The following is a 72,089-nucleotide window of genomic DNA, read 5'->3' on the forward strand; positions in this document are numbered from 1 at the left end:
ATGGCAAAATATAAATATAAATTAAGTGTATAGATAAAATATAGTCCTTCAATTCTAAAATGAACATTAGTATTCTTATGTACACATCTCTGAAATTAGGATGCATATTACACTCAATGGTGTTTTACAATTGTCATTGTCTAGGCAGCAATCATGACACACTTGTGGTTTGCAGGGCTTAAATGTGATCACATCTATTCATGTTATTTTGCTCCAATAGTTAATATGCATTATTGGTTCTACAAATAGTTTTTTTTTTAATATTTCAATGAAACAGCAGAGAAATGAAAGTTACCATGTACCCAAAAAGCAGAGATACTAAATACTGTGCTACTGAGCTTAAACTTAATAGTAAGGAAAAAATATTTGATATTGGAGAAATTATTGCAACTTATTTTTCTTGCAAAAAACAAGGAAGTGCTCTATGGGACATAAGAAAGGTAGAGACTCACAAGTAGATAGTAGACCAGTGAAATTTCATCTATCACAAGCACTGCTAAGCTGAGATGACCAATGTATGTGTCTCAACAGGCTAACATTAAGATTTGTGTCATTATCAGTAGTTCTTTCATTTTCTTCATAGTTCAAAAACATTGGTATCTCTTTCAATCCATGATGTCTTAAATTTTCAGAAATTTGATAGTCATTTAGGATATTTAGAGAAACCAACAATGTTCAACTAGGGCAGAGCAGACATGAAATTTTGCCTGGCTCTTGAAAAATAGATAATGAGGAGATATTCTGGAAAGCCAAAAATCAGGATTGAGCAAGATTTTGTTAAGGGGAGAGTGAATGGACAAGTCTGGTGGAAATGCACATTCATGTAAGAGGGGTGACATGGAGAACTAGAAGGGTAGACTTGGCCTCAACTTGGAGGAATGTGAAGGTCAAACTAAAGAACCTGGATTTTATCCTAACATGTCTTACCTAAGATAAGAACCCCCAGGTCCTGTTTAATGCAAATTCTGAATAGTAGGTCTAGAGAGGGGTCTGAGATTCTGCATTTCTAACCAGCTCCTGGTGATGCTAGTTACACAATCCTGCAGGTCTGCTAATGACCCTCTGAGCAGTGTATTAGTCAAGGTTCTCCAGAGAAACAGAGCCAATAAAATGTGTATACACATACACAGAGAAATTAAAGGAATTCACTCATGTGACTATGGAGGCTGGCAAGTCCAAAATCTGCAGGAGGGGCTGGCAGGCTGGAGACCCAGGGAAGAGCTGGGGCTGCAGTTTGCATCCAAAGGCGACTGCTAGGGGAACTCCTCCTTTCCGGGAGGAGGTCAGTCATTGATCTATCAAGGCCATCAGCTGACTGGATAAGGCTCACCCACATTCGGGAAGGCAATCTTTACTCAAAGTCCATTGATTTAAATGTTAATCTCACCTCAAAAACACCCTCACAGAAACACCCAGAATAATGTTTAACCAAGTATCTCGGTATCATGGCCCAGTTGAGTTAACACATAAAATTAATCATCACAAGCAACAAGGAGCTCAGGAAACACTTGGTTCTTAATTAGAAGGTCATGTCTGATTTGCTTTCCTTTAGGCCTTCATCATGACTTAATAAATTTACTGCCTGGTGATAAAAGGATGCAACTTAAGAAAAATAGGACCCTAAGCTTCCTGTATTAAACACAAAGCCATATTAAATACTATAAAATATATTTCTTTCTTGAAAACTGATATATTTAAAATATCACAGTATGTGTAACTAAACACATATAAAAGAGGGATTGAGCTTTCTTTTTGTGAATTGTTTTGTAATTAAAGCTGTACTACATTGCCACTGTCTTCTTTATTTTGGTTTGTATAATCCTTGAGAGTGGGGGGGGACACTTTCTGCCCAGTGTCTAGTGAATGTCTTGGATTGGCAATATTTGTGGCATGAATCCATGTCAGCAAACAAAGCACTTAAAAAATGACAGTTTGGGTGGTTAGGCAGCTACTTTACTTCCCTTGTAGGGTGAAACAGTATAGAAAAAAAAACATTTTAGATTAAATCTCTTTTTTTTTTTGCAGCATTACACTTTTTTTTTTTTTGGTATTGTTAATGTACAATTACTTGAACATTATGGTTACTAGACTCCCCCTATTATCAAGTCACCCCCACATACCCCATTACAGTCACTGTCCATCAGCATAGTAAGATGCTATAGAATCATTACTTGTCTTCTCTGTATATACTGCCTTTCCTGTGTAGCCCCCCACTACATTATGTGTGCTAATCATAATGCCCCTTTTTCCCCCTTACCCCTCCCTTCCCACCCATCCTTCCCAGTTCCTTTCCTTTGGTAACTGTTAGTCCATTCTTGGGTTCTGTGAGTCTGCTGCTGTTTTGTTCCTTCAGTTTTTTCTTTGTTCTTATACTCCACGGATGAATGAAATAATTTGATACTTGTCTTTCTCTGCCTGGCTTATTTCACTGATCATAACACCCTCTAGCTCCATCCATGTTGTTGCAAATGGTGGGATTTGTTTTCTTCTTATGGCTGAATAATATTCCATTGTGTATATGTACCACATTTTCTTTATCCATTCATCTACTGATGGACACTTAAGTTGCTTCCATATCTTGGCTATTGTAAATAGCCATAAACATAGGGGTGCATATGTCTTTTTCAAACTGGGCTGCTGCATTCTTAGGGTAAATTCCTAGGAGTGGAATTCCTGGGTCAAATGGTATTTCTATTTTGAGTTTTTTGAGGAACTTCCATGCTGCTTTCCACAATGGTTGAACTAGTTTACATTCCCACCAGCAGGGTAGGAGGGTTCCCCTTTCTCTGCATCCTTGCCAACATTTGTTGTTGTTTGTCTTTTGGATGGTGGCCATCCTAACTGGTGTGAGGTGATATCTCATTGTGGTTTTCATTTGCATTTCTCTGATGATTAGTCATGTGGAGCATCTTTTCATATGCCTGTTGGCCATCTGAATTTCTTCTTTGGAGAAGTGTCTGTTCAGCTCGTCTGCCCATTTTTTAATTAGCTTATTTGCTTTCGGTTTGTTGAGGTGCGTGACCTTTTTATATAATTTGAATATCAACCCCTTATTGGATCTGTCATTTATGAATATATTCTCCCATACTGTGGGATGCCTTTTTGTTCTACTGATGGTGTCCTTTGCTGTACAGAAGCTTTTTAGTTTGATATAATTCCACTTGTTCATTTGTGCTTTTGTTTCCTGTGCCCAGGGAGAAATGTTCATGAAGAAGCTGTTCATATTTATGTCCAAGAGATTTTTGCCTATATTTTTTTCTAATAGTTTTATGGTTTCATGACTTACATTCAGGTTTTTGATGCGTTTCTAGTTTACTTTTGTGTATGGGGTTAGACAGTAATCCAGTTTCATTCTCTTACATGTAGCTGTTCAGTTTTGTCAACACCAGCTATTGAAGAGGCTGTTATTTCCCCCATTGTATATCCATGGCCCCTTTATCGTATATTAATTGACCATATATGCTTGGGTTTATATCTGGGCTCTCTGTTCTGTTCCACCGGTCTATGGGTCTGTTCTTGTGCCAGTACCAAATTGTCTTGATTACTGTGGCTTTGTAGTAGATCTTGAAGTCAGGGAGCGTAATTCTCCCTCCTTTATTCTTCATTCTCAGGATTGCTTTGGCTATTTGGGGTCCTTTGTCATTCCATATGAATTTTAGAACTATTTGCTCTAGTTCACTGAAGAATGCTGTAGGTATTTTGATAGGTATTGCACTGAATCTGTAGATTGCTTAAGGCAGGATGGCCATTTTGACAATATTAATTCTTCCTAGCCAAGAGCATGGGATGAATTTCCATTTATTAGTGTCCTCTTTAATTTCTCTAAAGAGTGTCTTATAGTTTTCAAGGTATAGGTCTTTCACTTCCTTGGTTGGGTTTATTCCTAGGTATTTTGCTCTTTTTGATGCAATTGTAAATGGAATTGTTTTCCTGATTTCTCTTTCTGCTAATTCATCGTTAGTGTATAGGAATGCAACAGATTTCTGTGTATTAATTTTCTATCCTGCAACTTTGCTGAATTCAGATATTAGATCTAATAGTTTTGGAGTGGATTCTTTAGGGTTTTTCATGTACAATATCATGTCATCTGCAAATAGAGACACTTTGAGTTCTTCCTTGCCAATCTGGATGCCTTGTATTTCTTTGTGTTGTCTGATTGCCATGGCTAGGACCTCCAGAACTACGTTGAATAAAAGTGGGGAGAGTGGGCATCCTTGTCTTGTTCCCAATCTTAAAGGAAAAGTTTTCAGCTTCTCGCTGTTAAGTATAATGTTGGCTGTGGGTTTGTCATATATGGCCTTTATTATGTTGAGGTACTTGCCCTCTATACCTATTTTGTTGAGAGTTTTTATCCTGAATGGATGTTGAATTTTGTCAAATGCTTTTTCAGCATCTATGGAGATGATCATGTAGTTTTTGTCCTTCTTTTTGTTGATGTAGTGGATGATGTTGATGGATTTTCAAATGTCGAACCATCCTTGCCTCCCTGGGATGAATCCCACTTGATCATGATGGATGATCTTTTTGATGTATTTTTGAATTCTGTTTGCAAATATTTTGTTGACTATTTTTGCATGTATGTTCATCAGGGATATTGGTCTGTAATTTTCTTTTTTTGTGGTGTCTTTGCCTGGTTTTGGTATTAGAGTGATGTTGGCCTTGTAGAATGAGTTTGGGAGTATTCCCACCTCTTCTACCTTTTGGAAAACTTTAAGGAGGATGGGTATTAGGTCTTCACTAAACGTTTGATGAAATTCGGCAGTGAAACCATCTGTTTCAGGGATTTTGTTCTCAGATAGTTTTTTTATTACCAATTCAATGTCTTTGCTGGTAATTGGTCTATTCAGATTTTCTGTTTCTTCCTTGGTCAGTCTTGGAAGTTTGTATTTTTCTAGGAAGTTGCCCATTTCTTCTAGGTTATCCAGTTTGTCACCACATAATTTTTCATAGTATTCTCTCATAATTCTTTGTATTTCTGTGGTGATTTTTCCTTTCTCATTTCTAATTCTGTTTATGTGTGTAGACTCTCTTTTTTTCTTGATAAGTCTGGCTAGGGGTTTATCTATTTTGTTTATTTTCTTGAAGAACCAGCTCCTGCTTTCATTGATTCTTTCTATTGTTTTATTCTTCTCAATTTTATTTATTTCTGCTTTAATCTTTATTATGTGCCTCCTTCTACTGACTTTGGGCCTCATTTGTTCTTCCTTTGGGCTTCATTTGTTCTTCCTTTTCATTAATTGTGAGTTTAGACTATTCATTTGGGATTGTTCTTCTTTCCTGAAGTAGGCCTGTATTGCAATATATTTCCCTTTTAGCATGGCCTTCGCTGCATCCCACAGATTGTGTTTTGTTGAATTATTGCTGTCATTTGTCTCCATATATTGCTTGATCTCTGTTTTTATTTGATCCTTGATGCATTGTACCCTATCTCTGTCTTTTATCCCACATTCTAGACCCAGACCTTAATCTGTAAATTTGGGCCCCATTTATAGAAATCATAGTAACTCTTTACCTTATGTAGTATGGTACCTACTAGCATTGTGTTGCTTTTAATCACAGCATCTCATTTTGACTTTTGATCCTCACCCTGAGATACTTGTAGGACACATGTTAATATTCCCATTTTATATAAGAAGAAATTGGAGTTGATATAGATGACAGAGTGGCTCCAAACCATACAATAAGCAAGTGACAGTATCTTCAAGCCCAGACTTTTGATTCCCACTCCCATGTTTTGATCATATCACAGTTGTTTCTTTCTATCAATGCTTATAGAGAAACATCTCATAAACACATACTGCACAGATAATATTTTTGTTCTGGCATTGTCATACACAGATGACAAATTATTATTTAAAATTAAGCTATTCCAAACTATCTTCTTATATGAAGTCTAATGCTATTTTTGTTGTGATTGCCATCACCATTGCTACTACTCCTTCAAGTCTGTGTTAGTAAATCGATCTCATCCAACTACTCAGAAATTCTAATCCTATAAACTAAGGAAGGACTACACAGACTTTCATATTTTTGATACAAATATTACTTAATTTGGAACCATGTAGAGAGAAAGCCATGAAAATAAATGTTGCATTGTAATGAATCAGAACTGTGAAAATAGTTGAACAATATTAAAGAGTTTTCTTAGAGTCCTTGAATTTAGATTTACATAACAATTTACTCAGAATTTGACACTCATTTCTTGACATGTATCGCTTGGAAACATACCATTATTTTAATTGGTTTCACTAATCCTAGTAACTGTAGAATGCAATTAAGTTATGATTACTCAAATCAGATTCATCTAAAAATGGAAAAAGTTATGAATTTAAAGTCTAAAATGCCAAATTTCATATTCTATCTAAATTCGATAGAACTACTAAATAAATGTTGCCCAAGGAATGTACTAGAGTTATAATTGGGAACTTCCCAAATTTTAGGTTGGTACTACTACAGCAGCTTTCTTTTATCCCCTATAGGAAATGAAAAGATGCTGACGTATTCAGAGTGGCAGATCCATTTTTATTGCTTTATTGTCTGTTTCATATATTTTTAAACTCTAAGATTCATGCCTGCAAGCGTGCTTAGCGAAAAGAAAAAAAAGAATCTACCTGAACTTCTTTCCAAGTTCAACAGATTTGCAGGTTCATTCAGATACATACAATTAACTGCTTGTCCTGCCACCACTCATCTTCCCCCAAAACAAGTCTCCTTTCCTAGAACTTTGATTATTTTTTTTTACAAGGCAAATGCTTGTACATACATTGAAGGGAACGATGAGGCAAGGATTTAACTTAAAAGGCCAAACCTTCTCTTAGTTATCTGCCTAAATTCTTGAAGCCAAGCCTAAACTTTAAGTAGCAAATCAAACAGTAAATAAATTCTGCTAATGGCGATTAGATTGCTAGTTTGGGAGATTAGTATAGGGAGTAATTCTAATTAAACAGAGAGCACCGAAGAGAGTTGAAACGTTTAGGGAGTAAATTTTTTCTCCCATGCCTCATTAGGAATTATAAAATCAGCTTCAATTGTGAGAACAGCCATTCAAAAGACTGCTCTTTTGCTGTAAAGAGGTTGATAACCTTTGTTTTCAAATTTTGCATTCCTTTTTCAGTAGCAAAGAGTATTTTTATTGCCCAAATCCTGTTAAAACCATGCTAAATCACCATGTTCTATTTTAAGTTAACAATAATCTATCTCTCACTTAGGCACAGGAAAAGACTGACTTCAGCCATTATAGCAGAATGTAAGAAAGAACTCACAGATTCTTGCCTCCCGGTGGTTCTTGGGGCTTGGAGGAGTAGATGTCAGGCTGATTCACTGTCTTCAGTGCCTTGCCTTCTGTTCCCAGAGCTCATAGGTCTAGCAGCCTTCTAGGTAAAAAAAAAAATTCATACATAGAAGTTAGGAAGAGAACGGGGGGAGAGTCACTAAGTAATAGATTTGGTCTGCTTTGTGGTCAGTCTTATCAAAGTATAATTGCGTAATTCTTAAGTTAAAAAAAAAGGGTGACCAACTGAGTTTTGCGGCAAGCTAAACTATGGAAATTCAGAGAAAATCTCTGATTTGTTCTGTCCCTTTCTCTACTAATGTAAGCGAGCGAGCCCCAGCTCTACAGCCGTTGCCTTGATTCTTTGCCTTGTGCTGTTTCTGTGGGTATTAAAAACCTGAAGCATTTACAAGGCTGTTGATTATAGTTTACTCATGTTTTAATGTAGTATAATCATGATAGTCGAAAAGCTTAGATGTTGAGAGAGAAAAAAATCACTTTCAATTTTCTAAATAAATTTCTAGGGGATTGCTCTGAGATCAGAAACTACAGGATGCCCCCAACCCCCCCACCTCTGTGGCGTTCCCTGCTCTGAGCATGGCGCAATGAACGCACCAGATTATCACGGCCAGAGGAAGGGCCTGGTGCCTAGTTCTAACTCCCTTTCTCCTTCACTCGGTTACTCCCCGCTCTCGTTTCTTCATGTGGAACCGGAACTAATTATCCTAGGGCGTCTTCATAGGTTATGTCAACATCATCCGGGCAGGTTGATCCTTTGCAGAGAATATACATGGAGGTAGGGAGCACACCTATAAACAAGACTCCTGTGAGTCATTTTAGTTATTCATTTATTTGCTTATTTTAATAAGGGATTAATTTCCTACAAATATAAATAGTCCAATGTATTTATTTATTCTGCTTATTCTTCGGCACAGTGTCCCAGAAAGAGCATGGGCTTTGAAGTCTTCAATACCCTATTTTGATCCCCTGCTCTGTCAGAAGAAAACCATGTGACCCTGGGTGAGTGTCTTAACCTCTCTGAGTTTCTTCATCCTTATTGAAGGGAAAACTAATGTTTACCTCTCAAGTGTTATGAGTTCATTGTAAGATAAATTATGTGCATTTCTAAGCAAGCACCTAACTCATGGTGGGGGGTTGATAAGTGTTAGTTCCTTCCTATCTCCAGTTCTCTTTTCATCTCCCAATAGTGTCAATCTTTGACTTGATAGCCTGTGTTATCTCCTGACACCCACAATTTTGGCATTTCAGCTTTAGATTTGTAGTTGACAAGACACACCAGCTGGGTAGGTGGCTTTTAGTTCTCTTCCTGCTATAGCAGCGTCTCATCCTGCTGAAGAGACACATTGCAGGAGGAGACACATTTCTGGGAAAGAGAGATTTCTCAGAGTGACCAGCATTTCCCTGAGCTGCTCAGGTATCAGGGAGGCAACCCTACTATACTCGGGGTGGATCCTGCTTTTGAGACACTAGGACATTAGCATTAGCTGAGGCATAATCACATGGTAAAGCCTCTTTAAGCGCAAGCAAACCTGATGCCCTACACAGTCTCTGCAAAATCTAATCAATGGGAGCCCTTCCCTTTCTGGATGTAATTCCACTGTTTTGTCCTTAGAAAACAAATTTAGCCTCTCTGATAGTGTGTCCTCCTACACCAGGTGACAGGACCTTGCCTTAGACTGTAAAAATGATCTCCCAGGGTCTAGTACAACAAGACCTGCCATATATGCAAAGCAATGGCAGCATGAGATCCTGAGCCTCCAGGTGGGCATACATTCATGCCAACCTAAAATGAACTGGCTTCTCTGTTCCTTTACAGCCTCCCACACACCTTGCTCCTGCTGTCTTTAGTGCAGTCTGTCCAAATAATGTGAACAAAGGGAGTAACCAGATAACCACACTTCTTAGACTGTATCCTATCCGTAGGTCATTATAGTGCTTGTATTATCTCAGATTTGCTTCTCCCTCCCTCTCTCTCTTCTCTGTCTCTATCAACTCTAGAAATTTGAATCTTCTGAGTATAAATTGCTCATTGAAAGATAATGATAAGGATGCTTTGTGGCAGAGAAACTTGAAGTTTAGTGAAGCAGTTCAGCAAAGATATATCTTACATATAAAATTCCAAGACAACACACACACTAAGAAAGGGTGCTGTACTATACTACAAAGCTATAGTCATCAGAACAGTATGGTACTGGCCCCAAAACAAACACACAGCTCAATGGAACAGAACTGAGAGTCCAGAAATAACCCCACACTTACATGGTCAATTAATACATGACAAAGAAGGCAAGAATATACAATGGGGAAAAGATGGTCTCTTCAGCAAATGGTGTTGGGAAACTACAGTTCCATGAAAGAGAATGAAACTGGACCACTGTCCTACACCATTCATAAAAATAAACTCATGATGGACTAAAGACTTAAATATGAGACCTGAAACCATAAAACTTCTGAAAGAAAACACAGGCAATAAACTCTTGAACATCAGCATTAATAGTTTTTTGGGATCTGTCTCTCCAGGTAAGGGAAACAAAAGCAAAAATTATCAAGTGGGACTATATCAATCTAAAAATTTCAGCACAACAAAGGAAACCATCAACAAAACAAAAAAGCAACCTAGTGAATGGGAGAAGATATTTGCAAATGATTTATTTGAGAAAGGATTACTATCAAAAACATATAAAGAACTCATACAATCTAACACACAAAAAAACCAAACTGATTAAAAAATTGGCAGAGAACCTGTATAGACATTTTCCCAAAGAAGACATGCAGATGGCCAATATATACATGAGAAAAAAAAATAACTTAACATCAATAGTCATCAGGGAAATGCATATCAAAAACACAATGAGATATCACAGCACACCAGTCAGAATGGCCACTATCCAAAAGACAAGAAATAACAAGTGTTGGCAAGGCTGTGGAGAAAAAAGAACCTCATACACTTTTAGTGGGAATGTAAACTGGTACAGCCACTATGGAAAATTCCTCAGAAAAATAAAAATAGAAATATGGAGATGTCTCAAAAAAATAAAAATAGAAATACCATACAACCCAGTAATTCTACTGGGAATTTACCCAAAGAAAACAAAATCACTAATTTGAAAAAATATATGCCCCCCAATGTTTACTGAAGTATTATTTACAATAACCAAGATATGGAAGTACCCTAAGTGTCCATGGATTGATAAATGGATAAAAAAGATCTTCTACATATATACAATGGGATATAACTTGGCCATAATAAAAGAACAAAATTTTGCCATTTACAACACTAGGATGGACCTAAGGAATATGCTAAGTAAGTCAGACAGAGAAAGACAAATATCATATGATTTCACTTATATGTGGGATCCAAAAAACAAAACAAACAAATAAACAAATAGACTTTTAAACATTGAGAACAAACTAGTGGTTGGTGATAGAGGATGGTATCAGGCAATGGGAAAAATAGGTGAAAGGAATGAAGAGGTACTAACTTCAATTGTAAAATAAGTAAGTCGTAGGGATGAAAACTAGCATAGAGAAAAGTCAATAATATTATAATAACTTTGTATGGTGACACGTGATAACTGCACTCATAGTGGTGAGCATTTCACAATGTGTATAACTGTTGAATCATTATGTTGCACACCTGAAACAAATATAATATTGTATGTCAACTATACTTTAATTTAAAAAATCCCTAGAAATTAAAAAAAGAAAGGGTGCTTTGTAAATCTATTTTTTAATTGTTTGATTGTTGAAAGAAATGCTTTGTTCATCTTGCTAGTAAATTATAGACTGCAAAGAATCGGCACACGTGCTTTGCACTTTGGTGGCGAGGCTATCATGCTACACATGGCTCCTGGAGGGAGTTTTCATAAGTGAGCAAATGTGGAATAAATGGAGCAACAGTGAGGAGAACTGGATTCTGAGCCCAATCTTGTCATTAACTTGTATAACAGCAGGCAGGCCATTTAGTCCATTTTTGCCTCCTGTGAAGTAGGAGAATTGGATTAATACTATATGGTCACTAAAATCCTTTACAGAAATAATGGGTTCTGATTTTAGAACCTGGTCATTAGCTAAACTATTGCATTGTTTTCCTAGCCAGTCAGGAAGAAGCAATTCTCCTTGAATTTCTTTAATCACCCCTACTATCACCAAAGTGCACTCCAACACAGAGTGGCCACATATCCTATGGAGTCCATCACACACACACACACACACACACACATATATACCATAAAAAGGATAAAGTCTGGCTGATTGTCAATTTAAAGGACATCTGCTCAAATGAATAGCTCTTGCTTAGAGAATAAATTTGTTGCAGATAAAATGTTACTCTTACTTGAAAGTGGTAATTTTCAAGAGGTAACAAAATTGTTTTTCTTATCAGTAAGTGGTGTCTTGCTTTTATCGAAACAATATTTCCAACCAGACTTCCTCTTTTAACCTGACACAATCTAGAGGAATTAGTTTCCAAAGTGGGGTGGGGGCTCCCCAGAGGTGTGGATAGTGAACCACTGGAGTATAGGAAGAGCATACCTATTTTTTACTTTAAAAATAATTAAAACAGGTCTTTCTTAACATTTAATATAGGGATATACATTCGTGACTTCAAAGGTCTCATCCAAGTGTCCCACATCATTTCCTGTGTAGTGAACAGGATCCTGACGGAGAGTGGAGAGGCCCATATGGATCTCTCATTAGGACATTGCCTTTTGCACAGACCAACATTGGACTATTATCTGGGTTTAGCGCATTTGCCCATTATATTATCTAGTTTAAACCAACCTAACCTAATACTCAAAGCTTAAACAAAGGCTTAAAATTTTAATTTGAACAATGCAAGCACAAGTAAGCAATAAGAAAATGACAGCTTAATTTTCTACTGCAAGTCCAAATTCTTCATTGGTTAAGATACAAGGAAAAACAATGAGTCTAAGAGGTATTTGGGGGAAAAAAAAAAGAGTTTGTAAAATAGGACATATATTCACTAGCATTAGCAATGAAATCCACCTCAAGTGTTTATTTTATATTATAGTACTTGTGATATATCTTCAACATTTCTAGCTATCAAACCAATTATCCATATTAACTGAACCTAACCTAGAATCAAATTTTTAAATAACTATCATTAAACATTAAATTTAAAATTAATATATTCAGAGACAGTTTTATTTGTAGTAAAAGCAAATTTATTTTCATACTGTTAACACAATAAAGGATTAATTTAAAGCATTTGTTATTCTATTTTTATCAAATCTTTTTAATTTTTATTTTTGCTATATTTTATTATATGTACATTAATATAGCAATGTACATAGTACACTGTGTTACTGATGGGTTCATGAACAAATATGTTTGGTTATCACTGGGAGAAAAGTTTCCAACATGACTTGGAGGAGGCCTTCTTTACTCTCTATGGGACTTGAGGAAAATGTCTCAGGTTTCTCATTTGTACAATGGGGATAATAATAGTAATTAATACATACAATTTTTGTGAGGATTAGATATGTACATATATATGTGTGCTTGTGTTTGTTGGGAATATTTTAAAAAGTGCTTGTCAAATGATGTTGGTGTATTATGTATTCATTCATTCATATTGTTACTGCAACTTCTCCCAAACTTTTTTTTTCCAATATATTTCTCAGGAGAAGTGTCTGTATATATTTGAGCAATGCTAAATACTTTTCTTTTCTTGGAGAATTACAAACCAAATCACTCTGTTAATAGTTTTGAGACTTCCTGAAGTGAAAGAACCTATTTAATTTAATTAATTTTTCAGATGTATTTGATCCCAGAAGCTTTTTGTTTTTAAAGAAACTATTTGAATATATCTCAGAACACAGTTTAGAAAACTGCCTTTATGACTATTTACATCACATCTTAATATTGTTCTGTTACCTGTGTGTCATGAGTACTGAAGTTCAATCTGGTTGATACAAATCTAAAGTGTCTAGGTCCGTGCCCAGAAAAAAACAATTTACATGACATCTGATTCTCATCATAGCCCCTGTCCTTACTGTAGTGTTTCACTGAAGTCAAAAAGATGCAGGACAACTCATTCAAATAATAATAGAACAGTGGATACCTCAATTAAAAAAGAAAGAAAGAAAACACACACACATACAAAAATAACACAGTGATTTCATTAGGGAGGTGAACGGGGGCTTTTAATCCCACTGGACTCAAATATTTAGGCTGTTAAAGTAAATGAACTTAAACATCCCTTGACCTCTCTTTTATAGAACATGAATCACTTATGAACTTTACTGAGTACAAATTTAGCAACAGTCTTTCCAGGGAGAGTTTGCAAAGTACAGTCCACTGTTGTTAACTTGCTCAGAAGAATGAGTTTCCATTTCCTTCAGTGATGTTTCAGGTTAAACTCAGTCCAGCAGAATCCCTGCTCCCCTTCCCTCATGAGGGAGTCACATTTCCTTCCAATCTCCTGTAAAAACTTTTCTAAACAACTGTTGACATTAGCTAGCAAAACTTCTAACCCTTCTTGCAAAAAGCAAAGGACATGGAGATGCTTTTGCATACCCTTTAGAAAAGTGTTATTGAAATATTTCCATGTTCTTTTTATTCTTCTTTTGTGTGTTTGCTTTTTTGATAACTATTCCTATATTTCCCTGGAAATCACAATGAAAAGCATTTCAGTGTTAGCATTTCTGATAAAGAAAATATGTGTAATATATTAAATGAAAAGCACAATATAATGCAAGAACCTTTTTAAATTGCTCTAAGAAAACTTAACAGTCTTGAATAAATGGAACAATTTCCAGGAATAACGATTCTTGGGGTGTTTTTCTCTCCTTTAAAAAATAAAATAGAGCATAAAAATATGTTTCATAAATCACTGAGATGTGTAAATAAAGGAAGCTGTGTAACTTCCTACATTAGAAAAAATCTTTTTTAAATTTATCTATTTGTAAGAACAAATACAGCGTATCTGACATATAAATAATTATAGTCACAAATAATTTATTCTTCAGAGTGGTAAACTTTTGAACGATTTCCAAATTTTTAACACTGTAAATAATATAATCTAAGACTGTTCTTTAAGTTATAGTGATGATGAAAGATATTTTTCTTCTGAAATGCTGTCATAACTAGTTTATAAATTTGCTCAAGTTAGAAGCCAGGTATTTCATAATTAGATGATTAATGAGTCTGTTTCTTTAGTTCATGGGTCAGATAGGGGTCTGTTAAAGATTTCCTAGGGTTTCTGAAAAAGAAAATACATCCTTCCACCTCCTTTTCTGCCTAAGAAAGCCTAAGACACCCCTCTGTGGGTCCCTAACAGAGTGGTCATTTGGAGATCTGGCCTGGAAAGGGTCACAGCCTCTTTTCCCGTGAGAGCCTTCTATAAGCTTTCTTCCTGAAATACAGAACTGATCACGTAACTCTCCTGCTCAAAATTCGTCTGTGCCCACACATATCCTCTCCAAGCGGACCCTTTCATTTATCCAGCTCTACCAACTGCTGCTGTTTTTTCCCTTCCCACCCCAGCTTTACCCTTCCTGTGTCCACTCTAAGTCCCTGAAATGACATTCATCACTCTGTTTTTCAAACTTTTTTCTCTGCCTGGAATTCCCTTCTTCTACTCTCCCATCTGCTCCTTTAAATTCCATCATGAATCCCACCTCCTGCAAGATGCTTTTCCTGATGCCCTCAGTCAGAATTAAACTCTGCCTTCCTCAAACTCTCACAACACCCATTTTGACCATTGGTATACCTTGGATTTTTCCAGAAGTCTAGCCTGTCTCCTTACCTCCTCTTATGACAGATTCTCCCCCTGGGTCATCTATCCCTGTGGTATTAGCTATTATGGAAATAACTGATACCAAAATTTCTATCTTCAGCATAAATCAATCCTCTGAGCATTCCACTAAAACCTGCTTGTTGGTCTGTATGCCTTGTATTGGGTGCTATTATCATTATTTGCCTAGTCACGTGAGCTATATTCAGAATCACCTTTGACACATGAATTTTCCTTATCCTTCACATGCAATAGGTGTCCAGGCCAACTTAATCTTGCAAATGGCTCTAGCATCTGCTCCCTTTATTCATCCCCATGGTCAGTGCTTGACACCAGACTTTGCTCATTTCTTGCCTGGACTATTGCCCTGGAGGCCCCAGCTTGTTTTCTCTTTCTAGTTAGCCTGAGTCTGTTTTCATTTACTGCCAGTTTTCTTCCTAGAACTGCACTATCAATGAGAATGTGATTTCCAAAGTCAGATAGAGCTGAAGATCTGCATCGGCAACTAAGTGTATGTCCTTGGAAAATACACATCATCTCTTTAAGTTTCAGTTTCTTCAAGGGCCAATGAAATAAAAATAGTACCTACCTCAGAGGATTTGTGTGATAACTAAACAATACACTGCACATGAAGCTTTCAGGACAACACTCATTCTACAAAAATACTCTATCAAAAACCTTCAGATAGGAGCTCCTATTATACTATTAGTATCATCATTCTTACCATCATATTGGCTAGCCCCTTGGTGTTAAAAGGGTGAATAATTGTTACTAAATAAAAACGGTCTTTGTTAAATAAATAAACTCTAACAAAAAGCAGTTAGATTGCATATCAATGCCTGCAATTTGGAACATTTGATCTCAGGGCTCATTGCAACCACTCTATTCCACTATTTACTCCTTTGTCCATGGTGTTTTAATGTGTTGTTAGGTCTCTCCCAGCAGGCTGCTACATGAGCCTCTCTCAGCTGTACTGCAGGACAGCTGCTCCTATGGCCTCCAAAGTAAATTCAACATATGTCAACAACTTTGTCTTTTAGGGCTCATCAATTCAAATATAAATTCCATATTTGAAGAAATAAATCCAATCCTTTTGCTGTAATGAGGCAAAGGGCACTCAGAGTGTTAAATGTGTATTAAACGCTCTATTGCTTTAAAAATTGAAGCTCCTTATTACCCTATCCAAAAATTCAAGACATTCATGATCTGGCTTCAGTGCACATTTCCATATTTATCTCTCCCCACTACTCCCATTCCCCTCCATGGTGCAAACACACTACTCCATGTCAGCTATATCTGTAAGATCATATAATTTAATGTCTTTCCTTAAGGGCCTTATTAACTCAGAATCCTCTTCTTGCCTTGCTTTGCCTAGTAATTCATTGTCTTATTCTCTTAGTCCATTTTAAATGTTAGCCCTGTGGTAAAACCACTCCAGTGACTGACTTCCCTACCCATCCACAACTTTCTTTTGGGTGCCCACACAGCATTTTATTTATCACATAGATGATAAGTCACATTATAGTGTAGTTACCTGTATATATCTGAGTTTCCTGCTTAGATTATTAGCTTCTTGGGGATAACTAGTCTTTGTACAAATAATAATATATAGTAGGGATGCTAGCATAGCACCTTGTATATAGATACTGACTGCATTTTTGTTGAATAGAATAATGCTATAGTGATGTTTAGAAACTGACCTTTACTGAAACTACTTCCCAGCTAGTTTTCCCAACTAGATTGTCAGTTACCAGATGGCAAAGACCATGTCTCATTCTTCTTTATATCTCTCAGAGAGTCTACTGTAGAAATTTGACCATAGTAAGGGATCAGTTTAATTGGACTAGTGCCTTTATAACAAACCAAAGTACTCCTGTTTTGACACTTTGGGTTATCGAAAATTTGAACAGAAAAATGGGTATACCCAAAGCGGGAGGTAGAAAATAAAGGAGGTGAGTGAAGTGCCTGGTTTCACGCTCCAATAACTTGTACAGAGATGAGGAAGCTCTTGGTCCCATCTGGCGCAGTCAGTATATTTCCTTTTTTTGATTGTCCAACACATCTAACACATGTGCTAGGCCTCGTGAAGGAAATAGGCACAATCTATCTTTCCTCTCCTCACCAAGGAATATGCCTTCAAAAGCCTCTGCATTTTTATTTCCTCATCAGGTATGTAAGTTAACAATTCAGTCTTATGATCCACAAGGGATTTCAAAGTGGTTTCATTCAATTTAATACAGGCATAGAGGGACACCAGTGGTGCTGCAAGCAAAGAGCACGATTTTCAGTGAGTTATGGTTGTTTATTAAACAGTCTGCAAATCTGGATGAAACTATGCTCTTCTAAGAAATTGTGAATTAGCAAGATTTATTCAAGATTTTACAGAGGAGGTGACATTGAATAAAGACCCATTGGAAGTGAAGGAAAATATCGTGCACAGATCACAGGGGGTCAAGGGCAGAAGCATGGAGACCAGTTGGGAAGCTATTGCAATAACACAAGGAAGAGTTAGAAGTGGTTTGAGATGCAGTGGTCACAGCAGAAGTATCAGAATGATCCAATTCTATTTCAGAGGTTGAGTTGGTGAGATTTCCTGATGGATTGGATGTGTGGTATGACAGAAAGAGGGGGAATGAAGATGTTTGGCCTTGCCAACTGAAAGCATAGAGGTACCTTGGGACAGAAGAAAACGTAGAGAGACAGAGTTGACAGGGTATTATTTGAAGTTAAATTTGGACATATGAAGATTGAGGTATCTACTAGATTCCATGAAGGGATATTGAGAAGGGAGTTGGACACGGACTCTTGTCCTTAAGAGGAAAGGAGTCATTGGCATAGTGATTGCATTTAAAGTCATGAGATTGGATAAATGCCTGAGGATGAAGAGTCCTAGGTGATATTCTATTGTTTACTGGTGGAGATGAGGAGAAAGAACTAATAAAAGAGATTTGAGAAGCAGACAGAGATATAGGAGAAAAACTAGACAGTGTGGTGTTTGAGAAGGAAATTATTTCATGGAAGGAATAATCTATTGGGTCAAATAGATTGCAGATGGAACAAATAAAATGAATTGACCATTGGATTCGGCAGTGCATTGGCTACTAATGATGCTAATTGGAGAAGTTTCTGGAAGAGTGTTGGGGTTAAACAGGACATTGGAATAAATAAATTGGAAACCAGGGTCTTAAATAAAAAAGGAAGGAAAAAAATGGGTTGGTAACCAGAGGGGGAATTGGAGAAAGATTTTTAATACAAGAGAAATGATAGTTTAACATAGGGCACATGATACTGAAAATGATCTGGTAGAGAGGAGAAATTATTGAAGCAGGACAAAGGAGTTCTTGATCACTGTCCATAAGCAGTGAGGGATTTAGAAAACAAGAAAAAGGCTGGCCTTAGCTGGGTGCATGGACAGATCATTCATAGAATTGGGAGAAAAGATAAAAATAATGGAGCCAAACACAGGTTAAGTATGTAGTTTATGGGAATTATGGAAGTCCCTGCTTACTCTTTTTTTTCAGTGAAATATGAAGCAAATTACCAGCTCACCATGAGGTCAGGGAAGCAGTCTGTTTGAAGAGAAGGAAAAGTTATTAAATGATCATCTCATCTTCTAGGAAACAGAGATGACATTGCTGGGCAGCACTTAGTCTGCTGCCTGTTAGTGATCTACACTATGTGAGACTAGTTGGCAAGGATATATATTTTTCTCCAGCTCTGTCCAGATGTGCTGGTGCAGGAAAACAATAGGTAGAGGTATGTATTTAACCATGTTTGTGATTTAGTCAGATGAGCACCAAAATTGAGAGGGGGCAAAGGAATAAATGGTGTATACAAGGGGGTGATTATAATGATTATCCATGAATTTAAGCTGAGTGAGGAGGAGAATGATGAGATACATTAAAGTTGGCCACAAATTCTTTGCTACTTTGTCCATGGAGAGTTGGAGTTTAACCCTTTCCCCATAGACCTGGGCTGGCATGAGTGATTTGTTTTAAGTAACAAAATGAGGTAGAGGTAGAATCCTAGGACTTCTGACAGTCCCAGGGGAACCTCTAACCTGTAGTCAGCAACAACTGACTTGGATGTCCAACTCAGTTGAATCCTAAGGTCACTGAAGTCCTAGGCTACCTATGTCTGCAACTGCATCGGAGACCATGAATGAAAACTGCCCAGCTGAGCCAAATCAAAGCACAGAAACTTGAACATAACTGCTGTTTCAAGCCACAAAAATTAGGTCTAGTGGGAAAGCAGTGGGATCCAAGGACGGTTTATCCATGTGGAGGTGGAAGGATTGCTGAGGTTGGAGCAGTGGAGGGAGCAAGTTGGAAAGACGGTAGCCTGAGAGTTGAATGTATGAAACGTGGAGGGTTTTAATTATTGGTAATGACAAGGTCTAGAGCAGCATGAACCACAGAAATGAAATGCCAGCCACATAGGAAATAGAAAATTTTAGAGTAGCCACATTAAAAAAAGTAAAAAAAAAAACAGTGAAATTAATTTTACTAATATATTTAATTTAATACGTCAAAGGTATTATGTCAATATGTATCAAAATTCAAGTTACTAATTTATTAATGTGATAGCTTATTCTTTTTTTATACTACGTCACTGAAATCTGGTACGTATTGGCCCTTACAACACATCTGAATTTGGGCTAGCCACATCTCAAATGTTGAGTAGCCATATGTGGCTGGTGGCTACTGTTTTGGGCAGTGCAAGTCTAGAGTAAGATCTTGGGGATCACCTGGTTGGAGTAGGGTGGAAACCAAAGTGTTTGGAAGAAAGGTTATCAAACAAATGGAAAGCCAGGGCATTGCATTATGCTCACCCACACTTAGGAAAGAAATACTGTTGGAGAGAATGGGATGTGAGTATCCTATTTACAACAGCAACAAAAAATTGGATATTAACTTAAAAATATATAAAACACATTTAAAAAACTAGAAAACTATATAAAAGTATTATAAAGGTAGATTTTTAGAAAATGAAAAATGAACCATATTTATGAATAAGAGGCCTAAATATTTTAAAAGATATGTTTTTTTCATATTTGTCAATTTCTTTCCATTACAATGGAAATGTCATTTTGTTAGAGCTTTGTGCATTAATCCTAATAGGTATACAAAATTTACAAAGCAAAAAAAGTTTCGGAACAGCCTGTAAGGAGAGGGATTTGATTTACCAGATATAAATTTATGCTCTTTAAGAAAGGTAATTAACTTGGCTGATCCTAGTGCAGGAATAAAGGAAAAGTTCACCAAAACACAATAGAATTCAGAGAAAACTCTTGCATGTATGAGTATTTATACTGTATGTAGGGGAGGAAAAAACATTTTCCTTTACCCTTTTATGTTCAATAGCCACAGCAAATAAATCTGACAAAAGACAGAGTAATGGGAGAAAAGGTATACAAATTTTACTTAATGTTAATATTTTAATTAATATATTCATGGAGGCTTCATAGGAAAGAAGCAAAACCCCAAAGGGTGGTTAGACCCAGGGTCTTATGTACCTTTTTAATAAAGGGGAATACATTTTTGGAGAAGTGACAAGACAAAGGACAAGGAGTTTGAAACTTCCAGGGGTGAACAATTATGGGAGGGTAAATACATGAGGGTAACTAATGGATAAGGGTTATTTTAATGAGGTCTATTTGTGCAGACCCACTGGAGTGCCTACTTCCTGTCTCCAGTTAGCATTGCTTCCTCCTCCTGGTTTGGGGAAAAGGAGGGGGTAAACCTTCACAAAGGGAAATAGATGCCCGACTTTTAGGAAGCTAGAGGGAAAGCAGAGAGCTTTTTCTGTTTGCTGCTTTTAAAATGCTTCAGCTCAAAACAATCCTTTTGCCAAAATGGCATATTTTGGGATGGCATATTCTGATCCCTTTGATATAACAGAGATAGCATATAAAAAACAAAGAGGAAATGATTAATTGTTCAATAAGTGGCTTTGGGTTTATTGATAAATGTTTTGAAAAAAAAAGTTCACTCCCTTTAAAGTACAAATATACTAAAAAAGAATTAATGGTCAAATATATAAATAATAAAAACAGAAATAATAAAAACAACTAAAGAAATATAAAAGAAATTTTCTTTTAATTAAAAAAAGATGTTCCTTAAATTGACACCAAAGCTAGGAACTAAAATCTAAAATAGTGGCGAGTGGTTACATAGATTTTTTTTAAAATGTCTAAATTGCAAAGGCATAAACAAAGTTGAAAGAAAAAATTTGGATCTGTCTATCTACCTACCTGTCTACCTACCTACCTACCTACCTACCTATCTACCTACCTACCTACCTACCTATCTACCTATCTACCTACTTACCTACCTACCTACTTACCTACCTATCTACCTATCTATCTAGAGAGAAAGAGACATCCCTTAAGGAAACAGGAAAAAAGCTGAGTCAAATAATGCAAAATGAGTGCACAATATGAATAGGTAAGTGCAAAAAATATATAATTATGCAGTTGAAATATGGAAAGATGTTCAAGCTCATTAATAGTAAGTAAAAGAAAGAAAAATGTCACTTATCACCTAAAAATTTGCAAAGATTAAAAATACGATGATATCCATTGTTGATGAAAGGGAGGAAAGTCCACAATTACTGAAATGAAAATTGGTACAAACTTTCTAGAGGACTAATATGAAATATTGATAATGTAAAAAAAATATATATATATACACACCCTAATACTGTAAATACATTTAAGAAAATTACTTCAGGAATTATTAACAAATGTCCAAAGATTCATTTCTTAGGATGCCCAATGCCCATTTATAATAGCTACTATCAATCTAAATTATTATTGATATAAAATTCATAAATTGTGACACATTATGTAATGAGAAGTGATTCATTGCATGCACCAGTTAAAAAGGTCCTATGTGCCTATATAATCAGATATGAAAAAATACCCAAAGTATATTAAGTGCAAAAAGCAGATATGCATAGTCTGTATTTGAAATCTCATTCTTGGAAATGTGTTTGTATTTGTACTCATGTTTAAGTGTGTGTGTGTTTATGTTTATTTAGGGCAGAAATATGCCAAATTGGTAACTGTAGTGATTTTGTCTAAGGTTAGAATATACAGGACTTACACTTTATATTTTATATACTGCTGAATCATTTACTGTGAATACTTTCATGTTTAGTTTTCATCTTTATCGACTAATTTTCTACCCTATTGCCTCTGTATTCACCATGATTCTACAAGATTTCTTTAAAAATGTACAAAATTAAACAAACAAGAAACAAAACAAGGGGAAGAGGAGAAACTTCACACCTCCAATCCCAATGTCAACATAAGGAGAAGGACACGTTGATGGGGCTTTGTAGTAAAATCCCCTGACAAATGATAATTTTCAGAGGATGTCTTGGAACTGATTAATAATTGTCTCCTAGATCTTATACTTGGATTTCACTATTGAAAGTTTTCAGAGTGGAAACTTATCAGCATTACCTGAATGTGAAATCAAAGCTGATGAATAAATACCTTTCTGTTGTCTATAGGGAACAGAGGGGACTGGTGTATGCATGTTAAATAAGAAAAATTTAACTGAAAATTAAAGATCAAATTGGTTTTATTCAACAATACATTAATCAGTCAGGATTCCATCTGAGCTCCACTGAGCTGTGGAAAAGGGTTTTAAAGGCAGAAAGGGGTCTGAAAAAGGAAATTATTAGGAAAGAATGTATTGTTTCAAGTAAAGTCACTTAACTAAAGAGAACAGAAAGGGTCTGTTGAGTGGGTTATATCACTAGCACAGGTAATTCCATATTGACTGGTTAAAGGCTACATTTCTGGAGGTTGAAACTGCCATTAGGTTACATATTAAGTCTTGCTTTGCACACATGGGGTTTAGCACAAGTGACTCCATTTTGGGTTTGCTGTCTTCTTTTTTAACATGTGGTACTCTTATATTGCTAAATATTTTTTAAGTATTACTATTGTAAGCAATACTTTTCAAGACACCAAGAAAAGAAACACTATTTTTGTCCCCTCTCAAAATTACTTGTATCTAGAGAAATAAGAGGAAAAGGGTGTGGGGTAAATGACAGAATTTCCAGAATCTCCTGTTTGGCCTTAGGCGATTTACATATCAATAGGTGTTCACCACTGCAGAGCCTCCTGTTGATCTGGGGCAAGGGGTGGAGAGAAAATGGCCATTCTCTGCTCCCTTCCATTCCTGGTACATAATTGGTCTGGCTGTTACCAGTCACTAGGGACCAGCCCTTGAGGTCCCTCCTGGAAGGGGTGGGCAGGGAGGGGGGTGCACACCATGGCTGCAGGGGATGGGCACAGAGTGGGGTTTGCTAGTGGGGACTGGGGAGAAAAGACTTGTGGAACAGGGTGCTGCAGCCAGAAGGGATGGCAGTGCAGGGCCTGGCTAACCAATGAGTAAACTGTGAGCAACAAAAACTTTCTCCCAACCTGCCCTTCCCCTTGTTCTCCTTCAGTTTCACCACATGCACAGGGAATTTGCTCCAGGAGGGGAACCCCCCTACTCCTGGATCTACAAAGGGGAACAAGATATGGATTGGCTTTACTTAGGAATGTCATTGCAAAATAAAACAAAGTATCAGAATTTTCTGTGGTCCCAGTTCAATTCAATGGAAATATCATGAATATAATGCCATAAATAGATCATTGCATGCATGTCCACCACATCCCCCAAAATATGTCCATTTCTTAGACACCCCCTCAATACCATCATATAAATGACCATTTCGGATATAAATGACCATTTTGGATTTACAAACCCTTTCTCTGCTTCAGTGACACGTATTTTCTTACCACTGAGATGGCATCATGTTTAAACATTAAGACTTTAGTTTGAGAACATGTATGCACATTGCCGGTTGCTTTGCCTACAGAATTGCTTTCAGCCTATTCAGAGCTTCAGCCATCTAGGAAAAGACTTGCTTGGCTGTCAATCTCATAATTACTACACAAGGCTGTGGCAAGCCTGTGCCATTGATTGTTAGATAAGGTAGACACCTTTAGAAAATAAGATGCAAACTGCCAGCCAAACTCAAAACTCAAGCCCCGCATAAATGCAGTAAAACATGATTTGCACTGAGCTGAAAGTAGTGACCAAAGAGAAAAAAGCAAATACATTACTCAGCTAATGTGGATCTCTCTTTTTTTAAAAAATAAAAAGTCTGCTAGTAAACTATTCAAAATCACAGGCATAGGTTTTTGTTCAACATGGGTCCTGGGAAACCAAGGTCTAATTTTATCCTTACACCTTATAAAAGGAAACTCGAGAACCCCGGGCACTCTCGATTGCAAAGCTCTATTATTTGCTCAGGGGTAGTGTCTAGAAGGCAAAGAGTTAAAGACGTCACTTTAAATGACAAAAGCTAAACACTTTACCCCACTTTCAGTCTCTCATCTATTCATCCTTTTCATTGTGAACAGTTCAGCTTTCTAAGCTCTTCAGCTACCTGCCCCTAATTTGTATTCCCAGGGAGAGGCCTGGCTGGTTATTTTGCATTTGTGCACTAATATTTATGAGCTTCCTTCTCTGGGGGAGGGGAGAGAAGGAACCGCAGAGCTGGAGTCGGGGGTGGGAGGGAAGGTGCTGGGTTTGCCGAGGAAGTCCTGCTGAATTTTAACTTTGAACACCTCTCACAGAGCTCCTAATAAAGCCTTCCTGATTTTGAGAAATAGGACACCTTGCTAAAACTCCTGTGTATACATGCATTTGAGCCAAATAGGTTAGCCGAAAGTAGAATGTGGATTTAGGGAAATATTTTAGTTATTGTAACAATACCTGAAGAACAATAATGTGCAAGACTTTCAAAGCATATGATTGTCTCAGGAGAGTGCTTTCAAATCACGGAAGAGATTTACTGCTTTTGAGGGTTGAGGGGAGGAAAGAAGAAAATGATACATATTTTACCAAAATAGAGGGAGAGTATTTTTTTCTCCATTATTAACAGAAGTGGAAAACAAAATATTCACAGAAAAACATCTTAATTAAGATAATCATATGAGACACCTTCGCCATTTACAAATACTAATGCCCTGATTTTTTACCATGATTCAACATAAGAAGAAATTTAAGATTCGGTCCTGATAAGATCTTCTTGGAGAATGCAAAGGAATCTTGGGGGAAAAAATTCATTCATATTCATATCAGGAATTAGTGAATGAGATCTGAAGTAAAAGATCAGAAATCAGAGATCAATGGTCAAACTGCATAGCACAGGCCCCTCACACATTCATACTGTAACTTGGCATGTCATTGAACTCTATGTCGCAGTTCTTATATTTCTAAAATTAGGCAAACTCTAAAAGACAAAAGAATAAAAATGCTAAAAACAACAACAAAAAGATTTAAATAGCTTTAAAAATATCAAAAAGGGGATAACCGTCTTCCTTCTAATAGTGCAAATAGTTACTGGTTTATTTACTCCCATTTCTTTGCAATTAACATCGTAATATCTGCCCTCCCATGCTGTTTATTTTCATTCTCGGAACAGGTTTAATGGACCCATCTTGCAATACCAGAGAACTGTAGACTACAAACACAGGAATTCCCAAGAAATGGAAACAAATAATGTTTAGGTCTAAAGTCTCCAGTCAACCTGACAAACATAGTCTTCAAGAACACCAGAAAAAAATGTGCTTCTTATCTGATCATTGTACTCTGCTCTGAGACTAGTCTAGACAATACTCTAAAACTGATTTTCCCTGTCAGATTCAATTAAAGGGTTTGGCATTTGGTCCTGTCTTTCATTTGGAAGACCAGAAAACTGGCCATTAATTTATTATTTACTTCATTATTAATTTATTTGTTACTTGTTAACACATTTTTGTACCAGGTACTGCATCAGGAAGATTGATACCTTTATGGCATTGCCATCAAGTAGGGAGACACACACATAGTACTACTGCAAAATGAGTAAAAACAGTATCTTCAGTGTGTGCAAGACACTATGGAAGTTAGGGGAACAGATAAGGAAAGAGCAAAACCAAAACAAATCTGGAGATGACAGAGAATGTTTGATTAAGAACATTTTGAACCTAGCTACCCAGACATTCCAGTGTGCAAGTACTGATTCCTAGGAATTCACAATCTCACCCCAGGAACAAAGGCATTAAAGGAGCTGGCAAAGATAGAGACTAGCTGTTTTCATTAAAATAATGTTAGATTTAATTTGTAAGTGACCATATTAGAGATAGTTTATATTACTGAGGTGCTTTCATGAAAATGAACTATTTCATTTTCCTATCATATTCCCTCGTCAGAGTTGAACCCACAAAATAAAAGTTTGTTCCCATCCACCTCTAGGACTCCTCCTAGAGAGAATACAGTTATCAGTGGGCTTATGGTAAATGATGTGGGTCCTCGGACTATGTGTTAAAGTTACTGCCCTTGAACTAGGAGAAAAACACTATGTGAATATTTTTAAGTAGGATTCAAGGTATTTTAATAAACAGAACAACCATGTCCAGTGATTTTTTTACCTGCCTTTCTATCCCCATAGCAAGGTTCCATCTTATATTGACTTTTGCTTAAATTATAATAGCCTTCCAGATACTCCTTCTTTTCATTTCTCTTTCCCACTGCAGTCTAGCCTTCTCACTGCTGCCCACTCCATCTTTAAAAATAACAAATACAACACCACTCCCCTCTTCACAAGCCTCAGCAGGATCCCTGCTGCCAATAAAATCAATCTCCGACCCTCTGCACTGATGAGGCCTTCCTAGCCTCACCTGCTGAAGCTCACACCTCTTTGAAGTTCACTTACAATCCCTTTCCTTACAGGACCGAAGATTTTGAATGGGTGCTTTTCCTTACTGAAAATTCTGCTTCCCATATTTTTACCTCCATCACATCACTTCTATGAGCCTTTTCTCAATCCCCTCATCCAATGTGGTTGTGGTTTCCCTGTGTTCACACATACTTTAAACACAATTCTATCAGAGAAATGATTTATAGTGTTGCAAGTACTTGCTTACATGAGTGAGATGAACACACACACACACACACACACACACTCACTATCTGGTCTTCGCCCAGGTTCCAGGAACAGAGATTTAAGAACCCTAGTGAATTCTGAGATAGAGGAGACTTTTGTTATTCATAACCCCTTTCACTATACCTGAACTTATGTTAATGAGGTGACTCAATGTAGCCCTTTAGATAGTTTAAAGGGAGGGATGGGCCACATCAGGAAGATCAAATTTGTGCTTAGAGGGTTAGAATTTACAGCTTACCCTCCAATTTCAGGGAGAGGAGAGGACTAGAGATTGAGTGCAGTGACTTGGCTGATGATTTAATCAACCACAGCTACCTAATGAAACCTTGATGAAAACTCTAGACATCCAAACTCGCAGAGCTTCCTGCCTGGTGAACACAGGGATGTGCTAAGTGAGTGGCATGGTTCTGCCATACTGTTTATTGCAGGGGCTGCGCTATTTCACATTTCCACTAGTAACATACAAGGGTTCCAGTTTCTCCGCATTCTTGTCAACACTTGTTATTATTATTATTTTTATTATAACCATCCTAGTAGGTGTGAAAAGGTATCTCACTGTGGTTTTCATTTGTATTCCCTAATGATGAGTGATTTAATCATCTTTTCAAGTGCTCATTGGCCATCTTTATATCTTCTTTGTTTATTCAAATTATTTGCCCATTTTTAAATTGGATTATCTTTTGTTGTTGAGTTGTAGTTTTTAAGTAGTCTAGGTATTAAGCCCTTAATAGATATGATTTATGAATATTTTTTACCTTTCTATGGGTAGTCTTTTCATCTTGCCATCTGTACATTTAAGAAATCAGTACCAAATACAAGAGCATAAAGATTTGTCCCAATGTTTTCTTCTAAGAGTTTTACAGTTTTAGTTTTTAAATTTAAGTCTCTAACTCTGATTCATTTTGAGTTAATTTTGCATATGGTATAAGGTAAAGATCCAACTTTGTTTTCTCTTTCTTTTTTTTTAAATTATTTTCCCAGTACCATTTTTTGAGGAGACTGCTCTTTCCCTTTTTAGTGCTCTTGGTATCACTGATGCAGTTAGTTGATTGATAAGAGAGTTAATTTCTGGATCCTCAATTCTATTCCATTGGTCTATACGGCTATCCTTATGTCATTACCACACTCTTTTGGTTACTGCAGCTTTGTAGTAAGTTTTAAAATTGGGAAAATTTTTAATTTGAGCCCTCTGAGTTTGTTCTTTCTCAAGATAGTTTTGGTTATTCTGGGCTTCTTGAAATTTTGTATGAAGTTTAGGATGGATCTTTCCATTTCTGAAAAAACACTATTGGGATTTTGATAGGTGTTACTTTGCATTTATTTATCTCTTTGGGTAATATTCTTATAATAGCAGCATAAGTCTTCCAGTCTATGAACACTTTCCATTATCTAGATCTTTAATTTCTTTTAGTAATACTTGTAGTTTTCAGTGTATTTGTCTTGATCCTTGGTTAAATTTATTCCTGAATATTTAATTCTTTTGATGCAATTGTATATGGATGTTAAAAATTTTCGTTTTTAGATTGTTCATTGCTTATGTATAAAAATGCAACTGATTTTTGCCCACTAATTTTGCATCCTTCAGCTTTGCTGAAATTGTTTATTAACTCTCTCTTTTTTTTTTTTTTTGGTAGATTCTCTAGATTTTCTAATCTAAGACTGAGTCATCTATGAAGAGAAATAGTTTTACTCTTTCCAATTTGCATGCCTTCCATTTATTTTTCTTGCCTGATTGCTGTTGGTGTGTACTTTTAAAAGTAATTGTTATGTATTCTTGATGAATTATACCTTTTACCAATATATAATGTCATTCTCTGGCTCAATCTTTTTTGATTTAAAGTCTATTTTGTCTGATAATAATATAGGCACCCTACTCTGATTACTATATGCATGGAATATTGTTTTCAGTTCTTTTACTTTCAACCTCTTTGAGTCTTTGCATCTAAAGTAAGTATCATAAATAGGATGAATCTTTTTTTTTTTAACAATCATTCTACCAATTTCTGCCTTTTAATTGGAGAGTTTAATCTACTTATGCTTAAAGTAATTGCTGATAAGGAAGGACTTACTTCAGCCATTTAATTATTTAGTTTCTGTATGTCATATATACATATATATACATATATATAGATATTATTTTTGTTCAATTCTTCCATTATGACGTTTTTATGCTTAGTTGATTTTTTGGTAATAGAATATTTTGATTTCTTTCCTTCATTTTCCATATTTATTAAAGTTATTTTATTAGTGATTACCTTGGATATTACAATTAACATCTTAAACTTGTAACAATCTATTTTGACTAATACCAGCTTAGTTTCAATAGTATGCAACACTTTGGCCTTATGATTCTCTGCCCACTCCCTTTACATTGTCATTGTTGCAGAGTACATGTTACCATATTGTGTGTCTATTAACATAGATTTATAATTACTGTTTTATGTATTTGCCTTTAATGTAAGTAAAACAACACAAACTTATATTTCCATATGTAGTTACCTTTACCAGTGTTCAATATTTTGTTATTTGGCTTCAAGTTACTGTCTGGTGTCTTGTGTCCCTTCATTCCAATCTGGAGCAGTTCTTTTAGGACAGGCCTACTGGTAACAAACTCCTTTAGTTTGTTTATCTGAAAATGTCTTAATTTCTCTTCTATTTTTGAGGGATAGTATTGCCAGATACAGAATTTTGGTTTACAGTTTTTCTTTCAGCACTTTATATATGTCATCCCACTTGCCTTATGGTCTACTTAATTTCTGATAGGAAATCAGCAATTATTTTTATTGAGGATCCCTTGCACATGGTGAGTCCTTCTCTCTTGATGCTTTCAAGATTCTCTTTTTGTCTTCGTCTTTTAACAGTTTGACTCTAATTGATGTCTCGATGTGGATCTTTCTGAGTTTATACTGTTGGGGGTTTGTTCATTTTTTTGGAAGCATAGATGAATGTCTTTCATCACATTTGGGATGTTTCAGACTTTATTTCTTCAAATATTTTTTCTTCCCTTTTTTTGTCTCTCCTTATGGTACTTCCATGATGCATGTGTTGGTTGGTACATTTGTGTTCCACATTTACCTCAGATTTTGTTCATTTTTCTTTATTCTTTTTTCTTTCTGCTCCTCAGACTGGGTAATTTCAGCTTTCTTTTCAAGTTCCCTGCTATTTCTCTTTGTTCAAATCTACTGTTAAACCCCTCTGTGGACGTTTTTCCCTGGTTATTGTACTTTTCTGCTTCAGAATGTCTATATGATTCCTTCTAATAATTTCTGTCTCTTCATTGATATTCCCCATTTGTTTATATATTGTTTTTCTGATTTCCTTTAGTTATTTGTCCATGGTTTCCTTTAATTAAATTAAGTATATTTAAGACAGTTGTCTAGTCTTTAACTACTAATTCCAATGTCTGGGCTTCCTCAGGGATAGTTTCTGTCAAATTACTTTTTCTTGTAAATGAGCCATGTTTTCTTATTTCTTTGTATGCATTATAACTTATTGTTAAGAATTGGACAGTTTGAGTACAATAATATGGTAAGTTTGGAAGTAAGATTCTCTCCCTCAGAATTGCTTCTGTTCCTTGCTGAGAACTGTAACTGTCCATTTGTTCAGTGAATTTTCCTATTTGTGCAAGGTTTGTATTCCTTATTGTATGTGGTCACAAAATACTCTGGTCCAGCATTTCTGTAGTCAGCCTGTAACCTAGTTCTTTAAATATCTGAACTTTTAAAAAATTTGTGTATGTCTCTAAATCTTCAAGTAGAAACAGTTGCTGGGGACTCCATTGCAGTCTGAGGGGGCCAATAGGAAAGTAAGGATCTACACGTGTCCATCAGGAAGTGCCAGACTGTCCCAAACACACAATCCTAAATTTTTGGAGGATAATAACTTCCTTACTGACCACTCTAGCTCTAGCCAGTTACTCTAGGAGCATGGCTGCCATCACCACAGCCAATATGAAGCTGAGGAATGGGGACAGTAATCCATATCATTCTTTTACCAAAGCTCAGCAGCTTCTCCCTTTATTAAGTACTCCTTTGGTTGTTGTGTCTGATCATGTTTCCAAGTCCCAAAGTATGTGATTCTTTGAGGTTTTCTTCCCCCAGTTTAATCATTCTTTTGGTGAAGGAACAGACTTCTGGAGTTTCCTGCTCTGCCATTTTCCATAACATCACTTCATGTTTAGCATCTTAAATGTGCATTTTACTATAATCTCAGGGTGAGTACATTTCTTTTAATTGGTGTATACTGTTTATATGTTTTTGTGTATTTCCCTAAATACATGACCTTTTAAGTTTCTAATACTTTAATATACCAAATCATCTGAGAATCTTCAATTTTGCTGTTTCAATAAAATTTATAATAAATTCTTCTTGTAAACCCATACTGTTATTAAAGTAATTTTCCTAACCATTATTAAAAGAGGTATTTTAACTGAATAACATAGATATATTTCCTTTTATTTTTTCCTGAATAGAAACAATAAGCTTTGCCACCATTTTTTTTAGGTTATACTGTGGTTTGAATTAGTCAAAATATTAATGCAGTTCATATTTCAATCCTCATGCTAATGAATATTAAAATATTTGCTGTTTAGCACTCATTAACTGTGCAAATCATGTATCAGTGGAAACTTTGTAGTAAGTACTAGATTTTTTAAGTTCTAGGTAGCTATAAATATATTTGTTTAGAACTGTATGTGTGTGTTGAAAGCATATGCCAGATTTTGATAGACTGGGGACCAGAGTTAGCCAGTCTTTATTCAGTGCTGTTTGTGTTTGTCTATTAAGGAAAAAATATGACAATGTTTTGTTTATTTGTACCTTGAGGATGACCTTGTATGCTCTAATGTGTGATGTGGAAGGAACAAAGGCAAGTATGAAGGGAAACTTTATCTTATAACCAGAGATAACATTGGGCTCAGGTGTTTCAGTAACTGAGAAAGAAGCCATTTTGAAATTATAATGACTCACATGTCAACCCTGATTCCTTCATAAGAAATATGAGAATTCTTGCCCTTCATAGCAGTATGTGTTGGAGGACAAAATAGTATATATAGTTATATGTAATCTAATAGTTTGGTTACAAACCTGCCATATTTGTTTTTTGTTATAATAAGGATTGAAAGAAGTTTCACTTTATAGCTCCTGTTGTTTACTTATTTATTCAATTATTTAATCATTCATTAAATTTTTTTATCAGAGCCTATTGTTCTTCAGACACTAGGGATACAAAAAAGAATATAATGTAGTCCTTGAAACTTCTAAATTAGTTGGAAACACAGAGTGGTATAAATGAAACAATTAGATAGTATGATAGTAGTGGAGGCTGACTTAGGTCCCTCTCTATGAATGGAGCAAAGCATAACAGCAAAGGATCCCATTCTTTATGGAGGCAGAGCCTGAGCTATTTATAGGAGACAAAAAGGGTGAATGCCTCAGCATTTTCTGTCAAGAATAAAATGGAATTTGTCCTGCTCATTAAGCATGAATCTGCCTGATGCCTTATAGAAGCTACTCAAAGAGAAAGTTTTCATGTCCAGGAAAAGAACTGAGCAGAATGGAATCACTGGGAACAGAATTTTCCAACTTGGTTTATTTTGACTAGGTTATCTCAGAAATCAGGGGAAAATGAATTACTTAATCCTCTCCCTCTCTTTTCCTGAGGAGTTAGGTTCAGTAGCAACTGTTACTCATCATGCCAAGTACAAATGCATATAAATGAAATCCTTATAAAAGTGTAATAGATTCATTCTTCCATGCCCACGTGAGTGCATAAGAAGCAGGCTCCACTGAGAAGGGGGAGAGGGCTGGTGGCGCTATGGGAGCCCACGCAGACTGAGGAAGGTGTTCACATGTGGGATAGCAGTGTCCAGGAAGCATGTTCCTGCTGGGCTGGCCATCCTTTTTAGCCCAAGTGGGGTGATGACAGCATCTACATGGTGGTGGTGGTCATGGAGCAGGGGCAGTTAGCTTGGTGTAAGTGTGTAGAATCCAAGCCAAGTGAAGAAATCACTCACTAGGATAAAAGTCCTGATGATGTTTTGGAGTTGACGCAAATGAGGAGGGCTGCCACACGTGGGGTGTCCCAGAGAGGGGTGTTATGTTCTGATAAGAGTGAGGGTGGAGGTTGTAGTAATAATGTGAGCTTGATTATATACTATGTGATTGAGCAAATAGATAAATATATGGATAACATGAGATAGGCTTTTACTGTCTGACAAGGAAGTCATGAATTAGGAAAGGGAGAAAGTTACAATTAACCTGCAATGTTGGATTAGAATGAAAAGTATCAGTGTGGAGTCATGGGTTTCAGTGGAGAGGAATATAAACAGAAATAAAAAGAGTGTAAATATGCATGTATATACATACATATGTGCCCTAGTTCTGTAAATGGGCTTGAGAAAAATACCCTAATAACAATGAGTATACTAGCACCCAAATCTGGGTTTCTAAATATCAGTCTGTACAAAAAGGACCAGTGAATCTTAAGGAAATGGCTTTTGTTCCAAAAAGCAATTGTACCAGAAAGTAAGGAAGTTACCAAAAAAGTATGTTAACATGTCAACTGGACACAGAGCCAGCATAACTGACCTTCCACTGGACAAAATAGTAATAGTAATGGATTATGTCATTGAATAAAGTAGAAATCTACTAGATGATACTGATATAAATTAATAATAAACTGAAAGTTAAATGAAGAATAGGATATTTCATATCATGAAATAACCTCCCCCACAAAATAGTTTCAATGATATAGAAATGAAAATAACTCTGTGAATCACTACCTTAATCGAGACATGAAAGCAGACATCTTTGTGTGCGGCTAGCTATGATGCAAGGAGAAGAGCACAGGACTATTTTGGTGATAATGCCTGTCAAACATACACAATTTGAATGTAATCAAGAGGAAAGAGTAGCAGAACAGAAATTAAGGATACTCCACTGGCCTGTAATATTTAAGTCTTGAAAATTAAGCAAATACTGAGAAACTGTTCCAGGAGAATAGACATGCCATCTAAATGGAATGTGTGATTCTGAACTGGCTCCATTTCTCATAAAGGATACTATTGAGTCAATTGGCAAATGTTGAATGGGGCATGAGGATTCGACAGTGGTAATGTATCAAAGATAACTTCCCAATTTTGACTGTATCATGCTTGTGTAAGAGAATGTTTTCATTTGTGTGCAATATATACCAAAGCATTTGGTTGTGATGGGCTATCAGATCAGCTACTTACTTTCAGATGATTCAGGAAAAGAACGTTCTTTGTTCTGTACTTGAAATTCTTATATACGTTTGAAATTCTCTCAAAGTACAATCGTATTTTACACTGCTAAAAAAGAGAAGATCTGGGAGACTGTTGTCAAGTTGCCTGGGCTAAAATCCCAACTCTAGCTGTGTGAGCTTGGGTAGACCCTGTAACCTTCCTGAGCTGCTTCCTCTGTGAAAGGGCTATAATAATAGTAATTTCTTAAAGGGGTTGTTTTAAGTTTAAATGAAAAAGGCCTTCATATAGTCTCTGGCTCTAGGAAATCTTAGTGTTCTTTATTAGAGGTTATTTTCCTTACTCATTTTTATGGAATAAAATGAAGGGCTTAATTAATCCACATTAAATGGCTACAAATTAGAATGCATATAGAGTTCAATTTTTCATACTGAAAGATGAGGCATTATATGTTCTTTAATCACTTAATAAACAATCTTATCTTTCAATTTTGAATCCAATATATGTTTCAGTTCTAATCCATCAGATGGATAATATAATTTAGTTTCACCATAGTATGGTTTCATGTACCCTAAATGCCTGTATAATAACAAAATTGGGTGCTACTGAGATCCAGTTATAGAAGTGCCTGTGTATAAACACACATGCACTTTTCCTGCCAGAAATATTCAAATATTATGGATGTTACAGTGGCAGAAATTATGTCCATATCAACAATAAAAGATGACAATTAAATACATTTTCATACTCGAAAAGTTGCAGTGACAATTGAGAAAATTCAGTATAGTGAAGAAAAGGTAAGATGTTTTAGTTTTTTATTGCTGTCCTGACACACTACCAAGAATTTGGCTTAAAACAAAATACCTTTATCTCACAGTTCCATGAATACAGATCTGGGTGGGTGTGGCTCAGTTCTTTGCTCAGGGTCTTACAAGGCCAGAGTCAAGGTTATCTCCCGGAATGGGCCCTTATTTGGAGGCTCTGGGGGAGACTCCCCTTCTAAGCACATTGTTGGCAGAATCCAAGTTCTAGAGCATATAGGACCGAGGTTCCTGTTTCCTTGAAGGCTATTGCCTGGAAGTCACCCTCAGCCCACCGCCCATGTTCCTTCTTCTATAGCTCCCTCCATCTTCACCAGCAATGGTGGGTTAAGTTCTTTTCACACTTTGAATCTGTCTTGCTTTCTCTTGTGCTGCATTTGGAGAAAGTCTTTTGCTTTCTAAGGGCTTGTGTGATTAGGTCAGGCCCATCTTCACTTTTTAAGGCTATGTGTGACACAGATCACAGTCATGTGAGTGACATCTCATCACATTCACAGGTTCCAGGGGACTAGAGTATGGCATCTTTGGAACCATCCCTAGATATTCATCCTACCAACATAATTTATTCTGAGTATAGTTTACAAAGAGTGGGGAAAATGTTATTTTTTTTTATCAATGCATTACTCTGTAAGATGATATTTAATTTTTGACAGGCAATTTAGATGTGTATTTCCTTGAAATATTGGCAGCATAGATATATATACACAAGTGAGAGTTAAGAATAAAACAATCAAGATGAAGAGAATCATCCTCAATGTTATTTCTCCTGTGTGTAAATGCAACATAGATAATTCCAAAGACCTTTGAAATTATACACTTTGCATATATATACATGCTTCTACAGACTATACAAAATTATTTCCATGTTAACATAGATATTTAGGTTTGGTTAAAACAGTACATAGCATTAAATATTTAATGTCTTTCTTTCAGGCCTTCTCTGGCTCCCATTCTCCACTGCAGAATTGGCCAAATGATTAACCACCTAGATCTAAAAGTCAGTGGAGGGAAAGAAGGATGGCTTACTGGAGGAATATTTAAGATGATTCTAGAGTTACCCTCATCACAGTTGTCCATACTAATTTTGTCTTTGTTGCCACAGTGAAGAAAGTTTTGAATCATTTCGGAGAATTGTAGATTAGAAAGTGGAAAATGGTAACAGCTAAACCAGGCAATTATAGATGCATGGACCAGTGTAAACAGCGACCCTTAATATAAACAATAACCTGCGTGTTTACACGTGCTTCCATGCACACACCCTCAGGGTGTCACAATCTGGCCAGCCCCTCCCCCATGGTTCTGTAGCTCAGAGGCTTGGTTTAGGTGGGGTTGGAAATGCCCTAGAATGGCTCTTTGTTGATTTTCTCTCGTGCTAGAGCCTAGTGTTGCTGTGAAGCAAAGTGCTATTGAATTTGCTCACTCAGGCAGAACACCCGACAGGAAGGAAGGAAGCGGCCATTCTTTCTGGTCCTATTGTCTGACCACCCGGCTTAAGCAATCAAACAGCTCTGTGGCCATAGCTGGGTGCTTACAAGCCTGTTGGGGCTTTTTTTTTCCCTCTGGTGGGCATTAGGGAAGGGGCAGGGATGGATGGAAACTGGCTTTTTATGGTTTGCAAGTATTTTTGATAATCTGATGGCATCTTTTCAGGGCTCTAGCTCAGGTGTCCATTTACTAACAGCAAAGTGGAAGGAGACTCAGAGTGGGTGAGAATGTGCACATCTTGGAAATGGAATAAAGGTGGCTATATTTGGCTTTCTCTCTGGATGTATTGTGAAAACAGAAAGAAATAAACATTTTATATCACCAATAAATTTTGAGATCGGTCATCATTTTTGAATGACAGCGTTTAAGGTGCCTCTCACCTTCTGTCTTTCGACAAGTCATTAATCCTCTCTTTACTTCAGTTTTGTTTTCTTTTTTAATTAATAGAATAGGGATAATAATTTTACCTTCTTTCACAAAGTTAATATAATAATCAAATTTGTGGAAAATTTAGAAAAACATTGCACTATTCTAATATACAGTATTGGGATTATAGGATTATATTATATATAATATAGGATCATAATATTCAATATTAGGATTCTACTGGGGAAAAAATGCCACCTATTAAAATAAATAACTAAGGTGAGAAAAGAAACATAAAGCTAAGAATTATTGAATAAAAATAACAAATTTTGTCATTGATACATTTGTTTCTAAATTATTGATACAGCTACCTTCGAAATCTGAAATTTTCTCCAAAAACTAAGGCTTACTATTGCCAGAAGGAGGCAGTGAGTAGAAATCTATACTTGCCGACAATGCTAGTGGGCTGTGATGATTTTTTTTCCTAAGCACAATTCTTAATCTCCAAGTGCAGTTTTAAAATGCAGTTATTAAGAGGCCAAAACGTCCTATGATTATTATTTTTTGATATATGCATTTTAGGGGAAATGAAAATGTAAAAATCAAATAAAATTTGAGGACTAATTATAGTTAGATTCTGAGGGGCAAATGGTACCTTCATTAAAATGAAATTAAAATCTAAGCTTTTTTTTACAGTAGTCTTAAGTAACTGTAACGATTAACAGTCATTGCATAAAAATTCAGAAGTCATGAGGAGTTTAAATTATTCTGGGTTATTTGGGGACTTTCTGATAGTCTCTGAGGAAACTATGCCATAATCTTTAATAAGTAATAGCTTTTGACATTAAAGTATGGAGAGTCGCAGTAGCTTCTGAGGAAAGAGTCACCACAGCTGGCTGGTGGCCTCTCTAAGGAACACAGTCAAGGAAATACTTTCATTTGATTGGATCGGATTTTTCCTTTCTGGGGACCCAGTGTCAAGGGCAACCTGTGTTAAACTAGATTCCTAGGGTCTAGAGTGGAGTTCAGATGGGCATATTGATGGGCATATTTGCTGACTTTGGAAGCTTCTAGAAGTTGAGTAAGGATGGCAGTCTCTTCTTCTTGGCACTGTCCACTATTCTCCTCATTAACAGTTCAGTATTTGGCACCATCAGTGTTATTTCCTGAGTCGAAGTCAAAGGCAGTTTCTTCAGGAAAAGACTGAGGGCCCTGGAGTGGAGCATTTGTTTGATCTTGCTCCTGGGGGTATCCAGGTCACAAAGCCAGGGCAATCCGAACTGCGGGGGGCGCTCTCAAAAGCTGGGAGCTGCTTTGGGATTCAAGGGACCAGGAAGGAGTTCCTCAGATGTAGGCTAGGCTTAGGTATTCCTCTGTGCTATGATTTACAGGGGGTCCTGGAGAGCATCCACCCTTGAAAAACTATTTACCCAATTAACCCAGTATCAAAACTTCATTGTTTTGGGTTATTCCTTTGGGTTAATGTCACTCTTTTCTTAGAATGAATTTCTTTCCAGGCTCTTTTCCTAAGAGTGAGTCAATGTGAAAATATCAGAGTCTGTAGAGTGAAGAAAAAGAAAAAAGATTTCTCCCCTTACATTTTTGTCTGTTGTCCCTCATCTAACTTTATTCCCTGAAGCTTTAGGTTGGGAAAAATAGAAAGGTGATTAGACTGAAAATCTAGAAAGTTCAGATAATGCTTCTACATTTCTACCAAATACAGATCTTCCTTGATTTAGGATGGTTAAGTCCTTGATCAACTCATAGTAAATTGAAAATGTCGTAAACTGAAAATGCATTTAGTTCTCCTACTCTCCCGAACACTGGGGCTTAGCCTAGCCTACTTTAAATGTGCTCAAAGCACTTCCATTAGCCCGCAGTTGGGCAAATCATCTAATGCAAAGCCTATTTTATAACAGTGTCGAATATGTCGTGTAATTTATTGAACACTGTGTTGAAAGTGAAAAACAGAATGATTGCATGGGTACAGAGGGCTGTCAGCCTATCAGTTGTTTGCCCTTGTGATCACGTGGCTGCCCGGGAGCTGTGGCTAGCGGGCATTGTCCTGTATCACGAGAGAATCGTACGGAATGTTGCTAGTCTGAGAAAACATCCAGATTCAAAATTTGAAGTGTGGTTTCTACTGAATGCATATAACCATTATAAAGATGAAAAATCATAAGTCAAACCGTCTTAAGTTGTGGACTGTGTGTACTAACCTGAGGCATGTGGTCCCAGAGTCACTAAATAATGCGTTACACTGCACCTGTAGAGGAGCAAACTTACTCTAAATAACCGTCTACCAGGAAAAAAATCTTGTACTCAACCATGTAAAATTCATAATATCCAGCATGCAACAATGGCAAAAATTACTGTGCATGCAAAGAACTAGAAAAATGTGACTTACAGCCAGGAAAAAAAAATGGTCAATAGAAAGAGATCCAAAATGTCAGAGACAGAATTACGAAACAAGGATGTTAAAACAGCACAAAGATGAAAAAGGAAAACATAAGCATAATGAAGAAACGATGATGACCCGAATGAGAAGCAAATGGAAATTTAGAAATAAAAATGCAACATCCTACATAAAAATTGTATTGCCTATTATGTGCTGCAGAAAAGATCGAACTTGAAGCACTGCATTAGAACTATAGGAAACGCAGCCCAAGGACCTGGGGTTTCCACTTCCCATGTGCCACTCCATTCTAAAAACGAGTAAAAATCCAAACAAACTGAAAAATCAAAAACCGTTTTTCGATCCATCAAAGAACAGAGGTCCCAGGACAGACCACCATCCCCAAAACTGTAGCGACAGATAGGAAGATAAAGGGAATTACAATTTACTAGAGCAGAAATGCACAAGCAGAAACCTAACCAGGCTCAGATAAAGGAGGGGGATTGACTTTATTAGCTGCTACTTTACATTGTTTGAATTTTTTAAATACACATTATTAAAATAGCGTTCTAACATGATTTCTGAGTCCAGTGACATATGCAATCCTCTGCTGCAGCACCAGCTCTAATCTATTTCTCCTACCTGAACAGCTGGACGAAATATTTCAAGGGATGTTTTGTTTTAAGCTTTAAACCTCTAGTTTTCTCATCTGTACCCTCCCATTAGTGCCCTCTGGAAACACAAATGTCAATGTCCCATTGTAAGGATGCATCAAGGGCTGCATGCCGTGACTGGGATCGGATTGTTCTATTGCTCCCAGGACAGAACACATTCTCCTCCTTGGCTGTGGAGCCAACAGATCAATTTAGTGGCCGACTGCGAGCAACTTCTGAATCTCTTCTGACTTGGCAATTCCATTTCTACTGGATTGCTTTCTTTGCAGCTACTTTGCACATGATTCAGGAAGCCTATTTTCAACTTACAAAACTTTTAATGTGAATTGCTTTCATTTTCCATTTCTATTTCCGAATTGAAAGGAAAAAAAAAACCAATTGAAAAACTTTCAGCTATTTGTTTTCATCTGTTAGCTTTACACTATTCTCCCCCAGGCAACACTCTTGTCTGGGGTCAAGAATAAGGTAAATTAAAATACTAGATCGGATACTTTCATAGAAGTAAAACTAAACAAAGGGAGGGGGGCAAACAAACAAAAAAACCAAAGCCAGTTGCCTCTCTCACATAAGATGCAAAGATGGTGTGCAGTGAAGGGGAATAGAAAATTGTCTGGACCCCAGGAGTAAATTCAATAATCTCTTCAGTGGCATTTCAATCCCTCTCATCTCCTTGAGGTTTTTCTATGTTCTTTTTCTCCATCTCCATCTCCAGCAACTTTCTACAACCAATTTCTTTGCTCCGGCCCCCTTGCCATAGATCAACTCTGGAAAGTGGAAAGTCATGAGACAGTGTTGAATGAACTGTCAAAATTCCTCTTCTCCTCGATACAACCTTCATTGATAGTTTCTATTCTATGACTACAATTTTCTTGTTTTCTACTTCTCCTATGATGTTAGTTTCCAATCCTGTTCTTCACCTATGGGCTGTCATTGAACATGTATGATTTGTACCTGTTTCAAATAGTCCAAGGTTTCACATTTTTTTCCTTCTTAGCCTTTCCCTTCCTACTTCTGATCTGCCAGTGTATTTAATGTTGCTACTAATTAATGATACAATCATAATTTCTCTACTCTGCCCACACACTCACACACATGTATATACACTATCACAATGGCAGATCTCCCACCATATATACATATACATGGTATTTTACTGTTTATTTGCTTTTGTTGTGTGTTCAACTTGATTCTATCCCCCTCCCTTCGAACACCATTATGAGATGCTGTTAAGTTCTCCAAAAGAATTTTACATCTCAGATATTGTATGATTCCTCTACTATGAGGTACTTATAAGACGCAAATTCAGAGAGTTGGAAAGTAGAATGGAGATAACCAGGAGCTGAGAAGAAGTGGGAAAAAGGAGTTTAGTGAGTACAGAGTTATGTTGAGGATGAAGAAAATGTTTTGTGTGTAGATAATAGCGATGGCTATATAATATTGTGAATTTTTTTAATGCTACTGAATTGCATACTTACAAATAGTTAAAATGGTAAGTTTTATGTTATGCATATTTAATCTTAATAAAAATACTTCTAAAATGAAATACAAACAAAGAAGAATAGGTAAGGTTAAGGAACAAGAGGGCTAAGGAGGCAGAAAATCAGATTTCATAATTTTAAGAGAGGGAGAAAATTTAAGCACAAGTTCAGTATTCATTTACAGAGAAATGATTCAGTATATATGGCATATGAAAATGCTCAACATCATTACTCAATAGGGAAATGCAAATTAAAACCATAATGAGATACCACTTCTAGGTATCTAGAAGGTAGATACCTTTGAGGATGGTGATAATACAAAAAGAAAAGAAAAAGTGTTGGTGAGGATGTGGAGAATAGCAGAGACAGAGGTCACAGTGAGGAATAAGTGTAAAGCCAAAAATGGTAGAATACCTTTTGGGGTGACATTTCCAATATTGGGTATGAAATACCATTGGATGTGATATGAATATCCTAGTGGGCCTTGTAGTGTGGCTACTGATGATTCACAGCCAACTCTTCCTTAGGTGCTGCCCCTGGTGGAAGGCTCCAGGGGCAGTCTGCATGTCACTAGGGCTATATGCAAGGGGCACAAAAGCCTGGCTCCCTTGTCTTGATTTGGGACCCCAAAGGGCCACCCAGCTCCAAATCTCCAGGGAGGATTGGATGAGGCCTCTGTCACCACCATCCCACAGTTCCATTTCTTCTATTGCCCAATGCTGCTTCCCTCAATTTTATAGTTGTTTTTCTCTCATGTACTTTCCATAAACCTTCTACATGCAAACCAATGCCTTAAAATCTGTTACCCCAAGAATGCAACCTAAAACAAATATTGGGTTACATCCTAACCAGCTGAGAAATATGCATTCCTTTAGTGATGCAGTCATTTGAGAAAGTACAATTTTGCCATAATTTAATTTTGACAGTGAGAAACACTAGATTTTATTTTTTAACACATTCATCACTGTCAATTTATTCACTTATTCATTTATTCTTTTATTCATTTGCTCAACTAACACTTGTAGACTGTCTACTAAGTGCCAGACTCTGCCAGGAAAATAGCCAAACAAATGAATTAGGAATTCCTACACTGCCTATTAAATAATAGGACATCAGTATTCTTCCACAAATTATAAACAGTGATTTTTCTCAAAGTTCACTGCTACCAAGGTATTACAGTTTATTTATTTCTCCGAATTCCATAGGGGAGAGAATTTTCCAATACAATGATCTGTGTTGGAAAGCTAATAGAACAGCCTTTATCATGCAGATATGATCTAGACACGCCCAGGGAGATTCCAAATCATAGGAACAGAGGACAGCAATTATTGTTAGAATATTAGTTTGGCATATTTATTAATTGTCACCATCGAAGCTAAACCTGGACATCATACAATTTTATTCTGTAGGTATAGATATACTGAGACATGTTTGCTAAGGAGTTGCCCAGAAAGTTAGAAAAATGTCCATATTCCATTAACATGTTCTCAATGAATGAGAGTTGTAGGTGTGGAACACCAAGAGGTAGCAGCTCCAGGTGATGCAGGTGCTTATGTAGGCCCTTGTGAGGACTTTGGCTATTATTGATAGTAAGATAGGAAGATCTAAAGGTGGATCTTCTACTTGTAGACTGTCTACTAAGTGCCAGAGGGTTTTAAGCAGAGCAGGGACATAATATCACTTTTATTTTGAAAGAATAACTCTGGTGGTTGCTGTGTTGAATGGACTGTAGAGGTTCTGGAGCAGGAACAGAGAGATCACTTAGGATGAATTTTATCACACTTATTGTGGGTATAAATTCCAGGGAATCTCAGATTCTGTTTCAGGAGATCAAGGATAGGCACTGAGATTCTGTACTTATAACAAGCTCCCAAATGATTCCCATGCCCTAAATGTGCAGATTAAACCTGTTTAGCAAAGAGTTAAGAGATTATAATAGACATCCAAGTGATAGATAATGTGGCTCAAAGTAGTAGAGGTGGAAAGTAGTGGGATTGTAAGAAATAGTGGGGTACTGAAATTTTTTTTACAATAGACTTAAGAGGATTCCCTGGTGGTTTGGATGTAAAGTTTGAGAAAAGACAAGTCAAAGCTCATTCCAAAATTTTGTCTTTAGTAACTGGAAGGAAGCAGAAGCATGTAGGAGAAGCAAGTTTGGGTGGGAAATCAGAAATTTGTTTTTTGACATCTTAATCTTGAGATACCTGTTAAAATGGCAAACGATAAAGACAAGTAGGTATTTAGATACATGAGTCTGAAGTTCAGGGCTGTGTCTGAGATTGCAGCTGAAATATACAAGTCTGTATATAGTATTTACTGCCTTGAGAATGGAGATCTGCTAGAGAAGGAGTGTAGACTGAAATAACAAGAGATTCGAGGACTGAACTTTGGGACCATCCAACATTTTGAGGTTAGAAAGACAAAGATAAACTAGCAAAGGAAACAGAAGATGCAGCCCTGAATTAGGAGAATCGAGGAAGTGTGTGTCCTGGAAAATAGTGAAGAAAAGGTTATCAGCAAGACAACAATGAAACTAACAAATATCACATCATCAGGCTCAGATCTAAGATGATGCATGAATTTAAATTTAATTTGGAACATTTTAAATTTAAATTTAAATTTTGAGCCATGAAGCTGTTTCAGGGACAGTTTAGGAAGGAGAAACTATGTTATTTTTATACAACTGACATAGTATCTAAGTAGCTATATCATTTATACTGAATTAGTCAATTGAAACAACTAGATTTTAGTATATAATTGGTTTGAGTTCTTTTCTTATTCTTATTTGAATTCTTATTCTTATACTTACATTAAATTGTTACTTTGGCATCATGCATAACTTAAAATTAAAACTTATGTGTCCTATCAGGAAACATGCAGCCTTTATTTTTGGTTAATGCATAGTGGGTTAGTATTGATGACCTCGGATCTCTCTTGAGTCTCATCACCTGCCTCAGTTTCCTCATCAGCAGTTAGGGAACTTAATCCCTATCCTACCTACATCACAGAATTGTAGGGACAATGAAGCGAGATCACAGGCCTTCATGGAAACATCAATATTGTGGAAAACTTCAGGACTTGTTTATGGAAATAACAGTAGTAAAAGCATCTCCTTGATCCAGCTTCTCAGTCTAGGTGATTCATAAGTGTATTTTTTGAGATTAGTATTCTGTATAATGTTATAGTAATGGCTCAGAGATAACTATCTTAAATATTTTTTACCATTACTTATCCATTTTTACCCATATAAATGGTAATTTCACATAGTTCCAGCTTATCTTCAGAGTTAAATAATAAGAAATAGAAAGTATTTGATATACTAGACACAGATCTTTTATTTATTCAATTTATTTTTCATTCCCAATATAGAAAATAAGACTATTTCTATTGGCTCCTTACTGTGAAGGGCCCATGTTTATTTTCTGTATCCAGAGACAAACTCTCTCAACTCCCATCCAAGTCCATGCAATTCTGTTTTAGAGCTCATGGTTTAGTATAGGAAAATGGGAAAGAAAGAAGAAAAAGGTGAGAAGCAGCGGCAGCATGAAGGCATTTCTCCCCCTCTTTTTCTTCTTTGCTCATCATCTCCCTTCCTCCCTTTTTAAAAACAAACAAAAAAGTTAGCTTTATGTGTTTTAGACTAACAATAGTAAGTTGCAAGAAACAACTGGTGTACTGGTCAGGAAAAGCTAGTTACGCTGCAGCAATGAACAAATCCAAAAATTTCAGCAACTCAACAAAAACAATTTTTTTTCACAATTATGCTGTGTGTTCAAGTTGTTCTTCAAGGGGCCTTTACTCATGGTAATCAGTCTGAGACTCAGGCCGATGTGAATTCCATCTTGATAAGAGCTTCCATGATCATAAAGCACTGGGAAAGACATGTTGAGAATCACCCATGAGAACTTAAATATTTTTCATGGTGTAGCTCTGGGAGTAAGGGGGTTCCTTGCCCAGGGCAAGTTTCCTATGAATCCAAGGAAACTGAAGGAAGACAAGGGGAAGGGCAGGTTGGGAGAAAGGGTTTTTATTGCTCACAGCTCTCTGGGGTTGACTACAAATACCCACCCTCCTGCGTCCCCCCCTCTGTCCATCCTCCGCAGCTGTGCACATGCTTGTCCCCCTGCCTGCCCCTTTCCCTGGAACTCTGTGGGTGGGTCCCTGGTGACTGTCAAGCACCAGACTAATTAGGTACCAGGAATGAAGGGGAGGAGAGAATGGCGGTTTTCTCTCCACCCCTTGCCCTGGATCTACCGAAGGTTCTGATATGGTAAACATCCACTGGTATGTAAATGGACCCTTATCTGCACACCACTGTGGAAGCCAGGTGTAAATTCTGGGTGCAAACTTCCATTTACCCCACATATGGGAATAGCAGAAGCTACTTTGCACACATTTCCTTGGCCAAACAAATCACTCATCTGCTCCTAACTTACCATGTACCTATAAGGAGGAGCATTAGAATATTTGTGGGCATCCTTAGTGACTACTATTAAGATTTGACAAAGGATTGGGGTCATAATAATAGCTCTTATCTCATAGATTATTGTGAGAATTTATATCACCTTAAGCATAGCGTAAGCACTATTAGATGAATTAAAATACTAAAATATTTAATTTATATAATAAATATTTTTAGGGACCTAACAACTTATACAAAGACCATAATTGAGTAACATATTCTCTGGGAGATTTTTGTGGAATCCTTATATTTACTGCTGTCATTTTATCTCCAGTTTATTTCCATGTTTACACAATCATTGATATATCTAGATAATTTTCTTGTGTTTTAATTAATGATGGTCTTCCTTTCACTGATGAAAATAGAATTTGGGGGAGAAACCTCAATGTTATGCCTCTTAAAACACAGATAAAAATTCAAAATGTATTATCTTATTAAATATTTTTTAGATGGCATGTTTAGTCCTCTTGCAAAGAGCTGGACATGATCTTTATATAAAATAAATAAAATACTTGGTCCTTGTCATGGTCAATGAAGCTTTCAACAAATACTTCCCAATGAGTTATTTAGATAACAGAAAAGCCATCTCTTTTGTGTCTTAACACAGATATGCCTCTGTAAAACTTTGGTAGGAGGCAGTTAAACTCAGAACTGGCCAGTATTTGATAGCAGGATGAAGTCAGGGCTAGTCTACATAAAGAAAGTGTCTGTGGAAGCAAAATACAATTACGCAATGGGTTTCATCCATAGATACTACTAATCTTGAAAGAGTCAAAAACAAAGGCATGTTTTCCTCAATGCATTTCATTTGGAGTGAATTGTCTCAATAATTGTCTTAATTCTCCACTTAAGGAGTTCTTGCTAAAGCAAAATTGTAGTTTGGCAAGTAGCCAATCATTTGGATAGTAAAGTAGACAGTTCAAGCCATTGCAGCGCTTAGGAGAGCTGGAAATTTGTAGGACCCACTGGAATGATGACAGCAAAGAACTGCAAAAACTTTATGCACCTGCAGTTGGTGGGTTAATTTGCTCCATATGGACCCCCTTTTCCTGCAGTCTCCTAGTCAGGTCCTTTTTTCCAGGTTATGCTAACCTGATGCACATGAGAAATAATGTGGTCATACAATATTCAAATCCTAGGAAAGCTTACTGTTTTTCTAAACCATATGAAATATGGGTGCGAATTCAGTTATATTATAAACATAGTGATTTGTAAAAACAAGTTAGGAAATAATAATTTTACTAATATAAAATAAAAGATAAATATAACCATTTGTAGAAAACCAATAAGAATCTGAGGGGAATAGAATTTTGCTACATGAAGCAGGGAAAAGCCATATTCTCAGGAAGTAGACATTGTAGGTATTTTTCCCCCAAACCTAAAGAAGTTTATAGTAATGTATTTTCTTCCCAGAAATTAATAAAAATAAACCACACAATTCCCAGAAAATACAGTTTAAAATTGTCCTTATAGAAATACTGTACTAGCAATAATTACCAAAAGAAGAATTTATTGCCTTGGGTAAAACATAAAATTGGAAAGTGAGGAAACTTTGGAAATTTAGATTTTTCTTTTTCAGCTGAATTAGAAGGATTAAATATTTTTAAAATCCATTTAGAGAGAGGGCCTATCAAATTAAAAAAATTAACTTTTCCAAACATAAGAGATCTTTCTTTTTTATTGTGCAAAGTTCTTAAAATGATGGTAGGACTGGAAAACAAGATCAAATATAGAACAAACATCATTTTACAGATACAGACAATTTTGATTACCAAAATGGATTGTCTGATTTCAATTCTTTCAGAAGAGTGGCCTTTGAAAGATGTCCATACAGCTGCTACTGGTCTGTTAGAAGCTCCCCTTTTAAATCAGAGAAAACTTTATTGTCCCTGAGATGGTGGGGTTTTTTTCTCAAATAGTCTTTTTATTTCTTTCTTGCAATTGAAGATGCAAGTCAACATGTTCCTTTATTATGAGCTAATACACTCAGATTTTTATAAAAAGCAGATGTTCTGACCTTTAAATTCAAATCATATTGTAAAGAAGCATCCTTTTCCTCCTTTCTCCTCCTTGTCCTCTCTGCCTTTTATTCTATTTTAAATTTCTCTGTTATTCACAGATCTTTTCAGAGATTGCTCTCCTTCAGAAGATTATGGTCATCCAACATCCAACCACTTAAATCTGTTCTACTGATAGAAATGCTGTTTTTTTAGTGGTTAATGAGAACATTGCTCTTGACATGACTGAATCTAAATTTCCTCCCTCATTCTTTTATGTAGTTTTTATTTTCTCACTGTCCACATTTTTGCCCAAGTGCCATTTTTATGGTTTGCTTTCATAATGACATTGCCAATATTATAATACTTGTTATTTATATGATATTTCATGCTTTATAAAGCACATTCATTTCTTTGGTTTATTTTGCTTCTTCTAAATTCATTTGTTAAAACTTTCTTTTCATGTGGAAAATGAGTCATAAATGAGGTATAAATAGTTGTACACCCTCTATTACCAGAAATAGCTTTCTTTTAACTACTTTCAGAATTATATTAATCCTGGGGTTTAAATCCTTTCTGAAACATATTAATCCTGGAATGTAAAGCTATAAACCATCAACTGCTGTTACTGTAATTTTTCTTTCTAAGGTTACTTTAGATAATGGTATGATTTTATTTTTTCCTACAGTCCAACTATTAGCAATAGTACCAGTTTCAGTTTGAAAGAATCAGGCCAAGAACTTAGCTGCTTTAAAAGATAAATATTTATTGGGGGATATTTCTGGCTATGTATATGTGATGGTTACACATTGGTTCTATTCTGAAATGAGTGCTAAATTTATGAATGTAATGTTGGCTTTTTCTATACCAGCAGTATTATTATCTTAATGCTGAAGAGTAATACCTCCTTAGTGAGGCACAGTAAACATTTTTTTAAATTTCTTCTGAAAAAATTGCTGTTCAATTTTCATTGTAAAGGCAGAACAAAGTGAACTTAGGTTGTTGGTGAACGCAGCTTGTGACATTTCAGAGATCTTTTCTTTTACTGTGATTTGAGGAGAATGCTTTCATAGTTGAATTTGTTATCTGATATCTCTCTTTAGACACCTGAGACATCTAGCTTACTATAGAGTTAATGGGAGATGGAATTATCCATGTGATAATTACGTTGACCTTTGGTAGTACTTCTTAAAATCATTTTTCTGAGCATTTTCTCTTCTCTTACTCTCAAGAATTTTCTGAGGTAGGTTCTGTATATGAAGTTATTAAGTTTCGCAGCTTAAAACTTTTATTATCTCACAGTTTCTGCAGATCTGGAATCTGGAAGCAGCTTACCTGGTTGACTTTGTCTCAGGGTCTGTTTAGAGGTTACAGTCAAGACGTCGGCTAGGTGTAGGCAGTCATTGCAAGACTTGACTGGGTTGGAGGATCTTGCCCCAGTACTCGTGTGGGTATTGGCAGGCCCTACTTCCTCACTGTCCGTTGACCAGAGACTCTAGTTTCTTGCCATATAGGCCTCTTCATAGACTGTTTCAGTGCTGATGGAAGTTGGCTTATTCCAGATAGTGGGGGAAAGAAAGAGGAGAAGGAGAAGAGAGTCATCCAAGACAGAAGCCACAGTCTTTTTTAACCTAATCTCAGAGATGGTATAGCATTACTTCTGTTCTGTATGCTCGTGATCACAGACCTACCTGGTACAATGTGAGAGGGGACTGCATATGCGTGTGAGCACCAACAGGTAAAGATCACTGGGAATCATGTGGGCGGCTGGCTACCACGATAGGCAATCAGACATCATAAGTCATCTGAGGCCCTGGGAAACAACTGACTTGTTGTAGATCATACACATAATTGTGTGGCTTTGAACGTGCCACAAATTTTCCACATGAGAATCTCAGATGCTCTTCACAAGTTTTTTCCTATGATTATTTTTTCCTACATTATGATAAAAATGTACAATTTAAAACATTAAGTTACTGGATTCCCCAAGATATTTTTCGGTTCATGACTGGTTGGTTTTTAAGCAAAGAAAATGAGGCCTACTGTACAAGTACCATTCCCATCAGCCTACACTGAACTAGGGCATTACTCAGAAAGAGAATGTAATGCCGCCTATGATTTTTTATTACACTGTCTTCCTGAGCTTCATCTGATACAGTGGCCAAACCAGGAATTGTAAGGTGTAGAGTTGTGACTGCAAAGGTCCTTTATGTCATGAGTGCAGGGATTTGTTAAAATTATGAGAGAGAGCAATGTGAACGGAGTCTTAGAAAGAACTTAAGTGTGTGTATGGTTTTGATCTACAAACCAATAAGTGAAAAAATATGCAGTAATTATCAGGAGAATTTTCTACATTGTTCAGTCAAGCTATTTTAAAAAGCTCATATAACTAGGAACCTGCAGTAATCAAACTGATCATTTTCTACTTTCTATCATAAGACTGTTACACTCAACTCACTGAGCTAGTCATTGCAGTTCCTGCTATTTACTGTTGATGCCTCTTCAGCATGGCATCTGTGGTTCTCTGGCACTGACTGATTACCTCTCTCCATGCCCCCATTCCTCAATTCCTGTGATCCATACCTGACGTGTCCTAACAAGGTGTTTTCACATGTCTGTGTTCCTTGCCACTTCCTTGCCTGCATTCATTCAGCTGATAGAAGCCATGTACATACACTGTTCTGGGCATAGGACTAGATGATAGGAGCAATGGGAAGAAGGCAGATCGGTTCCCTCCTTTCGTGAATTACTTCATCTCTCTGTGGGAGATATTCCTGAAGAAATAATTATAGAAAAGCCTGTTATATAATAATTGTTAAAAATGGCAGGATGGAGGAGGAATGAGTGTGGCAATATTGTACGGGGTGGGGGGGTCTACACTAATGTGCATGCGAGAGGCAAGTTGGCGAAGTCTTCCCCGAGGAAGTTTTTAGGAGTCTGAAATCACGTGAGGCTTGGCGCAGGCAAAGGCTCAGTTATGTTCAAGACAGTTTTTTGATATGCAATCAATTTAAGTGGGAATTCTACAGCCAAGTGAGAAGTTACAGAGACTTTGTTACTCTCTTTTAGATAGTACTAATGTTTAAGCACTGGTAACTGTTTCACAGAAAACAGCTGAAAATCAAGCATGAGTTTGAGCACAGAATTAAAGATAACTTTATATACTTGGTAATTATAATTAACTTACTTATTCACACACTTAGTAAACTTTTATTAAATATCGTCTTATGGTGGCAAGAGAATGAACCTTGGCATCAGAGAGATTTGGGGTTGAATTTTCAGTACGGCATTACTGTTTTGGGGAAGAACCTGAGTTTCTTTGAGACTCAGTGCATTCATCTGTAAAATGGGTACAATGATCCATACTTTGAGAGCTGTTGAGATAACATAGATAAAGTATTTACCAAAAGCTGGGACGTTGTTGGTGCTCAATACATGATAGCTATCATCATTACCATTATTATTATTATTGTCCGGGTTGAAATAAACCAGATTAGGTTGAGTAATAATAATTGTTCTGTAATTCAATTGCAGAAATGCTATTAAAGTTTCAGTACAGAACTCTAGAACAACATTTGTAATTATTATCCAAGAATACTCGACTAGTGTGCTCTGTAGAGAATGTTGCAATATAGTCTTAATTCAATAATTAGAGGTATTGAAGAACCACAGGTTGCACATAAAAGAACAGGAAATGACTAAATAGCCTTGATTTTGGTAACTTGTATTTATGGTTATGCTAATATATATAATTAGAAACAACTTAGTGAAACCAGGAGTTGGGGGACTGATGGTGGGGAGGAGGTGGAGGCTCGGGGAATATTGTCAGTCCTGCTGAAGATCTTGGCCTTCATGGTGTTGGTGACAGAGAGACAGTGAAAGGTTGTACGGTGAGGCAGGACATGGGCAGATGTGTGTTTCAGTTGGCTGGCTTGGGGAAAGGGGTGAATGCTGGACTGAAGGGGAACAAAGAAGCTTTAATAGACTAAGTGAAAATGGCCAAGGAATTAACTGGTCAGGAGACTGCAAAGCATTAAAATAATATGACCGAGCAATGGGGATGGCCCGAACCAACGCAGAATTCAGATGAACCCCTAAGATGAAATTGGCAGGGGTTGATGAATTGGATGGTGTAAATCTAGGAGTGGTGTTTATGCAAACTGATGACTTAGAGGTAGTGATCATATTGACAGAAAGGCAAGGACAGCTTTGAAAAAAAAATATTTCAAGGGTAAAGGTCAACCAAATTTGGTGACTAACTGGATGGGTGGAGGCAAGTGACAGGACCCCAGTTGACGCTGAGGGTGCTCTACCTTTTGATCAACAGAGTATAGCTGAGAACTATATTTCAAGGCAAAGTTTATAATTTCTACTTTCGTCCACTCCTTTGATTTGGAAGTGCTTATGGGACATCCAGGTGGTTCTAACAGGTGGACGCTGGATAATGTGCATCTGTTCTGACAATATAAGCCTGAGAGATATGAGCAGATATGTGACAGTTGATCTGCTGAATCGAGGACATCTCTTAGGAAGCAGGGATTGAGTGGGAAAACAGTGCAACCCTTAAATTCTCCTTGGGTAATATTCCTCTAATCCATTCACCAAGAAACCTCTTTCACATGGGTCTCATTGATTACATTATTGCATGCCAGGATGCTGATTCAGGCTTTTACTCTCTCCTCAAGAGCCTCCTAAAAACATTTTCTTCCCCTAGTGCCACCAGAGTTCTTTTTCTGTAACAAAAATCTGATGTGTAATCATTTAATCTAGTGATTAAAGACTGGGAGTGACTCTTCATTGCTTACAGCCTAAAAGTTCCACTTGGTAATACGACTGTACAAGGGGGGTGCTCATCTGACTTTACACCTTCCCATGTGCCCAAGTCCTCACCAAACTTACACCACCTCCTGCATGTCACATGTTTTCATGCTGCCACCCCTTTGCTCAAGCGCTTGGTACACATGCAAATACCCCTCTGCACTCTATTCACATCAGGAGCTACCACTCAGCCTTCAAGGACTGCTCAGATGCCAATCTGTATTCTGAACTTTTCCGACTCCTGCTACTCATCCCATTCCCAATTAAGCTGTGGGTGTGCGCGAGTGTGTGTGCACATCTGCATGTGTGTTCACATTTGTTTACATGTTTGTGAGCCCCTCAGAGATAATTGCATTGTCTTTCTCATCTGGCTATCTTATTGCTGGCACAGAAAATCATCCAGTAATTGCTCAATGAATTGGATATGACAGAAATGAGTTCACTAAAATTCTGTGGATGAATGTATGAAAAAAGAAAATCAGTATATTAGGTACTTTTTGCGGTGAGGAAAGCAATTTAGACCAGGGCCTAATTGTTAGAAGTACAGACAGATATATTAATCCTTTGCCAAGAACCAAGATTTTGAAGAGAATAGCCCTGCAGTGGTCAAAAGGACAAAGCGGGGGTGAACTAGGGGGGGGCTCTGGGAAAACGACTGTGTACACAAGTGTTATCACTAGGTGAACTTGGGCCAAATGAAATTAACTGAGGTGACTGTGAGATTATACTTTACTGTTATACACAGTTGTATCACACTTTATTCTGCCTAGGAAAGATGAGCAATTTCACCTACATGAACTTTTAACATAGTTGAAGCTTCAGTTGTAACTGGTGATTTCAAACAATACTAACCATTTCCTGAAATAAATGTCTCTTAGAAAAGTGTTAGGTGCTTTTTATTCTTATAAACTGAATAGAAAAACATTTTTTTCCCTCTCTCAGGGCTATCTTAGCAAGGATCAAATGTAGTATAAAGTTCACTTGTATATGTATGTACACACACATAATTTTATAGAAAATTAACGTAACATTTTAATAAAGAGAAATGATCTTTGCAAAATAACTTCCATCACTTGGTCTAGTTATAAAAATTGTGCTTATTCAATGCAGAAAAATTAGAAATTATGTGCGCATTTAAAGAAAATGAAAATGACCCCAAATTATACCCACCAGAGTATATGACCCTTTTTAATGTATCTTTTAATTTCCTGTACATGAAAACATTCATGTATTTTTTAATAGTTGAGGTCTTATTATATATATCATTTCTTAATTTTACCTTTAAAGTTTGGTATTATAAAGTAAGTGCATGATGAAAGTAAACATTGTTCAAAAATATCTCAATTTAATGGCTTTGCAATATTTCATCACACTGTCATTTCATAATGTAGTTATTAGGTCTCCTATTCCCAGCATTCATCATGCTTCCATTTGTTAATTCTTAAAACGAGTTGCTACCTTCATTTCTTCACTGCCTGTGCTCTTTTTAAGTCCGTCGTACCTTAAGCTTCTCCATAAGTTTGTAATGCACCAAATAACCTGTTTTGGCAAAGATTACCAATAACCTTCTGCTAGCCCAACTCAGAGGGGTCTTTGCAGTAACAAAGAAATGGTGACTGCATGCAGACTCGGGAATCAGATGCATCTGGGTTCAAATTATGTCTTTAGAAGCTGTGTGATCATGGGCGAGTTATTTCATTCTCTGTGGTTCAGTTCTCTCATCTGCTAAATGGAGCTCATTTTCATAGATGTGACTTACATAGGATTGCTAGAGAAGTAAATGAGGTTATCTAAAGTGATTGGGGAACTACTTGGCATCAGTGCTAGGGATGATTTTTTTTTTAACTCTTGACCAGTTAATTCTTTTTGAAATTCTCTCCTCTCTTAGTGTCTATAGTGTTATCTAATAGCACTTCTCCACTTATTTCTGTTGATAGATTTCAAGGTTCTTTTATGAACCTTTTTCTAACTTCATTTTACTTCCTGCTATAGATGATTCTCTTCGAGAATTTCTCATTACTTTCTGTCTACTCCTTTTCTGATTTTTAACAGGCTCACCCTCCTCTATTCACAGTAAAAGGCTATAGTCGCTCAGCCTAGGCACCTTCTTCTTCTTACTGCCTCCTCTTTCCCTGGCTAGTTCATCGATTAAGAATTCAACTACCAGCAATGCAAAACTGATTCACCAACGTGTATTTCTAGTTCAAATCTCTCCTCTGGGTTTCAGACTCATATTTGATATTTACTATCAATTAACTATTTGATATCTCCTTTTATGTTCTCAAAGGCACCAAAAATGCAACATGTCCCAAGGACAGTATTTGGATCCTCCCAATCCTACTCTTCTTGCAGTATTACCTGAACATCATCCTCACCCCTTGTCCCCCATCCTCTTTCAATCGGTCATTCAAGCATTGCTTGAATGCTCATAGTTTTCCCCACCAGCAGTCTGGTCCAAACTATCAGCAGCTCTTACCTGAAACCTTAGCAACCACGACCTGTTCTCTCCAACCCGTGAGAGTGGTTACAATGCCTACTCCATCATCCAGCCATTGTGAATGTTTTCTGTATACAAATCTGACTGGGTCATGTCCCTGCTTTTAAAATTCCCCAAGTTTCTCAGTGTTTTGAGGATAAAATCAGTGTTGTGACAGATGACAATCTTTCTGGCATGACGTGTAAGACATCCTCCCTCAGTGTGTCCTTCAGTTACACCTTTTATAACACTTTCTGCCTCTCTTCCTCTTTCTTCTCCCAACTTCAAACTTGGTTTCCCTAAGACCCCATTCTATGTCAAGTCTTTATGTCCTGTTACATCTTTGTTCATGTAACATCCCCTACTTGGAATGATTTTTTCTAAATCTCAACCTGCCTAGCAAATACCTAATCTTCAGTCAAGATTCAAATCAAAGGTTACCCTGTATATAAACATTGGCCATGTTTTCCTCTGACCCATCTGTACATGGCCAAATTTTTATCATACATTCTGTGACATTCTATTGCACATATTTATTTATAGACCCTAAATCCCTCTACTAGAAAGTATGCTCCAGATGATAAGACTTAAAAGAACACCTAGCATAGCGCCCAGTACGGGTAATAAAAAAGGCTAAAACCTGTTAGACACTCAGTTAAGTCTCAGGCGATTCAAAGAGCTTTACATGTTGTAGCTCAAACAGTCCTATCAGAAAGGTATTAACACATGAGAAAATGAAAACAATGTAATTTGTCCAAGGTTGCACAGCTAGTGAATTAAGCCTTCTGGATTTGAAACCAGAGAGACTAGCACCAAACTCCAGCGTTTAAGTACCCTCCTATATATTGCCTTTCAGAGCGGGCACTTAAAAATATTTGCAAAATGAATTAATGCATTTCTTTCTATCAGAGTGTCTTTGACTGCCTTCTCTCACCCTTTCTCTAGCACATTCTTCCACTCCTGCTTAGCAAAACGTACAATCCAATCTACTTCTGTTTTGAACACCACGTAGTTTTCTCTCTCCCTCTCCGGACTCCATGCTTCTTTAATATTTCTATTTCTTTTTCTTCTTCTTTTCTCTTTTCTCTTTTCATTCCATCTTAGAGAAAAGTTATGCATTCTGTTCATTGCTTACCCAGAAGTTGCTAGTTCTGTCCTTCTTTCCTGCATATCTTTTGTTTATCTCTCCTCCCAGCTCTCTGCCCAGGAAGGCTAACCTCTGAATTGCATCAACAGGGTTATCTGGTTTGTTTCATCACTAGGAGGCTCTAGCAAGAAATTAGAGGGTGGTAGGAGAGTGACACTCCAGCAATCCTGCAACTGCATCCTTCAGGATTGTTCAGGATGGGCTGGGGGCTGCCAGAGTCCCTTGATAAAGGTCATACTTCTAGTAGCTGAACTTGTTCATAGTCCTTTTTTTCTGGGTTCCAGTACAGCTCCTTTCCTTCCTCCTTCACATTTCAGGATGGTAGCAGCTCCTGCTGCTGCTGATTGGAAGAAGCACCCTGGTTCCACATTTGTGATCAGAAACATATTACATTTCCCAGTTTAGTGTACCGTTTCTGTCCTTCTGGAGCTCTGGTAGATGCCACCGTTCCTTTCAGCTTTCCTAACAGAATGCCAACCTGTTCGTGCATCCACACTTTAGTCTCCAGTCCACGTGACTCAGGGCAGATCACCTCTACCTTCAGCTCCAGGATGAGACGCTTACTGATTTAGGCCAGTAATGGAAGGCTCTTTCCCTTTGTTAGGAATGGTCTCAGGATACCAGGTTTAAGATAAGGAGGGTATCTGGTGACTGCCATCATGCCACATGTGACGGGCACAGGGCTGAAGGTATCCCCAGTCATTCTGCAGCAAGAAGTTTTATCTCCCGTTTGGGGAAGCACTTTTCTCTCCGATTTCTGCTGGCTTGAACACAGAAGATGATTATCCTGGTTGTTGCTGGCAGACTATTTTGTAGCCATGAGGGGAGCCAGCCTGAAGACAAAATTAACCCAGAGAAAAGGGCCAAGACCACTGCCAAGACAAAACTGAAGGCTTGATCATACCAAACCTGGAGCTGGATCACTTTTAGATTCTTGTTCCACAAGATAAGATGTTTCCTATATTTAAAGCCCACTTCTTGATTCTCATAGCATCTCACTTCCAAACTGCTATGACTTTGCACTTACTGAGTGCTTACTGTTTGGCATTCATGGGAGTGGGCCCCACACACCACAAGGTGGGAACTATTTTTTGTGTCATTGTTTGCATGAGGAAGCTAAGGCTTCAAAAGTTTCACCAATCAGTCTTGGACACATAATTAGTAAGCATTTCAGTTGTAATCCACACCTGGGTTCACGTGACTCCAGCCAGCCCTTACCCTTCAGCAGCAGGGCACTCCGTGTGACAGGAACAACTGCACTGAACCTGAGGTACTGCCAGAAGCTTTACTGCCAGATCACCTCATATTCAGCTAACAGAGATAAGGTGCACTTTTAATGGCCAGTAGCATGTTAAGACACAGCATTCAGGGTTAGGTAAAATGATAAATGCTTGGTGAAAACTCAAGAAAGGGGACAATCTGTGAAGTTGAGATTATCGTTCAACTAGGTGATGACCATGGCGATTTACATAAATCATGCAAAGTCATTGGGAAAACAATCAGGAATATTAATGAAGTTCAAGGGTCAGTGCCTAGGGAAATGATGCGTAGATGATCTTAGAATAAAATGTCAATGTCATATTTTTGATATAAATTTTAAATAAAGTTTGAGATTATAAAGGACAATCAGGGAACAGAGATCAGAAAATCACACTAAATAGAATCCAAGTCTTGTGTTTGGTTTAACTGATTCTGTGACGTTCGTTTTAGCATTAATACTTATGGGAACTGAATCCAATTTCCAGACATAATCCCTGAATTATTCCTTTTAAAAGTCTAGCCTAAGACTTTATCAGTCTTTCCTCTTCCAACAACAATTTGTTTATAAACGTAGATCTCCTGGTTCTGATTGAAATCCTTTTTTGGAGTGTTGAAAGGAGAAAAATATTGGCCTGGATTAAGTGTTTGTCTTCAGGCGGCCGCTCTCTTTAGCTGATGTGACTAAATCAGATGAAGCTGCCTCATCTAGACACTTTGACACAAAGAATTTCAGAGCCAAGTCTAATGACAGCATTTACTCTTAATATGGATGATGTGAGGATAGAAACACAGTGTTTATTAGCAGCCCTCACTATCACAGTAACTAAAGGAAAGAGCAAAGAAGATGAAAGTGGTAAGTACTCAGGAAGGAGCTTCCATTTTCTTGGGAAATTAATTCACATTCTAGGGTGTGCTGCCTTGAATGAATTTCCTTCCTTTTACACTCCCACTTAGCTTTCCTTTCAGTGTCAAATGAAGCGGGTGGTGGAAAATGCAGTGCACCAGTCATTTTGGCATTCCTTTGCAAATCGGTCAGGCTTTGATAGTACAGGTCTGCTCTACCAAGCAGGGGGGCTTTCAGCTTTGGGAATCTGGCAGGAGTTCAAGAGCAACGTGTTGCTTTGAACTCACTTGCTAGCCCTGCAAAATAAACACCATCCACCTTGCAATAAAAAAGCATCAGCAGGAGGAAAAAAGGGAACATTCTAAACCCCTCCCTGGAGACTTCAAAACCCTCCACTGGGGCTGCTAAATTAGGACAGGAAAAATAAGCTGCTTGTGAACAGAAAGGAGGGGAAAAGAAGCATCCTACGACAAACACAAATTACAATCACTGAGAACTAATTATGTTTTCATGATCACAAACGCATTGAGAGTTTGAAAGCTCATGGATGCATCCTGATGCTGCTATAAAATGTTTCCTGGCTAATTATTTGCCAGTACAACTGTTCACTTCCTGTGGTGGATTTATGCTAAATCCTGTTATTAGTCTTGCTCTGCAATTGCCATTGTCTATGACTAGAAGCAAGGCTGAAAGGCTACAGTCAGCCTTTTATTACACAACATGTGAATGGAGATTTGACCCAATGTCCGACCACTTCCCCCTTTTGGTTTTTATGTGAGCTCGCTGAGCCTTTACCTATAAATCACTTGCTTCCAATGAACTTTTACTCTTCTTTCTCTCCTTTCAACTCTACTACTTTGTGTGTGTGTGTGAGTGCACACTTTAAAAGTCAACCATACAGTTTCTTCGCTCTTTAACAGTAGTTAAAACCTTTTCATCATACGCAACTTCTATACTTCCTGCTCCAAAAAAAAATATGAAACCAATTTTTGATGACTTAACTTCGTTCAGTGGTTAAAGTTGGGAGTGGTAAAAGTGAATAAGACAGAAATATCATTAATTTATATTTTAGCAAGAATATAATCATAAATAAATGTAGATCATAGTAGCTACAGTGAAAACTAAATACCTTCTATAGAAACCAATTGAACATTTTTTAGAATATTTGATACTTTGGGCATGTGAAGCACATTAGATAATACCTTAAATACAGTTCTTATTTCAGTAAAATTAATACAAATATTATGAACTCTTTAAAAGAAGTCTTTTCAAATAGGGTCTATACTATTCTCTGAAATACAAATATTGAATTCTTGACTTGTGGTACTACCGTACACAAGAATATGACATTTACATTTAAAAGATATCCTTAGATTTAGAATCCAATTCTTAAAGATGTCTAAAAAATATAGATTTTTCAGAGCAAAGTAGATTATGAGAATAAAAAATATTAAATTTATACCAAGGCCTTGATTTTCAGTTTATTTACTCCATTTTCTCAGTTTTTAATGGTTGCATACACATCTTTGTTAATCTCTTTTTCCTTAAAAATTTTACCTAAATTATATCTGTAATTATGCATAGGAATAATCCCTGCTGGCTTTAAAGTTTTCTCACAGATCTTTTTCTAACACTCACATAGGCAGTTGACATTAAAATGTTGAAAATCTATTTTAATTGCAAATATGCTTTGTCCCTGAAATTATGTTTTTAGGAATCAATCTTAAAAAAATTTTATCCAAAGATACATGGACATGTGCTCAATTATATTCCATCCAGCTTTCTTTTTTTAATTATAAAGTACTGCAGGCAACTGAAAAGGGCATCACTAGAGAGAGTGAAATAAATTGTACCATATTCAAATTATAGGATATTACATTGCCATTTAAAAAGAAGAAAGGGGTGGATCTATAATACATGAAAAGATGATCATTTTGATCATAATGTCATTTTAAAAAGCTGTGTAAGTATACATATGAGGAGGGGAAAAAATATGGTGGAACAGGAAGGCAAGGCAGAAATCTCCTCTCACACACACACCAAAGAAGCAATTACACCAAACACAACTAACCCTGAAAATGACCTGAAGATGGTAGAACAGACTACATACACTTGCTGAAGAAGAGAAGACCACACAGAGAAGGGTAAAGTGGAAGAGCCATGATCAATTAGGACCGAAGTCCTTCCACTATCCCAGCCCACAATTGGGAGGGAGAGGAAGGCAGCAGGAGGGCACAAGTGCTCAGGAACTCTGCACGCCTGCTGGAGAACTGCCCTGGGAACACATTGCACTGGGCTTTGGTGATTAATAGGGCTGGACACCAGGGAGAAATGGAGCATTCTGGGAGGCTGAAACTCCTCTGTCTATGGAGAGCATTGGTCCTGCTGAGACCCAACACAGAGGTGACAGTTTGAAAGATTTACCAGAAGCAGGAAGGGTGCCAGGGGGATAGGGGTTGGACAGAGCTCTCTCCACAGGAGAAAGGGCAGGTGGATGACACTTCACCAGCTCTCCCTCAACCCAACTGGTTGGATACTCACAGGAGCCCCAAATGCTCCTTTCTCTTCACTGGTTGCTCAGCTTGGAGATGCTTCCCTGTGCACCTGCCTACCTACGCAGCTTGCTCTGCCCAGCAGTGGTCAAAATTTGCTGCCTGGCTGGCAGAGGGAGGATTTCCTAGCTTTCTGGGCCCTTTTGCAGCCCAGCTGGAAAGGCACCTCCAGGATCCATCTCCAAATGCTCCTTCCTTCTCTCTGGCAGCTAAGCCCCATCCCCCCATCCCCTGCATAGCTGCTCTTCCCATCCCATCAACCCAGAAGTGACACCATTGCTGCAGGGCAGGCAGAGGGTGTCCCTGCACAAGCACAAGCACTGCTGGTTGGGTCACACAGGTCTGCCTAGGGCAAGCTGCTACATTTTGCTGACAGGCCAGCCATTGCTGGCAGACAGGCAGAAAGGCATCCCCACCCATAGCCCACCAACATCAACCTGGGTTCCGACATGGAGAACCAGATACTGATGACTAAAGAATCTTGAGCTACTGGGCACCACAGGATGCCTTCTTCATAAAGTCATTACTCTCTAGATCAGGAGGCATAGTGAATCTATCTAATACAAAGGAAGAAACACAGAAACACTGACAAAATGAGAAGACAGAGAAATATGTTCCAAACAAAACTATAGGATAAGACACCAGAAAGAGGGCTAAATGAAATAGAGATTGCCAATCTTCTTGATAAAGATTTCAAAGCAACAGTCATAAATATGCTCACTGACCTGCAGAAAAGTAGAGAGAGAAGAGTTGAAAAATCCACTTAGAGCTGAAGAATATAGTAACCAAAATGTAATATACAATGGAGGGAATGAATAACAGATTGCAAGTAGAGGAGACAATCAATGAGATGGAAATTAAAGAACAGGAACACAATGAAGCTGAGGAACAGAGAGATAAAAGAATCTCTAGGAATGAAAGAATGATAAGAGAGCAGTGTGACAACTCCAAACAAAGCAATATTTGCATAATAGGGGTGCTAGAAGAAGAGAGAGATAAAGGGATAGAAATTTTTTTGAGGAAATAATTGTTGAAAATTCCCACAATCTGGTGAAGGAAATAGACACTCAGGTAATGGAAGTGCAAAGATGCTAAAAAAAGGAACCCCAGAAGGACAACACCAAGACATATAATAATTAAAATGACAAAGATTAAGAATAAAGAGAGGGTATTGAAAGCACCTAGAGAGAGGCAAAAAAAAAAAATCTTATAAGGGAAACCCCATCAGGCTGTTAGGAGATGTCTCAGCAGAATCTTTACAGGGAAGTAGGGAGTGGCATGAAACATTTAATGTATTGAAACAAAAGGACTTTTAACCAAGAATACTCTACCCAGCAAGAATATTGTTCAAATTTGAGGGTGAGATTAAAAGTTTCCCAAATAAGTGAAGGCTCAAGGAATTTATAACCACGAAACCAGAATTATAGGATATGTTAAAGGGATTTCTTTAGATGGAAATATTTTAAGCCTAAATTGTTTTCACCAGTGAAAATGAACCAATAGTAAGGATAGTAGACTTACTTACTAAGCAAGTAAGAAATTAAAACAAAACAAAACAAAAGTAGTAAAAAGAACCATATATAAAATTAGTCAAGGGATATACACAAAAAGTACAGATTATGACATCTAATACCTAAAGTGTGGAGGAGGAGGAAGAAAAAAGAAGTACTTTTAGATTGTGTTTGAAATAGAGCTATAATCAACTTAATATAGACTGTTATATAGTTAAGAAATTGTCCATGAACCTTATAGCAACCACAAACCTAAAGCAGATACTAGATACACAAAAAATTAAAAAACAGAAAACCAATAACAACACAAAGAAAACCATCAAATAACAGGAAAAGAGTATGAGAGAGGAAGAAAGGAGCAGAGAGGAACTACAAAAACAACCAGAAAGCAATTAATAAAATGGTAGTAAGTACACACCTATCAATAACTACCTTGAATACAAATGGACTAAGTGCACCAATCAGAAGACATAGGGTGCCACAATGGATAGAGAAACAAGACCCATTTATATGTTGCCTACAAAAGACTAATTTCAGACTTAAAGACATACATGGACTGAAAGTGAAAGGATGGAAAAAGATATTTCATGCAAACAATAGGAAGAAAAAACAGGAGTAGCAATACTTATTTCAGACAAAATAGACTTCAAATCAAAGAAAGCAACAAGAGACAAAGAACGACATTGTATAATGATAAAAGGATCAGTCCAACAAGAGGATATAACAGTTGTAAATATTAATGCACCCAGTATAGGACCACCTAAATATGTAAAACAAGCACTAATAGAACTAAAGGGAGAATTAGACTGTAACTCAATCATGTTAGGAGACCTGAACACTCCACTTACAGCAGTGGACAGATCATCCAGACAGAAAATAAATAAGGAAACAATGGCACTAAACAACACAATAGATCAGGTGCACTAACAGATATCTACAGAACATTCCACCCAAAAATAGAAGGATACAAATTTTTCTCAAGTGTACATGGAACATTCTTCAGAATAGATCATAAACTAGGCCACAAAAAGAACCTTAATAAATCCAATAAAATTGAAATTGTATCAAGCTACTTCTCAGGCCACAGTAGTATGAAGCTAGAAATAAACTACATTAAGAAAGCAAAAACCCCACAAATGCACAGGGCTAAACAACATTCTTATAAATTATCAATGGATCAATGGGCAAATAAAAGTGGAAATCAAACAATACATGGAGACAAATGAAAACAAAAACACAACAGTCCAAAATTTCTGGGACACAGCAAAAGTGGTTCTAAGAGGGAAGCACATAACAATATAGGCCTACTTCCAGAAACAAGAATAACCTCAAATAAACAGTTCAAACTCACGACTAGAGAAACTAGAAAAAGAACAAGTGAGACCAAGAGTTAATATAAGGAAGGACATAATAAGATCATAGCAGAAATAAATAAAAAAGAGAAGAATAAAACAATAGAAAAAAATCAGTGAAACCAAGAGCTGGTTCTTTGAGAAGATAAATAAAATAGGCAACCACCATAGCCAGAGTTATCAAGAAAAAAATACAGAGGACACCAATAAACAAAATCAGAAACAAAAAAGGAATAAATACAACTGACACCACAGAAATCCAAAGAATTATTAGGGAATTCCATGAAAAATAGTATGCCAATAAATTAGACAACCTAGAAGGAATGGACACATTCCTGGAAAAGTAAAGCCTTCTAAGACTGACCCAAGAAGAAACAGAAAATCTGAACAGACCAATTACCAGTAATGAAATTGAACTGGTAATCAAATTACTTCCAACAAAAATCCAGAACCAGATGTCTCACAGCTGAATTCTACCAAACATTTAAAGACGAGCTAATGTCTATCCTTCTTAAGGTATCCCAAAAAGAAAAAAAGGGGGAATACTTCCATTCTCAGTCTATGAGGCCAACATTATTCTAATACCAAAACCAGACAAAAAATGAAAATTATGGCCCAATAACCCTGATGAACATAGATGCAAAAATCCTCAACATAATTAAAAAATATGTCAGAAGGGTCATCCATCACAACCAATTGGGATTTATTCCAAAGATGCAAGGGTGGTACAATACTTGTAAATCACTCAATGGAATATACCCCATTAACAACAACAACAAAAGGATAAAAACCATATGATCACCTCAATAGATGATGAAAAAGCATTTGACAGAATTCAACATCCTTTCATGATAAAAACTCTCAATAAAATGGGTATAGAGGGTATGTACCTTAACATAATAAAGACCATACATGACAAACTCACAGCTGACATCTATTCAATGGTAAAAACTCTAAGATCAGGAACAAGAAAAAGATGTCCACTCTAACGACTTTTATTCAACATAGTACTGGAAGTCCTAACCATGCAATCAAACAAGACAAAGAGATAAAAGACACCCAAATTGATAAGGAAGAAGTCAAGATACCATACATAGAAACCCTGTAGACTCCACAAAATCTATTAAAACTAATAACTGGATTCAGCAAAGTTGAAGGATACAAAATTAATACACAGAAGTCTGTTGTGTTCTTATATGCTAAAAACAAACTAGCAGAAAGAGAAATTAGGAAAACAATTCTATTTACAACTGCTTCAAAAACAATAAGATACCTAGGAAAAACTTAATCAAGGAGATCGAAGACCAGTATTTTGAAAACTATAAGACACTGATGAGAGAAATTAAAGAAGAAATCAATAAATGGAAATCTTCCCATGCTCATGGATAGGAAGAATTAATATTGTCAAAATGGCCATCCTCCAAAATAATTTACAGATTCAGTGCAATCCCTATCAAAATACCAGTGGCATTCCAGTTTGAAAAAGACAGATGCACCCCTATGTTTATTGCAGTATTATTTACAATAGCCAAGAAATGGAAGCAACCTAAGTGTCCATCAGTAGATGAATGGATAAAGAAGATGTGGTACATATACGTAATGGAATATTATTCAGCCATAAGAAGAAAACAAATCCTACCATTTGCAACAACATGGATGGAGCTAGAGAGTATTATGCTCAATGAAATAATCCAGGTGGAGAAAGACAAGTACCAAATGATTTCACTCATCTGTGGAGTATAAGAACAAAGAAAAACTGAAGGAACAAAACAGCAGCAGAATCACAGCATCCAAGAATGGACTAATAGTTACCAAAGGGAAAGAGACTGGGGAGGATGGGTGGGAAGGGAGGGATAAGGGTGGGGAAAAAGAAAGAGAGCATTATGATTAGCATGTATAATGTTGGGGGGGGGGCACAGGGAAGGCTGTGTAACACAGAGAAGATAAGTAGTGATTCTACAGCATCTTACTATGCTGATGGACAGTGACTATAATGGGGTTTGGGGTAGGTACTTGGTGAAGAGAGGAGCCTAGTAAACATAATGTTTTCATGTAATTGTAGATTAATGATACCAAAATAATAAAAAAAATTACCAGTGGCATTTTTCAATGGACTAGAACAAATAATTCTAAAATTCATATGGAACTATAAAAGACACGGAAAAGTCAAAGCCATTTTGAGAAAGAAGAACAAAGCTGGGGGCATTACACTCCCTGACTTTAAGCTATGGTACTGGCATAAGTACATATCCATAGATCAATGGAACAGAACAGAGAGCCCAGATATAAATCCATGCATATATGGTCAATTAATATATAATAAAGGAGCCATGAATGTACAGTATGGATAAGAGAGTCTCTTCAATAAGTACTGTTGGGAAACTGGACAGCTACATGCAAGAGAATGAAACTGGATTACTGTTTAACTCCATACATAAAATTAAACTTGAAATGGATTAAAGACCTAAATGTAAGACATGAAACCATAAAACTGTTAGAAGAAAGCATGGGCAAAAATCTCTTAAATGTAAGCATCAGTATTTTTTTTTTCAGATGCATCTTCTTCAGAAAAGGAGATAAAATCAAAAATGAAAAGTGGGACTGCATCAAATTAAAAAGTTTCTGTACAGCAAAGGAAAATATAAACAGAACAAATAGGCAACCTACAATATGGGACAATACAGTCATAAGTGATTTATCTGATAAGGGGTTAACATCCAAAATATATAAAAATCTCATATATCTCAACACCAAAAAAACAAATAACCAGATTAAAAGATGGATGGAGGACCTCAACAGACATTTTTCCAAGAAGAAATACAGATGGCCTACAGGCACATGAAAAAAGTTGCTCCACATTGCTAATCATCAGGGAAATGCAAATCAAAACCACAGTGAGATTATCACTCATACCAGTCAGAATGGCCACTATCCAAAAGATAAGAAATAACAAGTGTTGGTGAGGATGTGGAGAAATGGGAATCCTCCTACAGTGTTGGTGGGAATGTCAATAGGTGTAGCCACTGTGGAAAGCAATGTGGAGGTTCCTCAAAAAACTTAAAATAGAAACATCATATGACCCAGTAATTCCACTTCTAGGAATTTACCCAAAGAAAACAACATTCCTGATTTGGACAAATATATGTACCCCTGTGTTTGTTGCTGCATAATTTATAATAGCGAAGATATAGAAGCAATGTCCATCAATAGATGAGTGGATAAAGAAGTGGTTCATATGCATAATGGAATATTATTCAAAAAAAAGACAACAATGTTTGCAACAACATGGATGGACCTAGAGGGTACTTTGCTTGGTGAAATAAGACAGAGAAAGACAAATACCATATGACTTCACTTATTTGTGGAATATAAAAACAAAACAAAACAAAATGAACAAAACAGCAATAGACTGATAGACACTGAGGAGTGACTGAAGGTTACGATGGATGAGGCGTTGGGGGTGGGTGGGTGGGGATGGTGAGGGGCACAAAAATTCTCATCCATAATGTACGTTGGTCATGGGGATAGTAGTACAGCATGGAGATTATAGCCAATAATCTGTATATCTTCCTATGATGACAGATAGTAACTGTACTAGTAACTTTAATTATATGGGTAACTCATGAACCACTGTGTTGAATACTTGAAACCAATATAATTGTATACCAACTATACTTCAGTAAAAATTAAATAAACATTTACCACATTATCTAGCATAATGGTGCTCAATAAACGAAGAATGAAACAGATTCCAATATTACAAATGGCAGCTACCAACAAATTTTCTGCTGTAGTATATTAATATAGGTTTCACTGAGATTTTAGCAAACAGTTCTGAGGATCTGCTACTTTCTCTATCCTATGTCTGGGGCCAGCTGTGTAGTTTATATACTGTGCCTGATAGTTATATATTATATCTATTATTACTATGTATAAATAATAATGCCAATGCTCTTAGAGTTCACTTTTATGTAAAGCCACATACCTGAATCCCACTAACTGAACCAGGCAACCTCCTTTCCAAATCCTTGAACCTTGGTAAGATCACAATAACCCTTAAATATTTCCCTTGTTTGGCTGAAAATAGAATATTGAGGTTAAAATATTTTCTCTGGGAAATGATAATGAGTGGCAACATATGAATCCATTAACATCGTGGTAGGCATTATTTCATGAGATTAGCTAGATTCAGCAAGTTAGAAACCAAGGAAAAATAACAGATTTGTCAAAGTCCCGTAGGTGGGTTTGTAGAGCATGGAGGTGTCATTGATAGACGTGGCTCAGAACCTTGCTGTAACACTATGTTGCTATTTGACCTTGAGTTCATAATTTAGTCTCAGCTTCTTAATTAATGAAACGGGAACAATGATACCTACATAATAGTTTTGCTGTGTGAATAAAATGTGAATTTTTTTTTTCTACTATAGAAGACACTTGGTAAATGTTACTTTTATAGTTGTACCATTGAGCTCAGCACTTTGCTTCCTACAATGGCCTGGCTTTGATTCAGAAGATACGTACTTGAGAACCAATTACATTCCACATATTATACAAAGTATGAGAACACAACACACAAATGGATGGATGAAAGAATGACTGGATGCATTCTAGGAGCTTATGGCCTGGTGGAAGAGCTGGATCAGTAAACACATATTTATGCATTGGTATGACAGGAGCTACAGGCAAGCACATAATTTGGGGACAGAAAGCATAGACTGAGGGAAATATATTCAGAAGATGAGACCTCTGAAAATTAAAAAAAAAAAAAAGCTATCCAGAAGATAAAAGGAAAAAGAGAAGGTCAGAATTTAAATAGAGTGAACCACATGAGCAAAGTCACCAAATGAAAAAATTAATAAATCTGGATGCTTTGGGAACATTGAGAACAGGCACAGGGGAAATCTGTAGAAGCATGTGGTCAGAAATTAGGCTGAAGTAGACTTAGATCGTATTATGAAGGGTCTTTATATATCGTTAGTGATTCAAGGTTTTAAACTGAAGGCATTTAGGAGAGGTCATTGTGCCAAGGAATGGCAAATCTATTGTGAATTTTAGAGAGATCATTTTGAGTGTGAGGGTTGGATGGGAGAGAGTTGAGTTAATGGAGCAAGAGACAAGTTTGATAATTGTTCTTCCAACAGTGACCCAGTTCTGACTTGGTCATTGAACATTTAATAAATATTTATTGGATTCAATCAACAATTCAGAGACAAGTTCCAGAGAAAAAATGAGAAAAAAAAAAAAGGCAGTGGAAATAAGAATGGATGGAGAGCTTGTTATAAAATAGAGAGAGAGACAAACATAAGAAAGAAAAGGGATAATTTGTAAGTACTTAAATATCCTCATTGCACTTCCTCAATTATGTGAATTCAATGTATGGAAATGACATGATTCCTAGTGGTATGATTTGATTATTTTGATTTTTAAAATATAATTTTCCATTAGAAATATAAACATATACCATAAAATAAACTCCTTAAATTGTTAAGTTATGTTTAACAAAAATAATTTTCCTTTTTATAAAACAAAATTAGATTCTATCTACCATCCACATGTCCCTTGTATCCATTGATTCTCTGCAGAATCTCTCTATTAATTTGTTCGAAATTGCTTGTAATTTCTTTGAGTAATCATCTATCTTGAATTTATTTCCAAAAGAATATCGGAGAGCAATGCCTTCATAACATATCAAAATTATAGTAATTATCATCATCATAAAAATCAAGAGTCCCTTCTCAATTCACTGCAAAGCTCTGTATAATTATTCATTACCACTCATTGAATTACCAACACTTGGTTTGGACCCTGAAGGAGAAGTAAAAATGTCTAGGGCCCAGTCCTTTCCCCCAAAGAGATAACAATAAGTACAGATTCAGAGAAGTCAGAAACTTTTTTGTAAAGAGCCAGAGAGTAAATATTTTAGATTTTGTGAGCAAAGAGGCAAAATCAAAAATGTTAAGTTAGAGAGTCAAATTTTCTACAAAATTTTTACTGATAAAATTAAAAATAATAGTAAGGTATAATTTCTGGTCACTAATAAGAATACAATTCTTGGGCCGGGGTGGGGGCAATGACATTTCCCTTAATTGGGGTTCAAAATTAGCTACCATCAAAACTGATCACAAACATTTATCTGTTAATAGCATCCGTTAATGCTAATTCATAAAATTTGTTTGAGATTTTACACATTTCATCTTTGAAAATGTCCTTTCAGACAGACAGGTATTCATTAACATCTAACTTTGAAACAGATTTGAATGTGGAAAGTTTTTTTTTAATCATAGAAGGCACTTGTTAAATATTTTGTTGTCATTGTTCCTTTGAGCCCAGCATCTTGCTCCCTACAAAGGCCTGTTTTTGATTCAGAATATACGTACTTGAGAAACAACTATATTTCAAACATTATAATAAGTATGAGAACACAACACATAAATGGACAGATGAAAGAATGACTGAGCATATTCACCGATTATATTCATCATTGGAAGACATTTATAAAATTCTTATAGATGCTTGTCGTGATACTTGTGTTGACATTGCATTTGATTACATTGTAGATTATTAACTCCCAGTTGAATGTTAGATAGAAGCTCTTCAATTGCTCATTTAAATGGACTTCTGAAATACAGAAATTTCCTCCACATTTACGTCATGTTTGGAAAATGTTGCTGGAGTTCAGAAGACATATCCACTCTATACTTGTGTAGGAATGGCAATCTTGCTCCTTACTTTAACTTTGGCAGAATAGGAAGTGAATAAAGTAGTTTGACATACTTATGATTCAGACAATGTTAGTTTTTGTCAAAATGACCATCTCATAGCCAAGATATGGAAGCAACCTAAGTGTCCATCAGTAGATGAATGGATAAAGGAAGATGTGGTACATACCCACAATGGAATATTACTCAGCCATAAAAAGAAAAGAAATCCTCCCATTTGCAACAACATGGATGGAACTAGAGGGTATTATGTTCAGTGAAATAAGCCAGGCAGAGAAAGATGAATACCAAATGATTTCACTTATTTGTAGAGTATAAAAACAAAGGAAAAAATGCAGGAACAAAATAGCAGTACACTCATAGACACTGAGAAGGGACTAGTGGTTGCCAAGTGGGAAGAGTTAGGATGGGTGGGTGAGGAGGGAGAAGGTGATAAAGGGGCACAATAATTCACAGTCACAGTAAAAGTTGGTCACAGGGATGGTAGTACAGAATGGGGAATACAGTTAATGAATCTGTAACGTCTTACTATGGTAATGGATAGTGACGGCACTAGAGGGGGTGAGGATTTAATAATATGGGTAAATGTTGAACCACAGTGTTGTTTATTTGAAACCAACATAAGATTGTATATCAGTGATACTTTAATAAGAAAAATGGCTATTGCAGTATATGTTTCTTGGATGTTGCTGTTTAATTGGGCTACCCTCAATGTCCTCAATTCTTTGGCCATGTGTTCTCATCAACAGGTTTCTATTCTTAAGTATGTTTGTGTTTTCTGGACATATTTCTTTGGCTATTGTGTCAAAGAAAATTTAATTATATCACATCAATTAGTAGGTTTCCTTGAGTGGCTGACAAATACAACTCTTTTTTTAACTGCAGCTCATTTTAATAGTTTATTTTGTGAAAAAATTCTGCTAAAATGAGATATTTTCTCTTAACTTTTTCAGTTTTCCTGACTTTTGCTCTCCTGCAAGCTGGAAATGTTGTGATGAGTGCTTGGTCTGGTAATATTGAAGTATATTGTATTCTTTTAGCATAGCTATGTGGTTGTTGCATAATAAACACAATGCTTTGCTATCTAATTTCATAACAAAATAATTCACACCCAACTGGGCCTTAAAACCATGGCATTCAAAATCTACTTTAATATTTTTGTTTTGACATGATGGGTTTATGCTGGTAATAAGAATTAAATGCCACAGTATAGTAATACACAACACTTGAAATGCTGTTGAGTTATAACTACCATCAGGTATTTATTTGTACTGTGCTTAGTAGCAGCGTGAAGTGAATGAGTATGCCACTAAAAGACTGTCACAACTACTCAACTTGTCATTGCAGCATGAACACATGTAGACAATATGGAAATTAATGAGTTCTGCTGGGCACCAGTAAAACTTCATATATGGACCCTAAAAGTTGACTTTCATGTAATTATTATGTGTCATAACTCT

At 36.7% G+C, this 72,089-nt stretch overlaps 1 long non-coding RNA gene across 1 annotated transcript; it reads left to right on the top strand.

The window, feature by feature from the left end:
* The first annotated feature begins 8,066 nt into the window (after positions 1 to 8,066).
* On the top strand, positions 8,067 to 28,832 carry LOC140843503 (uncharacterized). Its single transcript, XR_012121332.1, has 3 exons — positions 8,067 to 8,096; positions 8,206 to 8,290; positions 28,685 to 28,832. It is a non-coding gene; the product is annotated as an uncharacterized lncRNA (long non-coding RNA).
* Positions 28,833 to 72,089: the final 43,257 nt, after the last annotated feature.

The sequence above is a fragment of the Manis javanica genome, chromosome 9 (genome assembly GCF_040802235.1).
Source record: "Manis javanica isolate MJ-LG chromosome 9, MJ_LKY, whole genome shotgun sequence".
Classification (NCBI taxonomy): Eukaryota; Metazoa; Chordata; class Mammalia; order Pholidota; family Manidae; genus Manis; species Manis javanica.